A 72,089-nucleotide genomic window follows, 5' to 3' on the forward strand; every position below is an offset into this window, starting at 1 on the left:
CCTTAGGCTGCACCGATAGTGGTCGATCAGGGCCCTCTCATTCTATCCGGCGCTGGCTGCCAACGTCCTGAAGTCCAGCGCAAAATCCTGGGCGCTCCTCCTCTCCTGTCGTAGGTGGAAGAGACCGATGCAGCGTCAATTCCTCGCCACTCGGCGTTGGCCAACTCGAGCGCCTTCCCCGACAGACAGGAGACGCTCTCGTATCCCGAGGGCGCCGGGTGAATGGTTGCCAGGTAGAGCTCTACCTGGAGAAAGAAACCCTGACACCCGTCTGGTGTACCGTCATATGCCCTCAGGAGCGAGAGCCGAATCCCACTGGGTCCAGGTGGCGAAGGGTTGGACTGTGGTATGGGTGGTAGAGTGGTTGGAGGAGGTGTGGGAAGGCCACCTCTCTCCCAACGGTCCATAGTATTCATCACCCTCTCCATTGCGGTGCCGAGAGCCTGGATGATACTCTCCTGTCATTGAAATCGTTCCTCCATTGATTCGGACTGACTGGCTGTACCTGCTGACTCCATAAATGGTGCGTGGTTCTGTCACGAGTGTCAGTGTAATGTGGTGGATCGAAGTCAGGCGCAGGACACAGAACTCGAAGAAAGATACTTTACTGAAAATGAGTAAAGAATACAATACAGAAAATACCTCCACACAGGGAGGAACCAACCCACTCACCAACGACACACAAAATGAAAACAACCATGCACAAAACACATTGGGAGCCACTGGGTTAAATAGGGAAGGCGTGATACAATAATGGGCAACAGGTGTGTGACAATAGACAACAGGTGCAACATAGAAACATAGAACATAGATCGGCAGCAGCTAGTATTCCGGTGACGACGAACGCCGAAGCCTGCCCGAGCAAGGAGGAGGGGCAGCCTCGGCAGAATCCATGACAGCTTGGCACACCTGTATGTGGGGAGTTTCTCCCATTCTTCTCTGCAAACCCTCTCAAGCTCTGTCAGGTTGGATGGGGAGCATTGCTGCACAACTATTTTCATGTCTCTCCAGAGATGTTTGATCGGGTTCAAGTCCGGGCTCTGGCTGTGCCACTCATGGACATTCAGAGACTTGTCCCGAATCCACTCCTGTGTTGTCTTGGCTGTGTGCTTAGGGTCGTTGTCCTGTTGGAAGGTGAACCTTCGCCCCAGTCTGAGGTCCGGAGCAGGTTTTCATCAAGGATCTCTCTGTACTTTGCTCCGTTCATCTTTGTCTCAATCCTGACTAGTCTCCCAGTCCCTACTGCTGAAAAACACCCCCACAGCATGATGCTGCCACCCTGCTTCACCGCAGGGATGGTGCCAGGTTTCCTCCAGACGTGACTCTTGGCATTCAGGCCAAAGAGTTCAATCTTGGTTTCATCAGACCAGAGAATCTTGTTTCTCATGTTCTGAGAGTCCTTTAGGTGCCTTTTGGCAAACTCCAAGCGGGCTGTCATGTGCCTTTTACTGAGGAGTTGCTTCCGTCTGGCCACTCTACAATAAAGGCCTGATTGGTGGAGTGCTGCACAGGTGGTTGTCCTTCTGGAAGGTTCTTCCATCTCCACAGAGGGATTCTAGAGCACTGTCAGAGTGACCATCGGGTACTTGGTCCCCTCCCTGACCAAGGCCCTTCTCCCCCGATTGCTCAGTTTTAACGGGCGGCCAGCTCTAGGAAGAGTCTTGGTGGTTCCAAACGTCTTCAATTTAGGAATGATGGAGACCACTGTGTTCTTGGGGACCTTCAATGCTGCAAAACATTTTTGGCACCCTTCCCCAGAGCTGTGCCTCGATAAAATCCTGTCTCAGAGCTCTACGAACAATTCCTTCGACCTCATGGCTTGGTTTTTGCTCTGACATGCACTGCCAACTGTGGGACCATATATAGACAGGTGTGTGCCTTTCCAAATCATGTCCAATCAATTGAGTTTACCACAGGTTGACTCCAATCAAGTTGTAGAAGTGTCTCAAGGCTAATCAATGGAAACAGGACGCACCTGAGCTCAATTTCAAGTCTCATGGCAAAGGGTCTGAATGCTTCTGTAAATAAGGTATTATTTGTATACATTTGTCAACATTTCTAAAAACCTGTTTTCACTTTTTCATTATGGGGTATTGTGTGTAGATTGCTGAGAATTTTAATTTTTTTAATCAATTTTAGAATAAGGCTGTAAGGAAACATTTTGAAAAAGTAAAGGGGTCTGAAGACTTTCCGAAGGCACTGTGCAATCTACACTCAATACCCCATAATGACAAAGTGAAAACACGTATTTATACATTTAGCAAATCTATTTAAAATAAAACCCAGAAATAGCTTATTTATGCTGGCTGGTATGGTAATGTAATTATGGTAATCATGAAATACAAAAAATGTAGGTAAAATAAGGTATCTTACTTTTCTCTTAGGTAGAAGGAAGTACCAAGTTCTCATACATTGTCACTGTTGTTGAGTAGATAGCCTGACATAAAATGTATCATATACATTTTTATACACATACAAATCCTGATAGTTTAAACTATCACAAACTACACAAGAATCTACCATGCCGATAAGCAAATAAATATAAGAGATTACATTTCTCACAATCACCAGCTAAAGCATGACCTATGTTTAAAAACACCTCTAAACTCATATATAAACATCAATGCATTTTATTCATGGTTTTCCATTGCATAGTGAAACAAAAAGCTAATTAGGATGAATGCATAGGTACGCATTTTGGTGTTGTCCATAGTAGTAACAATCCTCTTGGAAGTTGTTGGTCTCCACCACTTTCTTATAGTAGCTGACAGCATGCACCTGGCAGTTGGGGAGGCTTCTGTTGAGGACCTGAGCCACATCCGTCATGTTCCTCTTCAGTTTCTGCCCATCAATCTGTTGGTGGATCAGACCCTTGTTGATAGGCTTAGGCTCAACACTGAAAGAGATCACCACTTTGGTGTTGTTCTTGGTCATCACATCAAAGTAATTAGCTCTTCCTTCACTGCCATGGTAGTTCTTTCCAGCTAGCCAGTTGAAAAAGAAAATGCGCTCCTTGTCATTGAAGACCATGACACACCAGCTCACCCAGTCATATTTCTTAACAAGGGTGTCCAATATGGATTTGGTGAAGTCAAGGTCAACACTTCCAGGTTTCTCCCGAAGCTGGTTTTCCATGTCCATTTTGGCTTGATTGGCGAAGTTTTCAGTGCAATCGTCCACTGCTGCTTTCATGCGGTTCTCAACATCTTTCATACACTCCTGCCACTTCTTCACCATCTCATCCCCCACAACCCCTTCCTTGAGGCTGGCGTAACCCATGACGGCAATGATGCCCACCACAATGAGCTTCTTAAGCCTGGCACAGAAATCTTCTACCGCCCTTCTACTCCTTTGTTCTGTGTCAAGCACTATCTCCAGCGTGGGGCGACCTGAGGTATTGTCCCCAGTAACATCATTGTAGAGGGCGTCCAGGTTCAAGTCTGCGTCCGTGATCTTATAATGGCTGAGGAACTTCTCCATCTTCTTATTTTTGAACTTGGGCTTGGCGTTGACAAAGTCCTGGAACTTCTCGTACTGGCTGAGCATTTGTGCCTCATGGTCAAAGTTCTGCTTATTCAAGGAGGTCTTCTGCTGCTCCAGTGCGATTTGTTCGCTCTCAGCCTGGATGCCTTCCAGTTTCTGGTTGACAATGCTGAACTGCTTAGTCAGGTAGCCGACGTCCTGTCCTTCCGGGTTGCTGAGGATCTCAGAGGAGGCTACGAACACGGCCTCCAGGATGGGATGGAGCTGGCCCACAGTGGCTGCCAGGACTGCGGAGGCCTGTCCCATGATCTCCACCGCCTTCTCGATCTTGTCCTTGTTCTGCACGATCCATTCTGCCACACTGGTCATTTTGAGGGCTCTGTCACAGACTAACGTCCAGATAGTTTTTCAAAGAATCTTCAAATATGTTAATGTCTGAAAGAGAAAGAGGAAGAAACATAAAAACCAAACACTTGCAGACACTAGGCCCTCCATGGAATGAGTCTGACACCCCTGGTGTAGAAAATGATTTTACCATCTAAACCGCTTTGAAATATATTTTCCATAACCCAAATTATTGTATATTCAGTTGTTTGAAGCTGGTGTACAAAACCAAAAGTAAAAGATGCAAAAAGGAAACTTCAGAACGGGAAGCATAGAAATAGCACACATATAACAGATCTACCACTTCTTAGACTTGCTTTCAATGGGAAAGATCTATAACTCACATTTCTATGTGAATTTGGTCGCCCAAAAAAGTTACATGTTGTAGCTTTAAGAATACATTAAATCATTGGAATTTGTAGAAGTCTTTTGTGTAAGATTTTTTTAGACACATTAAAAAAGACAGTGGATAACTTAACATTTCACAGGACTAGACGTGCCGTTGGCTGGGACTTAGTACCCATCCTTCAACATAAAGAAAAAATATGAATAAAAACAAATAATTTCAACAAACCTTAATGACGTCATACTTTCTCAGACCTAAAGTGCCTTCAGAAAGTATTCATACCCCTGAATTCAAAATAGATTCAATTTGTTTAAAAAAAATTTACCATCTTCACACAATACCCCATAATGACAAAGTTAATGACAGCTCAGTCTTTCTGGGTAAGTCTCTAAGAGCTTACGTGGATTGTACAATATTCTTTAAATTCTTCAAGCTCTGTCAAGTTGGTTGTTGATCATTGCTAGACAGCCATTTTCAAGCCGATTTAAGTTTAAACTGTAAGTAGGCCACTCTTAACAATTAAGTTGTTAATGTTCTTAGATTTATCCTTTATAAAAAGACACATGAAAATATTCTGGGGATGAGCATGCACATCTTCAATATGTACCCATTGTTTCTCTTTAGTGCCTTTTAACAAAATGTGACAAGTGAAAGCTTTGGGTGGCGAGTTGATACAATTCCAAGTGTGGAAGGTTAAAACTATCCTCGGACTTTGGGAGATGTGCAATTTTATTTTTTATTCTATTCGTTTTCTTTGACCACATAAAGTCTGATATGACCGAGTATACTTTTTTAAAGAATGTGTTCGGTGGAATAATTGGTAATACCGAAAATAACTATAAAAACTTTGGGAGCCATGCCATTCTAAAGAGGTTTATTCTACCTGTAAGATTCATGGGAATATTGCGCCATTTAATTAGATCTGCTTTCATGTTATTGAGTAATGGGATAAAGTTATCTTTATATATTTGTTATTTGTTGTCACTTACTAAGCATTATTACATTTATTGATCATGAGTTATTGGTTTTTTCCACATTTTAATTTTATATCCTGAGATTTTCTAGTATTCTAAAAAATATTGTTAACAAGGGGGGGCATTGAGTTTTCAGTATTAGTCAGGTATATTAGGAGATCATCAGCAAATAAGTTTAGTTTATATTCATGTTTACCAATACTGATACCTGTTATGTTTTGGTCCTGTCTAATTCTTGCTGCAAGCAGTTAACTTGCCAGTGCCAACAGGAGTGGGGAGAGAAAACATCCCTGTTTTGAGCCCCCTTCTAAATTCAATCAGACAATGTATTTCTATTTTTTGTGATTACTTTTTTGTCTGCTGATAGTTGATTCAGTGTTGTTGAGTCTAAGAAGGCTGTAGGATCGTTTGTATCCTTATCTTTTAAAATGATAACTGGTTTGGTGTGTATTCGTTTTGTGAGGGCTGTGAGGTGTTTACAAGGTTTATTTGCAATGAAATAGTATGCTTTCTTTTGTAGAATTCACTTGTTACTCATCACAACATTGTACTGAAGGCATTCTAATAAAGAATTGTTAAGAAAAATACTTACTGAGAAATTCACCTGGTTTAGGATATGTGAAGTGTTCACCTGTAAAACAAAAATAGTTGACTCTGAGAATCGTAATCCAAGGGTCAAAGAATAGAAAATCTGGGTAAACAAAACTTGACACCCTTTATGGTAATTCAAACTGCCCAGAGAGATAGACAGAATGGAGCAAGATAAAGAAAAGAGGAAGAAACTCACCTCTAAAATATACAGGGGGGTGCAGTCCAGCTGTGCCTCTGAACACCAGCCTCCTAGTGTTGGGATGTATATGTAGTCTCTCTCTCTCCCTGTCTCTCTCTCATCACTCCCCCTTTGGAACTCCTCCATCCCCTCTCTGCATTCCAACGGGAACCCATTCTGAGGGATGAGGGCCAGGCACTGAGACAGATAATATCCTGTAAACACTGCCTATGCAAGGACTGCCCTTCACACAGGGTCTGTGTGTGCGTTTGTGTGTGTGTGCATGCCTGCAAGAGAGCAGAAACAGGGAAAGCCAAGCAGCCCTTTACAACAAATACAAGGGACATTTCTAAGTCTTTTAACCTTGGAAATGCATTAGCATTGAAGGCAAGCTATCTGACATTTGGATTGAGGCGTGGTAATGGGAGTGAAATACACCCTGGAGCAGCACTGCTCTCAGAGTCATTCCGTAACAGACCTGACCAGAGCAGTGACAGGACAGCTTACCCACTTGTCTTTGTGCTTCAGCTCTGACCGTTACACACACTGTCTGATATGACCAATCAGTCCAGTTAACACTGAAGAGAAGAAAGAGAAGAATATAGACTATGATATACACTCTTAGAAAAAAAAGGTGTTATCTAGAATCTAAAAGGGTTCTTCGGCTGTTCCCATAGGAGAACCCTTTAAAGGACCCATAACATCTGAATATTTCTGTTCAACAACTTTAATGTGAGTAAGTGGGTGAAATTAACATTGTTTCTCTCATTACTTTATGTGCATAGGGCCTGTTTCTGACTTAGGAATTTGCACCTTTCTTGTACACACAATTCCTCTTCACTTCTCAGTAGTTGGTGCATAACGGGCTATTCAGGCATGGTTCCCTTGAGGGCTCTGAATAAATGTAAATCAAGTGTTGAAAACCCTCCCACTTGCTGGTCAACAGATTTTCTTGTGGAGTTTTCATTATACAGGGTTTTCAGTACGTTTATCTTAAGCCATCCCTTTAAATACGGTGTACCTTTAATTATAATTTTGTTGACAGACTAGAATACATCAAAAGACATCTAAATATATTCATATTAATCTCAGTTTCAACACAAACTGTTAGATTTAAAAATACTTTGATCTTGTAGATTATTTAGGCGAATTTTAGGGTTAGGAAAGTATGTATGAATCATATTTCAAAAAATCTGGATAAAATATATTGATGAATCAAAAATACAGTGGTTTGATTCATTCTGAAAGTTGCCACATTGAGTTCTTCAATCCATGGTAATGTTGGAAGATTATTGTACATAGAATTATAATAGGGAGAATAGTGTACAATAGTAGGCTATATCCTCTATTTCCAGCAATAACCATGGAACTCTGTGATGACACAGCCAAATATTGCGCCATGCGTCGAATTCAAACTGTTATGGCTTGATCTGCGCTCCGCTCCATAACGATTTAATTAGCCTACTGTACATGTCTTTTTCTGAATATGATCAACTGTCTCTAACCGTGGTCCTCTGTAGCTCAGCTGGTAGAGCACGGCGCTTGTAACGCCAAGGTAGTGGGTTCGATCCTCGGGACCACCCATACACAAAAATGTATGCACGTATGACTGTAAGTCGCTTTGGATAAAAGCGTCTGCTAAATGGCATATTATATTATTAACCACAACAACAACCACATGGCCCTGACAGCATTTACTGGGGAAGCAAATTAAGGAAAACAATGTAATTAAATGGAATGATAATGTAGGCTATACCAACTAAATGGAACTAACAGTAAATAGGCAGTTGAATATGTGTTGTTATTAGGCCTATCAATGGTCGATACTGACAGTGGCTATAATTTAACATGATGCAAATAGGAAACAGATAAAGTCGCAGTAGCCTATAATTAAGACATTTGAGAGTGCCCATCCCAGCAAGTTAAAAGGCTGTACAATTTAAATTCTGCATAATGGCACAGCATTTCTTAAACTTTACTGTGGGGAAAGTTGATATGTTGACATGCTTCTGTTTGCTGCCATATGCAGTAGCAGTGCGTGGGTAAAATCACTGGGGAAGCCACAGTACACGCTTTTATTTTTTGTTGTCCTAGGCTACCTGGCTAAAATGCTTGCTCTCTAGCCTAACTTCCATTCATTGGCAACGTTAGCTAGTTAACATTAGCCTTCTACATCTAGCTACATATTGAACAACCATATTCTCAGGCCAGGGGCACAACAATGGAAGAATTACAAATATTTGCTGGCTTCCCTTGCCTTCAATGCTACGAGAGGCAACAATGTCATACTCATTTAGACCAGACAGCATCAGATAGATGGTCTACACGTAGAGAGACAGAGGGGCACTGTTCCGCTCGCTCGGATGCTCTCTCCTGTGACATACATTCAGTCTCTTGCGAATTGAAGGAAAATTATGAAACACAGAGACAAAAGATAAAAATGTGTTGTTGTTTTTTTGGTAAATTTTTTGGGGAAGCCTGGCTTCCCTTGGGAACTGGAACACACTGTCGTACACCTCAATCCAGAGCATCCCAAACATGCTCAATGGGTGACAAGTCTGGTGAGTATGCAGGCCATGGAAAAACAAGGACATTTTCAGCTTCCAGGAATTGTGACATGGGGCTGTGCATTATCATGCTGAAACATGAGGTGATGGCGCCGGATGAATGGCACGAAAATGGGCCTCAGGATCTCGTCACGGTATCTCTCTGTATTCAAATTGCCATCGATAAAATGCAATTGTACTCGTTGTCTGTAGTTTATACCTGCCAATACCATAACCCGACAGCTACCATGGGGCACTCTGTTCACAACGTTGGCAACAACAAACCACTCACCCACACGATGCCATACATATGGTCAGCAGTTGTGAGGCCGGTTGGACATACTGCCAACTTCTCTAAAACAACGTTGGAGTTGGCTTATGGTAGCGAAACTAACATTACATTCTCTGGCAAAAGGTCTGGTGGACATTCCTGCAGTTAGCATGATAATTGCACGCTCCCTCAAAACTTATGACAATCTGTGGCATTGGGTTGTGTGACAAAACTGCACATTTTAGAATGACCTTTTATTGTCCCAAGCACAAGATGCACCTGCATAATGATCATGCTGTTTAATTAGCAACTTGATATGCCACAACTGTCAGGTGGAATGATTATCTTAGCAAAGGAGAAATGCTCTCTAACAGGGATGTAAACTAAATGTGTGCAACAAATCTGAGAGAAACATGCTTTTCAGCTCATAAAGCAAGGGACCAACACTTTACATGTTGCGTTTATATTTTTGTTCAGCGTAGTTAGGCTCTATCTAGCCAGCAAGGTAGTTAGCCTAGCAGTTAGCTAGCTAGCAAAAGCAATCTGTGCTACAAATATGCAAACACTGGAATGGCACCAAAGTCAACAGTGACTCATCCTTCATAGAAAAATAACACTGTTACTGTCTGGACCTATTATGTTAGTGTGCTTATTTAGTTAGCTGGTGCAGATCTATTTTTCAGGCCATTTGCTTCATTCATGATGAGATAAGATTGTTAGCTAGTTAGCTAGCTAGCTAAATTAGAATGTGTGACTAAAATCATTGTGGCAAGCATTTTCCTGCTTCAATGTTTTCAGTCATCAGCGCTTGCCATTTGCAGTTGAAATATATAGGCAATACATTTTGAATTGAATAACAGCGTAATTTACCTTATAGTGTAAGTAATTAAACATATTCGTAATGAACGTGTTCTTGTCAAAACAACAGAGAGTACATTATGTTTTAACAAGCCAGGAATCATACTGGGCAATGAATGGAGGAACGTATGTAAACGCAATTTAGAAAGATAATACATGATGTCCTTGGTCTATAATGTGTTTGTCCTGAATATGGTTGGGTGAGGGACAACTGGAAGAGTCTTTCATGTCATGATGAGAGGTGTGTGGATTTCACACTACACCCTGATTGGCACAGTAGTCCAGTTTTTGGATTATTGTTTGCCACTCACTTCACTGGTATTTCATTTGCAGGCAATTTAGAAAGATTATACAGTCATTTACTAAAAGACTGAGACTAAACAAGAAAAATGCCATTTGACAAACACATGAAAATGCAGTTATAGGTAATAACTGTTTGCTGTTTATATAAAAGGAAACCTTCCTTTAATCCACATGACCACAGTGTATTGTTGAGTTACTTGGAATGAGGGATGGTTATTCAAACTAAAAAGTATTACTGTTAAGAGGACTTTGCACCTGTCATCCCGGACATGAGCAACTCCCATTGGAAAATAATTGTAGTGAGTAGTGAATTTCAAGCGCAGATTCAACCACAAAGACCAGGGAGGTTTTCAATGCCTCGCGTAGAAGGGCACCGATTGGTAGATGGGTAAACATTTTAAAAGCAGACGCTGAATATCCCTTTGAGCATGGTGAGGTTATTAATTAGGCTTTGGATGGTGTATCAATACACCCAGTCACGACAAGGATACAGGTGTCCTTCCTAATTCAGTTGCCGGAGAGCAAGGAATCTGCTCAAGGATTTCACCATGACGCCAATGGTGATTTTAAAACAGTTACAGAGTTTAATGGTTGTGATATGAGACAACTGAGGATGATCAACAACATTGTAGTTACTCCACAATACTAACCTAAATGACAGAGTGAAAAGAACAAATCCTGTACATACCTTTTTTGGGGGGGGGTTGTACAGTCGTCTCAAATAAGACTGAGAAGGACTTCGGCTTTACTCTGTAGTCTGATCTCAATTTGATCATATTATTCCAGTGCTAGCCTCTGGTCTCCTGTTAAGCCTAGGGCTGATTTCAAGGTTTTACTGCTAATCTACAAAGCATTACATGGACTTGCTCCTACCTATGTCTTCAATTTGGTCCTGCCGTACATACCTACACGTACGCTATGGTCACAAGACGCAGGCCTCCTCATTGTTCCTATAATTTTTATGGAATGTAGGTCCTCTTCAGTAGGTCCTATGATTGAGTGTAGTCTGGCCCAGGGGTGCGAAGGTGAACAGCAAGGCATTGGAGTGATGAACCACCCTTGCTGCCTCTGCCTGGCAGTCTCCCCTCTTCCCCTCTGGGATTCTCTGCCATGGACCCAGTTAAAGGGGTGCTCTCCTATACCGTCCTTAGGAGGGGTGCATCACGTCGTGCCAGGCTATTTTTGCTATACTCGACTTGAGTGGGTTGAGTCACTGACGTGATCTTCCTGTCAATTTTTGCACTCCCTTGTGCCCGTGCGATGGGGGAGTTCTTTGTGGACTATACTCAGCCTTGTCTCAGGGTAGTAAGTTGGTGTTCAGTTGATATCCCTGTAGTGGTGTGGGGGCTGTGCTTTGGCAAGGTGGGTGGGCTTATATTCTGCCTGGTAGGCCGTGTCCGGCAGTATCGTCGGACAGGGCCACAGTGTCCCTGACCCCCCTGTCTCAGTCTCCAGTATCTATGCTGCAATAGTCTATGTGCCGGGGGCAAGGATCAGCCTGTCCTATCTGGTATGATTATCCTGTCTTATAATACTGACAGATTATTAAAAAAGAGAGAAATGGGAAAAGTGAAGACTCTATCAAAATGTATTGTTTATTTTATACCTGGAAAAAAACTAAACTGTTCATGTTGGATATTATTACTAGGTTTGTTTTGTTAGTGAATTGACATCTCCTGTCCTATTTTATAAAAGGGAAGACGTTATGGGTGTAAGATGGCACGTTACTGCCATCTGTTGGTAAATGTTAATTACTGCAACACCAGTGTTTTTACCAGTGTGCTTGATATTCCTGGATGTATTGCTGCTGAACAAGACTGGTTACTCACATCAATGACTCTTTCTCCTCATTTAACATCCAAACAAATGCTGCTATTGCAATGAACTATTTGATAATGATTAACGTCACTAACAAATACAATTTCTCACTCTCCCTTTCCCCCTTTGTCATGTGTTGTTATGTACAGTAGGCTAATCATCCATAAATGCTGTGTGCTAACTGAACTTTGACCCATTTGAGTCATAACCCACTGGGCACACACTGGTTGAATCAATGTTGTTTCCACGCCATTTCAATGAAATTACATTGAACCAATGTGGAATAGATGTTGAATTGACGTCAGTGCCCAGTGGGAAGCCACTGATCTGTATGCACACAGCTGCCCTAGTGGTGAGGGATGCTTGTCTGAGTCTCCATCACAGAGACAGGCCCAGGCCATCAGTCAGTCTCACGGATCGATACAAACTCGGGCTAGATCAGAGGAAACAGATAAAGGTTCAGAGGCTGGGATAGGGCAGCTTATTGATTGCAGACAAATTCACCCCAAAGGTCATCCTTGCCCCTACAAACCAAGCGAACCACCTTCAGACTTTATGCATATTGTAAATGAAATTACTCTGACTGTCGTGAATCTTGTTTAAGCATATGTTTTTGGCCTCTAATTTCAGGATTGCCTTTTACTGTAAGTTTCAGCAGAGTGGCTTATACATTAAAATGTATCTGATACACGCAGGTAGGAGCAATGTTAGAAAATGTGGACAACAGCTACATTCCAATAATCTGTTTTATTGTAACCAGATTATACTGTCTATTGTGTCTCAAATCATATTCTGAGGTCTATTTGCTTGATTGAGTTTCACACAACCCAGTGAGGCAGTGTAGCTCTCTTTAGAATCTGGCCTCATCAGTATTTGAGTGGGGTAGGTGGTCAGCTAGACAGTCACGTGATTCCTTCACATGCCTCATTGTTCCAGTGTCATTGGCCATGGCCCCCTGCTGTGGACCCCAGTCTTCCACACACAGGCCCACTCTATACCAGCCAAACACTAATACCATTCATAGGAAGAGAGGAGTGCCACAGCACTTAATAGAGAGACCACATAGGGTAACCGTGAGTGTCCACCAAAGTCCGCTAAATAGTTAGATACAGTAATACTTGTACCACTGTTGTGATCCAGAATTTTAATTTGTTTTACAGACAGACAATTTTACACCATTCATGTTGCACACATGGAACTTGCAATGGTGTCAATCTCAAAGGAACAGGTAAGAAATTCAAACAATTTGAAGAATATGTATTGTATTTGATCAATGCTGAAGTTCTGGAGTGACTGGTTGTACATACAGTGTACGTGTATGTAAGAGAGTGAGGAGAGAGAGAACAGAGAAAGCACATGTTTTACAGAGTGCACTGGGTTGTTCAGATCAATATACAGATTACAACTTTAATTCGCTAATGGTTTTGTGGACAGACAAATAACAGCAAGCCTGGGGGACTATTTATAGTCCTGCTACAGGGAACCACCCAGACTGAGGTTGAAGCTGGTTCTCTACTGCACATGTGACAATTTCCCTGAAAGTCTACTGTCTAATTAGGAAGCCAAACAGACAGTTATGACGTGGATTGTTTAGATGGGGATTCTATGTAGATTCCTAACTATTACTTCCTGTGCGTTGACGATCATAGATCGCTGGTGTGTGGATTCCTGATTTCCCTTCCTCCATTTCCTCTTTCTCACGCTTTCGCTCACACTCCCAATACTCCCCAGGGGGAAGGCATCTTAGCCCCCTCCCCACACACACTCAGTAGCCCCTAAAACCCAGCTCATACAAGGCTACAGTAGAGGAGTCTACTAACTGAATTGTTTGATGTGCTGGACAGTACAAAAGAGGAACTACTATGTGTGTAGTTTGGGGAGGAGGGTAAGTGTGGGGGAGGAGAGCAAACAAGAAGTTCTGGCTCTTATCTCCTAGAGAGAGAGAGAGAGAGAGAGTAGAGAGGGCATAATGAGAGAGATAAATGACAGCCATGACACAGACACATCTGCTGAGATTCTTGGCTGCTGACTTGGTGTATGACTTTCTGATTTGGCTGGGGGAGGTCTAGTCTGTACTACTAACTGCTGTATTGCTAACACAAACTTCATGGGGCCTTGAGAGGAGAGCACTGAGGGCATGAGGGGAGAGCGGAAGTGTTGCGCAACATCAGGGAACTGTTTGAGGCAGTGCAGATGGCGAAAACACATGTTTTGTATTCACTGGAAAAACTTTCCCCATGGTATTTCACCATACAGATGTGTTCTACAGACATTCCATACACTATTTCATAGTCACATATAGAGTACCACTACTCCTAGAGAAGTGCGTAGCTGAACACTCACAAGACTACAGCCCCAACCTCTAAATGCAGATCCTCCAGCCAGGATAGAGACCTTTTACAGAGTCGATCCTGAGTGCTGGGCTGGACATGCTGCTGTGTGTCACTGAACAAATGTTTTAATGCTTTTTATCGGATTAGCCAACTTAAAGAGCAGCGGGCTGGTCGATGGTCCACTCGGACTGATGGGTAATAACATTATGCTGGGCAGGGATTGGCAGAGACAGCCGGGCAGAGCCATCCTACCATTGATCCAGACCCTCCAGGGCCAATCTGATGCTGTCCTCCATCAAATCACTCATTTGTTTATGAAATATTAATATGGGCTGCTATCTTTTCCTGGAGACGGGTAGATGTGGCTGGAAGGAGAAGAACATGTCTCCAAACAAGCCTTTAGATCTACTAGATAGGGTTTATTAGAATGCCTAAGCAGGTTAAAATATTAAGTCCAACAAACCTGTTGCTGATTGTTCGTTAATGTCTCCCAACATTAGGGGACTCAGCCATTCTGTGCAAACAACATGATGGATTTCGTGTCCTGTCTACTCAATGCTGATTGTCACAGAGTGGAAGTGTATAGGCATAGATTCCAATGGAAATGTCAGCTGTCACTTCTTTTCTATTTCATCTGTATCTAGGGGCGATTTGGAGATGGAAGACAGGGATCAATACTCTGACATTCAGCAGTGCCACTGCTTACATCAGCTACATGTGGTCCTGTTTAAATATGTGAATCTTCAAATACTTTATGAAAGTGAAAGTAAAAATCAAGCAGTTTTGGAAAATGTTTTCAGAATAGGATTATTTTCAGGTTTTGAAAGGTTTAACATTTTACCACATATTACAAATAATCTGGTATGAAAAATCAAACATGGTCATGTACAATATGTTGTTAATAGCCTCAAATTTGAATCCATAACTACTTTGAGACAGCTGTATATTGTGGAGAATCACCACGCAAAATGTGTCATTCTGAGGGAGTCTTGGACAAGGTCATTGAGAAGCCTCTTGATCTGTTTGTTGATAGCGCCCTCTGTCTTCAGAGTAGCACCGGCTCCATGTCACCTCACAACCTTTCTCATTCATTATGGAGAAACCCAGATAATATTTCTAACCAGATGAACAAGGTAACCTTGGCTCCTTCACCACAAAGAAGATTCCCTCAATAGATCAGGCTAGCAAACAGAAGATTTGCTAGTTCCATACTGGCAGTTGGAATTGACATGCTATCACAGGGAAAGCTCTTTATGCAACAGTAGATCTCCATGGATCAATAGATGTTACCAAGGAAAGCCCACAGAACCACTAATGAATATAAGAGGTTCCATGGGCTTATGCTGTATGGTTTCTGCAATAAGAGCTGAACTAACCACCAACCCAGTGATAAACAGACCATGGACAGTGACAACATGGCTCCACTCCTGTATTAAAAAACTAAACTAAAACACATGAACCCAAATAGCCTATAAATCGAGACATTGCAATTATTTCCATACTTATATACTATAGCCAACTTTGCTAGGCTGCATGAAGAGCAAAATGATGTCCAGGGATGCCCTGTTTACCCCAATTTCCCGTCCTCCTGGTGAAAAGTTGGCAATGGAATTCAACTTTGAGGCATTGTTTTTCCTGTTGTGATGATGCATTTCACCAGTAGTCTGCAGGACAGGTTTTCTGGTGTGTTTGAAGAGAAGTGCTTTTTCATGGTCTCTATTTGACACACCCATTGGTCTGCGGACATCTCTTTTCAACACACCACCTGTTTTTCAATGGTGGAAAATGTATGATCAATGAGACCCTTCTTATGGAACTCATACCCTTGCCTAAGAAACTCGACCTTCAGAGATGAGCAATTTTACCCTATTAAGCCACCCTAGTAAACAATAAGAAATCTCCTAATCCCTGTTTTCCCCACACATGGAAGACAAGGGGACAATTCAAAAAGGTATATTTCCTACTGCACTGTATATTACAGACTCAATGAATTTTGACAGGCTTGATTTACGATAGCGTAGCACTGAGGCTAAAGCCCTGGCAGTTCCATATAGCTACTCCACTGGCTCAGAAATTATGTCAGTCTCCACCGCTCTCCACCTCCAACACGGCTAATGTGTGATTCCATCATGCTGATCCAAGCACTTTGGAGCTCGTCTTCAGGACGTTAGCGCAGCCAATGGTTATTCACAGACTATCAAATCAAAGCTGTGGTCAGGAAACGCTGACTTATGTGCAAATACCAATTCAATTAGTAGAGGCCCCATTGAGTGTGGGTGCACTAGCTTGCTTTAATGGCAATAGACGTCAACATGTTTACACAAGACAGGCAAGACACACTCAGATATACATCCAATAACAGCTGACGTGTTGCTGTTTACTGTCATAAAGCATAATGACAAATGTAGAATTTGGATGCTGTTTTTATTATGACAGAATTAGTGCGAATTAGAAAGATTAGTCAATTAAACATCACTTCACATCCATGCTGTAACAACTGGCATAAATAATCTGTTCACAAATAGGCACATCTCGGGAGGTAATACCATTAAAGTTCTGCTACTGCAGCATGCTTGATATGGGTTCAGAAGCAAGGGTTTGAGTGTGTTGTGACGACAAGTCACAGTAGAGAACACTGAGTGCCAAGTTGTTTTCACGGTCGGCAAATCAGCTGCCATGCTCTCTTTCATTGTAATGTAGGCCAGCCTGTGTCGTAGAGAGACAAAATGAGAGCACAGCTCAGCAGTTGCAATCTCAGCTAAATCATCTCTTTGGAATTATGGCCAGCAAGGTTATTCCTCACAAAAACGGTGAGTATTTAGCAGTAGGGTAAGATGCATTGAGTAAAGCTATTTAACTATGAGAGAGCATTGAGTAAAATGTGGTCATACGCTTTGGTAGGGGTTAGTCACTTATAATAAAATGCATATACAGTTCATTAAATACTCTGTAAACACTTGGCTATGGTAACACTGCCTCAAATTAGCAATACATTCAGATTTATATACAGTGAATCTAATTGCCACCAAAGCTTCTTGCTATACACAGTGTATAGTATTACATAATGACTAGCACAAACTGCATGGCGTGTTCACAAAACCTCATCACCATTTACCATAATTCCCCACACATCCTCTTTGAGGTGGTCAATTCAGAATTTAGAATAACCCCTCAGGTTGATTACATAAATGATCCCTATTTGTCTGACTTGTTGCACCTCTATCAGCATCACTCTGAGTGTACGCACAGCGCCACGTTCTTGTGCCTCTCCCAGTAATGGCAGTCCTCAGGGAAGCTCCAGGTGGCCTCGCTCTCCTTGTGGCGACTGACAGCATGCACCACGAACCCCGCCAGCTGCTTCTCCAGGACCTCCACCACGGCCTGGGCACCGCCCTTCTTCCCCGGCCCCTCCATCAGTTGCCGGATGCAGTCGCGGGGCACCGGTTGGGGACTGGTACTGTAGGAAACCATCAGGTTGGTATCGTTCACCTGCAACACCTCGAACCAGTTCTGACCAGCCATGTGTTGGAAGTGGTCCCCGGCACGCCAGTTCCGATAGCTGCTGCCAGAGTGGTTGACCACTCGGACCGACCAGCTCACCCAGTCGTACTTCCTGGTGAGGAATTCCTGTACTTCCTGAGCCGTGTCCTGAAGATTGCATTCATCTTTTTCCTGGAGAAGACGCTGGGCGTCAAGGCAGGCCTGTTCAGGGAAGGCTGCTACGCAGACTTCGATGCATGCCTTCATCTTTGATTCCACTTTCTCGATTTTGCTGCTCCAGTCATGGATGGTTTCCTGCTCCTCATCGGGGCCCTTGGTGAGGGCACAGTGGCCCAGCAGGGCAATCAGGCCCAGGCAGAAGAGCTCCTTCATCCTGACACAGAAGTCCTCCAGCACGCGCCTGTTCCTCGCCTCATACCTGAGACAGATGGAGAAGCAACCACTATTTACCATAATCACAAGTTAACAGTTCAAATTAATGCCATAAGTGTTCTCAAACTAATGTACTCAACAAACACAATGCACCACAGGTGCATAAAGGCCCATTTAGCATGGTTAAGAACTCTTTACCTCTCAACTACCTCTAAGATGGACTCCCCAAAGCTGTTGGTGCCCATCAGAGCATCATACAGCACATACAGGTTCTTCTCCCCTCCGGTCTTGGAGAAGTGCTCCAGAAACAGCCTCGTCTTGACCTCCCGAAACTGTGGCTTGGCCTCCAGAATGTCCATGTACTTTCGGAACTGGTTCCTGATGTTCTCCTCCACCAAGAAGTACTGGGAATCCAGCCGGCCCTTCTTAATCTCACAGTCAATGTCCTCCAGCTGGGTGGACAGTACGTCCAGCTTGTTCCTCACGGCCAGGAACTGCTCTTTGACATAGAAGACCTCTTTGCTCTGCACGTTGTCCAGGGCTAGTCGTAGGACAGGGGCGGCTGCCTCGCAGAGAGGGAAAAGCTCCCCTACTGCGCTGGCCAACACCTCAGCCCCTCGCTCAAAACTCTCCATCACAGCCTCGATGGCCTCTTTCTTCTGGGCCACCACCTTCTCCAGAGGACTTGTCATGCTCTGGAGAGAGAATCAATACGAAAGTTGAACTATGTGTCAATGCTTGGCATAGGTGTGCCGGTCTTCAGAAATAATGCTCACAATCTGGAGGGAAAAGCTGCACATTGCTCTCAAATAATGTGGTTGAATGCCCTATAATAACAGTTGACATTCAACCCTTTATGGGGGAAAAGTCTGTGAGTTTTCCCTGCAGAGTAACACAGATAAAATGATCAATTCCAATATCACTATTGGACATTTACAAATAAGATTGTGAACCTTGTTACAGACCAAAACACACATTCATGGGCCACATCACTATTCAATCTTAAAGGGGCAATCAACAGTTCCTACATACATTTTTGGATTTATAAAGTAATGATATGCACCCATGGATTTTTGAAGAATATAACTTTTAAATGCCTCATGAGCTTAGTTCAACTATCGTACCGTATCAGAACCCAAAATATAAGCTTGTTTTACTCCAATATTTGTCAACAAAGTAAACCTAATCAAACACTCAAAACATGGTTAAAACTATATTTTTTATATCATGGATGGTCAGTCCTTAAATCCAGCTCCATTTATGATTTGGTTACATCCATAGCTCTGTTTACATTACAAACGTTACAGCGGTGGGGTGTGTTTTGTTATAGTTTCTACTGCTGACTGCCCCTTTAATGATTGACAGCCAGTAAAAAGAAATACGTAGAATATCATATTTAAATCAATAAAGTGCTGTAGTCAGGCAGCAAGTGTAGTCACTGGCCTGGAATGCCACTATGCCACTATTTACAGACACGTTTTAGAAATGCTTGTATACAAGAGCTACATTTTTATATATCTGATATTGTCATATCACAGGTAAAAATCTGTATAATATTGAATGAGATGCAACATTTGCATGTAAAACAAATTACAATCTAAAGCCAAAAGGGGATAATACATTTACCATTTCATAAAATGACTGAAATAGACAGAGGTGTGAGCAGCCTTTCACTGGGTCTGTTTATGCCTAATTTGGTTTCAGAACCGACCAAGCCCAAGCAATATATACAAAAAATCCCCTTTCGTCCCTTGTCTGCAACCTCTAATAGGCTTAATTATTGCGTCCTTGGTCAGACCACAATCCGTAGAGGATGGACCGTAATACAGACACTGCGTCATTTTCTAATACATGATGTCCAATTAACCAAGCCTAAATAAATAAACACCATTTAGATGTGTTTTATTGGAATATATTGAAATTATATTTTTGCCAACTGCCTGTGTTGTAATTTCCAATGTTTGAAAAAAATTAAGAATAACAATTTATAGCAAATGTTGATACAAACTTTACTTCTACATTTGTAATACTCCAACTGCAATTAATAACTATTGCAGTTGGGTCGGTAGAATAATAGAATAATGTGTTTTCACTCATGCCCATGTATGATGGAGACGCACTGTATGGTTACATTTACGCACGCATTAGCTAAGTCCGATGAGTAACATTGGGCAAACCTTGAAGTCTTTACCCTGTCTTGTTGTTTGAGAAACCCATTCCTCTCATACAACAGCACAGCGTTTCTTTACCTGATAGTGGGTCGACTTGTCCTTCACGCCCGATCAGCCCCAACAGCTGCAGTTAAGATTTATTTTTTACGTTTTCCCACGGCTCTCTTTTCACTGTGATGTTGAGGAGAGGTCCAAATAGAGAGAAGGATTCACGGCCACGCATTTAATATCTGCAGATTGACATGTAGAGACAAAGAGGGAGAGAGAGCGAGAGAGCAAGCGAGAGCAAGCGAGAGAGAGAGAGAGAGAGAGAGAGAGAGAGAGAGAGAGAGAGAGAGAGAGAGAGAGGGGCGCACACTATGCGGTGGAACATTTTAGCATTCCCTCTCCCCTGTCTCAACCGCCAGTGCTTACATGAAGAGGAATTTGGTAAGCTCTTATGAGTGAGGGAAAGATAGATGTGACTGTGACTGTAATTTTCACTGATTCTCAGGTATAGGCTGAAGATCTTGGAAGAGACTATTGCGCACTTAGCGTGAAAGAGTCATCTCTTGAAAATGGGTGCGGGATGTGCACACATTGTGTATTCTGAAATGTTTTGTTTTTTTTACTCGGTAAGTACATCACGTTTGTGTAAATGTGTGATAGTGTAACATGTTCTAGCAGTTAAGACATTGATCGATGGGTGAGACGTCGATACCGTTGACCCGAGCGCATCTCCCATACAGGGAAAGCTTTTATGTGCTACCTATAGCACATACAATATTTTCTATCCTAATCTTTTTTGTCTAACCAGCATTGTATTCAGGGGTTTACTTATTGAAATCCAATTAATGAAGTCGTGTATACAATTTGAGAATGTGCATGACTGTTTTAAGCTTTTGACCTCAATAATCAAAATAATATTGTGCCATATTGTGCCTATAATATTGTATAGGCCTATATGACAGTCAAATTACATTGATGATGTTGGTCAATTTTTACAGCTTTTACAATGAATTGAAACAACTTCATAGTGTCTAAAACAATTAACTGCATCAGTTTTATCTGCGCGCACGCCTCGCCTCACGAGGTACTCCCCATTCCAGCATGAACAGAAACCATTACGCAAATCACTAATCATTATAATCTGCTTATAGATTTGGTTAATGCACAATTAGACCTTTCTATTCATTGAAATGTTATGAAACGGATTACACAACACAATTGAATTTAACGGCATTTAGTTGCCATTTAATTTGAAAAAAACAACAACATATTTTTCGGTGTCTTTGAAGCATGCAGCGGCCAGTCTCAAAGGATGACTTCTGACTGATGCATAAAGGTGTGGGAGCTGCACATATAGGCCAACTGCACATGAAACAAGTGCTTCCAACACGTCATGAACTTATGCAGGTAAGACAATATCTTATGTCTCAGACAGTAGGTCTACTCATCTTAATACATTTCAGTTTTGGTCCACCGACTCAGGGGACAGTGATGTGTGGGGAAACCTGTTTTTCTGGCTGGCATGGGGGCATACCACAGAGGCGTAACATATAGCTGTGTGTGCTGTCAAGATGTGTCCTCTTTAACAGTGCAGTGGCCTAAAACAAAAGCAGACTTTTGAGTAGGCCTACTCTCATAGTAACATATTTTACCAAATTAATGTATTTTTCATTTAGGCCCACCATGAGGCTTATCAAAACGGCCCATAGGCCTATAAATAGATTTTCTAATACAGTTTGGTATACACCAGGCCCTATGGTGGAAATATACAGTACACTCTTAGAAAAAAGGGTTCCAAAAGGGTTCTTCGCCTGTCCCCATAGGAGAACCCTTTTGGGTTCCATGTAGAACCCTACATGGAACCCAAAAGGGTTCTACCTGGAAACAAAAAGTGTTCTTCAAATGGTTCTATTATGGGGACAGCCAAAGAACCCTTTAAGAGTCTACATTGCACATTTTTTTCTAAGAGTGTAGGCACAGCATCTTCATGCAACAGCATTGGCTTGCAACAAGAAAATGACATTCACTAATACAGTTGAAGTCGGAAGTTTTCATACACGTAGGTTGTAGTCATTAAAACTCGTTTTCAACCACTCCACACATTTCTTGTTAACAAACTATAGTTTTGGCAAGTCGGTTAGGACATCTACTTTGTGCATGACACAAGTAATTTTTCCAACAATTGTTTACAGACAGATTATTTCACTTATAATTCACTGTATCACAATTCCAGTGGATCAGAAGTTTACATACACTAAGTTGACTGTGCCTTTAAACAGCTTGGAAAATTCCAGAAAATGATGTCATGGCTTTAGAAGCTTCCGATAGGCTAATTTACATAATTTGTGTCAATTGGAGGTGTACTTGTGGATGTATTTCAAGGCCTACCTTCAAACTCAGTGCCTCTTTGCTTGACGTCATTAAAAAATCCAAAGAAATCAGCCAAGACCTCAGGTTCATCCTTGGGAGCAATTTCCAAACGCCTGAAGGTACCACGTTCATCTGTACAAACAATAGTACGCAAGTATAAACACTATGGGACCAAGCAGCTGTCATACCGCTCAGGAAGGAGACGCGTTCTGTCTCCTAGAGATGAACGTACTTTGGTGCGAAAAGTGCAAATAAATCCCAGAACAACAGCAAAGGACCTTGTGAAGATGCTGGAGGAAACAGGTACAAAAGTATCTATATCCACAGTAAAACAAGTCCTATATCGACATAACCTGAATGGCCGCTCAGCAAGGAAGAAGCCACTGCTCCAAAACCGCCATAAAAAAGCCAGACTACGGTTTGCAACTGCACATGGGGACAAAGATCGTACTTTTTGGAGAAATGTCCTCTGGTCTGATAAAACAAAAATTGAACTGTTTGGCCATAATGACCATCGTTATGTTTGGAGGAAAAAGGGGAAGGCTTGCAAGCCGAAGAACACCATCCCAACCGTGAAGCATGGGTGTGGCAGCATCATGCTGTGGGGGTGCTTTGCTGCAGGAGGGACTGGTGCACTTCACAAAATAGATGGCATCATGAGTAAGGAAAATTATGTGGATATATTGAAGCAACATCTCAAGACATCAGTCAGGAAGTTAAAGCTTGGTCGCAAATGGGTCTTCCAAATGGACAATGACCCCAAGCATACTTCCAAAGTTGTGGCAAAATGGCTTAAGGACAACAAAGTCAAGGTATTGGAGTGGCCATCACAAAGCCCTGACCTCAAGCCTATAGAACATTTGTGGGCAAAACTGAAAAAGCGTGTGCGAGCAAGGAGGCCTACAAACCTGACTCAGTTACACCAGCTCTGTCAGGAGGAATGGGCCAAAATTCACCCAACTTATTGTGGGAAGCTTGTGGAAGGCTACCCGAAATGTTTGACCCAAGTTAAACAATTTAAAGGCAATGCTACCAAATACCAATTGAGTGTATGTAAACTTCTGACCCACTGGGAATGTGATGAAATAAATAAAAGCTGAAATAAATCATTCTCTCTACTATTATTCTGACATTTCACATTCTTAAAATAAAGTGGTGATCCTAACTGACCTAAGACAGGGAATTTGTACTAGGATTAAATGTCAGGAATTGTGAAAAACTGAGTTTAAATGTATTTGGCTAAGGTGTATGTAAACTTCCGACTTCAACTGTACATTCTAGTGATTTATTGTAAGGATGTCTTAACTACTTATGAGTTATGACAGCAAATAGCAAATGTTAAAATGCACTTTATCATTAGGTATTAAATTCACTTATATGGCATCATGTGTGGGTGCCTACAGTAGCAGTGGTACCAAATGTTTACTTATCATGATTCCAAGTCTATTCTGACACCTAGAGGTATGAAATTATACTACAGCAGGGTTCTCCTACCCTGTTCCTGGAGAGCTAGTCTCCTGTAGGTTTTCGCTCCAACCCAGTTGTAACTAACCTGGCTCATCTTATCAACCAGCTAATTATTAGAATTAGGTGTGTTAGATTAGGGTTGGAGTGAGGAAGGTAGCTCTCCAGGAACAGGGATGGAGAGCCATGTACTACAGCCACTACCCGATTGGCTTCATGCAACACATGGGCCCAATCCCTAAAGGACCCATAGACCCTACACTCTATGCACTTCTGGAGCTCTGATAATATTAGACATGTGCAATCAATATGGTAATAGTTCCACCTTGTCCTCTGATAGGCTAAGTGGAAGTTTCACCATAATGCTTATACAAATCAAATCCTCTCAGATCTCCGCAAGTGCATAGGGTCTAGGGGTCCATTTGGGATTGGGCCATGGACTCAGGGGCAGACTAGCCATAGAGCAGTTTGGGCAAATGCCAGATATAATTTTTTGTTTCACAAAATTATTTAGCTAATAATTTGGGTCTTGGGGGAAGAAAATGGGCCAGTGTTATTTTATTTTATTTTTATTTCACCTTTATTTAACCAGGTAAGCCAGTTGAGAACAGGTTCTCATTTACAACTGCGACCTGGCCAAGATAAAGCAAAGTAGTGCAATAAAAAACAACACAGAGTTACATATGGGGTAAAAAACATAAAGTCAGAAATACAACAGAAAATATATATACAGTGTGTGCAAATGAAGCAAGTTATGGAGGTAAGGCAATAAATAGGCTATAGTGCAGAATAATTACAATAGTATTAACACTGGAATGCTAGATGTGCAAGAGATTATGTGCAAAAGAGCAAAATAAATAACAATATAGGGATGAGGTAGTTGGGTGGGCTAATTTCAGATGGGCTGTGTACAGGTGCAGTGATCGGTAAGGTGCTCTGACAACTGATGCTTAAAGTTATTGAGGGAGATAAGAGTCTCCAGCTTCAGAGATTTTTGCAATTCGTTCCAGTCATTGGCAGCAGAGAACTGGAAGGAATGGCGGCCAAAGGAGGTGTTGGCTTTGGGAATGACCAGTGAGATATACCTGCTGGAGCGCAGACTACGGGTGGGTGCTGCTATGGTGACCAATGAGCTAAGATAAGGCGGGGATTTGCCTAGCAGTGATTTATAGATGGCCTGGAGCCAGTGGGTTTGACGACGAACATGTAGTGAGGACCAGCCAACAAGAGCGTACAGGTCACAGTGGTGGGTAGTGTATGGGGCTTTGGAGACAAAACGGATGGCACTGTGATAGACTACATCCAATTTGCTGAGTAGAGTGTTGGAGGCTATTTTGTAAATGACATCGCCGAAGTCAAGGATCGGTAGGATAGTCAGTTTTACGAGGGCATGTTTGGCAGCATGAGTGAAGGAGGCTTTGTTGCGAAATAGGAAGCCGATTCTAGATTTAACTTTGGATTGGAGATTCTTTATGTGAGTCTGGAAGTTGAGTTTACAGTCTAACCAGACACCTAGGTATTTGTAGTTGTCCACATACTCTAGGTCAGACCCGTCGAGAGTGGTGATTCTAGTCGGGTGGGCAGGTGCCAGCAGCGTTCGATTGAAAAGCATGCATTTAGTTTTACTAGTGTTTAAGAGCAGTTGGAAGCTACTGAAGGATTGTTGTATGGCATTGAAGCTCGTTTGGAGGTTTGTTAACACAGTGTCCAATGAAGGGCCAGATGTATACAAAATGGTGTCGTCTGCGTAGAGGTGGATCTGAGAGTCACCAGCAGCAAGAGCGACATCATTGATATACACGGAGAAAAGTGTCGGCCCAAGAATTGAACCCTGTGGCACCCCCATAGAGACTGCCATAGGTCCAGACAACAGGCCCTCCGATTTGACACACTGAACTCTATCTGAGAAGTAGTTGGTGAACCAGGCGAGGCAGTCATTTGAGAAACCAAGGCAATTCTGGTCCCAGTCCGTCCCTGCATGGGTTTCTCAATTCTCAGCTCCTACCTTTTTCAATGTCTCAGATACAGTCAGGTCCATAATTATTGGCATCCTTGAAAAGATGAGCAAAAAAAGACTGTATAAAATAAATAATACAAATACTGAGCTACAGTGCCTAAAGAAAGTCTACATGCACTTGAACTTTATTTCCTACAGATCTACACAACATACCAAAAAAATCATAATAATAATAATAATACAGAAATATCATCATTGGATAATGTGTATTTTGCATTCAAATGTGTGTAATTGTCCTGCAGAAAAATTAAATCCCAGGGTTAGGTTTTCAAAAGACAGGTGAGTTTTCCTATAACTTTTACCTGGTCTTTGCTTCTTTCATATTTATTTGGATCCTAACAAACTCTCAAGGCCATGCCAGTGACAAGCATACCCATAACATGATGCTGCCACCACAATATTTGAGAATACAAAGGGATCAACAACATTACATTCACTCCACATCACTGGCCTGTATGACAAAGTGAAAAGAAAGCCTGTGCTAAAATATACACTCCAAATCATCCATTCTGTTTGCAACAAGGCTGTTAAGTAATAATGCAAGACAAAATGGCAAATAAATTAAATATTTGGCCTAAATTCAAAACTACATTTTGGTGGCAGCATCACGTTATGGGTATGCTTGTCATCGATAGGGACTGGGGAGTATGTCAGGATCAAATAAATATGAAAGGAGCAAAGCCCAGGTGAAAAGTTAGAGGAAAACCCACCTCAGTCTTCTGAAAACCTAACCCTGGGATAGAGTTTTATTTTTCAGCGAGACAATTACACACATTTTGATGCCAAAGACACACCAGAATGGCTTTCCATTAGGTGTTCCTGAGTGGTCTAGTCTCAGTCTCAGAACTTGAGCAATTTTGACAAAAACAATGGATATATGTTGCCTTAAGAGTTGTGCAAAGTTGATGGAATCTTATTCCAAATGATTCACAGCTGTAATGGCTGCCAAAGGTTCTTCCACCAAGTATTAATTCAAGGGGGTGGAGACTTATCCAATTATGATATTTCAGTTTAGTTTGTATTCGTTTAGAAACATTTCTATAACCTTCTTTCACTTTGAAAATGTGGAGTAGGTTGTGTAGATCTGTAGGGGAAAAAATCCAATTTAATTCCTTTTTAGATGTCATTTTCAGGCAGCATAATGTGAAACGTGAAAAAGGTTCAAGAGGGTGTAGACTTTCTGTTGCATGCTCAAAAAATGGTGTAAATTATTGTTATTTTATACTAATACCATTTCTCAGAAAAATAGATTTTGTTTAACAAGTCTCAAAAGATAGGGTAACAAATTATTGGCACCCCTGTTTTCAATACTCTAGCACCCTCCCCTTGCGAGGATAACTACACTGAGCCTTTTCCGAATTGCATTATTTATTGTATAGTATTTTTTTATCAAGTGTGCCAATAATTATGGACCTGACTGTATGTATTGCCCCTCATCATCATTTTGAGATAAACCAAGTTAAAATGATGATACTATTGTGAATGCCTCAAGATATTTTAATGCATAAAATCAACCAAATACAAGTGATATTTAACGTTCAATCTTTATTGATAGTGCTGCATAGCACATCCAGGCAACAAAGAACATAACAAAAAAAAGGCTATGACGTTTAGATGAGGAGCATATATTTTCAGAAAGCCCTAAAGAGGTAAATATATTTCCATCTATTCATTTTAACAGTGCAGAATTATAACTATTTAACAGCCATACATCTCGGTTGTAACAATATGAGAGACAGGGACTGGTACCACAGAATAGCCATTCCATTGAATATAGGGTTATGAATCAGAGAGCTCTCTTGGATCGGTGAGCATAGAAATGGCATCAATAACACTGGAAATCTGAGTAGTGGGGTTAATAGCACAGAAGAGATCAAAACAAACTGCAGTGCTTTAGAGCACAAGAACAAATGAAGTAGAGAACATAACTTTGTGAACCCTTTCTTAGGCAAAGACATAGTAAGGGAACACGGAACGTGGACCACAGTGTAAGAGGAGACACTGTTGGTCAGTTTTGAGAGGATACTGATCAAAATAAAAACTACTATGGAAAATTAAGATATATAAAATCCCCAAAACATCCCCATAATATATTTTAGTCATTTTTTATCTTTTACCTCACTTTTGGTGTAAATTGCTTCAAAATATGAAAATAATATAATACATTAAGTGAAAAGAAAGAGGGGCACAGAGCAAAGACAATTCCCCAGAAATCAAATTATTTAGGGTGTGTTCGTATATTCAGAGCGTTGTCAGATTCTCCGTTTGTAAATTCAGAGCATTTCGCTATTTTCATGTTGTCTAGAGCGTTGGTGACTATAACTGTGCTGCTGGCAACAATTTAATTATGTTTTTTTTGGAGACGTTTACTGACACCGGTCATATTCAACGGGTGTTGCGCGTTCGTAAATTAATCAGTTATTCTGCGCTCTGACACTCAGATGAGAATGCTCTGAAATCAGAGTAGATGGCCAGAGTGAATTTACGAACGAACCCTTAGTAAAAACAAACTTGATTTCTCTGAGATACAAGAGAATACATAAGAGAGGAAGCACTTAAAGCTAATGTATACATGTATACTTTGACCTTTTGTATTGTTGTGTGGTTAGTGTAATGAGTTGTCACGTATAGTTTAGTGTTGTCACTGCACTTGGTTGGCTTAGATCACACCCACCATAATGTAGTGTGTTCATGAAAACAAATGGAAACACCATACAATATGGTTGAAACGGAAAGAGTAGTGTTTTTGGCAGTATAGTAGCCCTGTTTTGGTATTAAATTGAACAGGCTACAAGTGTTTAGTGTTAGTTACAGTATGATTATCATTCCACTGACTTCATTTTCCGGGCCAAAGCGCTTTGACAGACAGTCTAGTGTTTTTGTTGAATAATTATGGAAGCAACATCATGCTAGTGTTGTGTGTGTGTGGCATTAACTATAGAATCCCCGTCATAAATCCATTCTTAGATAACTTTGGATATTTGTTTTCAGTTAGATTTGGGTTAAATTCGATTTTACAGTGCATTATTTATCAATACTTTTTTTTAAAGCTATTTCCACTTAAATGGTAAATAATAGTTGCAGATATATAAAATAGTTACAAATTACCTAAGGTAATAAGTAAAGTAATACCCTTCTAATTAACCCACTGTAAAGTCAGTTTTTTTTTGTATTTACAGTTGAAGTCGGAAGTTTACATACACTTAGGTTGGAGTCATTGAAACTTGTTTTTCAACCACTCTACAAATTTCTTGTTAACAAACTATAGTTTTGGCAAGATGGTTAGGACATCTACTTTGTGCATGACACAAGTAATTTTTCCAACAATTCTTTACAGACAGATTATTTCCTTTATAATTCACTGTATCACAATTCCAGTGGGTCAGAAGTTTACATACACTAAGTTGACTGTGCCTTTTCTGTGTCCAGAAAGCTTTAGAAGCTTCTGATAGGCTAATTTACATAATTTGAGTCAATTGGAGGTGTACCTGTGGATGTATTTCAAGGCCTACCTTCAAACTCAGTGCCTCTTTGCTTGACATCATGGGAAAATCAAAAGAAATCAGCCAAGACCTCAGAAAAAAAATGGTAGACCTCCACAAGTCTGGTTCATCCTTGGGAGCAATTTCCAAACGCCTGAAGGTACCACGATCATCTGATCAGCCGTCATACCGCTCAGGAAGGAGACGCGTTCTGTCTCCTAGAGATGAATGTACTTTGGTGTGAAAAGTGCAAATAAATCCCAGAACAACAGCAAAGGACCTTGTGAAGATGCTGGAGGAAACAGGTACAAAAGTATCTATATCCACAGTAAAACGAGTCCTATATCGACATAACCTGAAAGGCCGCTCAGCAAGGAAGAAACCACTGCTCCAAAACCGCCATAAAAAAGCCAGACTACGGTTTGCACATGGGGACAAAGATCGTACTTTTTGGAGAAATGTCCTCTGGTCTGATGAAACAAAAATAGACTGTTTGGCCATAATGACCATCGTTATGTTTGGAGGAATAAGGGGGTTGCTTGCAAGCCCAAGAAAATCATCCCAACCGTGAAGCACGGGGGTGGCAGCATCATGCTGTGGGGGTGCTTTGCTGCAGGAGGGACTGGTGCACTTCACAAAATAGATGGCATCATGAGGAAGGAAAATTATGTGGATATATTGAAGCAACATCTCAAGACATCAGTCAGGAAGTTAAAGCTTGGTTGCAAATGGGTCTTCCAAATGAACAATGACCCCAAGCATACTTCCAAAATTGTGGCAAAATGGCTTAAAGACAAAAAAGTCAAGGTATTGGAGTGGCCATCACAAAGCCCTGACCTCAATCCTATAGAACATTTGTGGGCAGAACTGAAAAAGCGTGCGAGCAAGGAGGCCTACAAACCTGACTCAGTTACACCAGCTCTGTCAGGAGGAATGGGCCAAAATTCACCCAACTTATTGTGGGAAGCTTGTGGAAGGCTACCCGAAATGTTTGACCCAAGTTAAACAATTTAAAGGCAATGCTACCAAATACCAATTGAGTGTATGTAAACTTCTGACCCACTGGGAATGTGATGAAATAAATAAAAGCTGAAATAAATCATTCTCTCTACTATTATTCTGACATTTCACATTCTTAAAATAAAGTGGTGATCCTAACTGACCTAAGACAGGGAATTTGTACTAGGATTAAATGTCAGGAATTGTGAAAAACTGAGTTTAAATGTATTTGGCTAAGGTATATGTAAACTTCCGACTTCAACTGTAATTGGCCTGCTCTGTTAATAGTGGCCACAGTATAGATAATGTTGTTGTTTTTTACTGAAAGTGCTAGGTTGCATCAGTGGCACTATTGGACTTGCATGGAGTATATATATATATATATATATATATATATATATATATATATATATATATATATATATGTTCAAATAGATACCCATTATGGTCAATCTTACATTCATGCAACAGAATGAGCCTGTTCTCTCTGTCTCCCTCTAAATCACCAGCAAATTTCTAGGCAAGACAACATATTTTTTTAAAGTGCTGAATATTGTCAGACATTAAAACCACTCCCTCTTACTCTTTAGAAGACGGAAATGGCATAGTTAAATCTAATTGAGAGCCAGTCCAAAGGTTGATCATCAGACCACTGTGTATGCAGGTTTCCATATCAACATTCACATATATATTATATAGGTCTGTTAATTGACTACTGCTGTGGATGAGGCAAATCACTAACTGTTTTCATTCAATCTACTTATCTCTAACTCATAGATACCAACAGTGAATAGTCATGTGATCATTAAAGAATAATTAATCCACATCACAGGAGGCTGCTGAGGGGAGAACGGCTCATAATAATGGCCGGAACGGAGCATATGGAATGGCATCAAACACCTGGAAACTATGTGATTGATGTATTTGATACCATTCCAGCTCCAGTTATTACCATGAGCCCGTTCTCCCCAGTTAAGGTGCCACCAACCTCCTGTGATCTACATTGATAGTCAATTAACTGGTTGAATAAACACAGAGAAGTTGTATACACAGCGGTCCTGGAGTAAGGACAAAAGTGATGGAAGGAAGGATGGGGGATCCTAGGTCATAGAGGGAATGTGGAGAGAGTCCTACGTATGGAGGACAAGTAGCAGAGGAGCAGCCTCTACACCTCCTTCTCCTCTTCACTTGCACTTCTGGAGGGCCTCTTGCATCCTCTCCTGCACATGCTCCATCTTCTCGGTCCACTCGTCGCTAATACCCTCCTCGTCGTCTCCGATGACGGCGGCATAACCCATGAGGGCAATCAGGCCGATGCAGAAGAGGTATGTGAGGCGCGTGCACAGGTTCTCCATGGTGCGGCGGTCGCTCTGCGAGTGCTTCAGGTACACCTCCAGGATGGGCCGGCTGAACAGCTTGGGCTTGCCCACCACGCCTCGTAGAGTGTGTGCAGGTTCTGGTCTCCCAGGTCGTTGGAGTAGCTCTCCTCAAAGTCCTCCTTCTTGCGCTCGCAGTGCACGGGCCGCGCCTCCACCATCTCCATGAACTTGCGGAACTGATTGCGCAGGTTCTCCTCCACACGGCAGTACTGGCCGTCCAGCGTCTCCTTCTTGATCTGTAGCAGGGCGCTGTGGTTCTGCTGGGACAGCTTGTCCAGGGCACGGTTGACCGAGCCAAACTCGCGCTTCAGCGTCTGGATGTCCTCATCGTCCACGTGGTGCAGCACCACTCGGATTAGAGAGCCGGCCACGCCGAAAATGGGGTTGACCACAGCTGCAGCAGAAGAGATGGTGGCCACACACTGCAGCACCTTCACCAGGCCCTGTTTCAGCTTGGCCCGGTCTTCCACGATCTCCATCTCCGACATGATGGCACGCAGGGGGTCACGACACAGAAGTCAAAACCAGGTAGTGCTTGAAAGGGTTGGGGAGGATGGTAGCTTCTGATAGAGAGAAAGGAGCCTAAGAGAAAGAGAGAGTAGAGCAATCTATTGACAAGTTCTTTAAAATAAAAAAGGGCAAGTTTTAAACTCTAATAGTGTTACATTACTAGTATATACACTGCTCAAAAAAATAAAGGGAACACTTAAACAACACAATGTAACTCCAAGTCAATCACACTTCTGTGAAATCAAACTGTCCACTTAGGAAGCAACACTGATTGACAATAAAGTTCACATGCTGTTGTGCAAATGGAATAGACAACAGGTGGAAATTATAGGCAATTAGCAAGACACCCCCAATAAAGAAGTGGTTCTGCAGGTGGTGACCACAGACCACTTCTCAGTTCCTATGCTTCCTGGCTGATGTTTTGGTCAATTTGAATGCTGGCGGTGCTTTCACTCTAGTGGTAGCATGAGACGGAGTCTACAACCCACACAAGTGGCTCAGGTAGTGCAGCTCATCCAGGATGGCACATCAATGCGAGCTGTGGCAAGAAGGTTTGCTGTGTCTGTCAGCGTAGTGTCCAGAGCATGGAGGCGCTACCAGAGACAGGCCAGTACATCAGGAGACGTGGAGGAGGCCGTAGGAGGGCAACAACCCAGCAGCAGGACCGCTACCTCCGCCTTTGTCACTGCCAGAGCCCTGCAAAATGACCTCCAGCAGGCCACAAATGTGCATGTGTCTGCTCAAACGGTCAGAAACAGACTCCATGAGGGTGGTATGAGGGCCCGACGTCCACAGGTGGGGGTTGTGCTTACAGCCCAACACCGTGCAGGACGTTTGGCATTTGCCAGAGAACACCAAGATTGGCAAATTCGCCACTGGCGCCCTGTGCTCTTCACAGATGAAAGCAGGTTCACACTGAGCACATGTGACAGACGTGACAGAGTCTGGAGACGCCGTGGAGAACGTTCTGCTGCCTGCAACATCCTCCAGCATGACCGGTTTGGCGGTGGGTCAGTCATGGTGTGGGGTGGCATTTCTTTGGGGGCCGCACAGCCCTCCATGTGCTCGCCAGAGGTAGCCTGACTGCCATTAGGTACCGAGATGAGATCCTCAGACCCCTTGTGAGACCATATGCTGGTGCGGTTGGCCCTGGGTTCCTCCTAATGCAAGACAATGCTAGACCTCATGTGGCTGGAGTGTGTCAGCAGTTCCTGCAAGAGGAAGGCATTGATGCTATGGACTGGCCTGCCCGTTCCCCAGACCTGAATCCAATTGAGCACATCTGGGACATCATGTCTCGCTCCATCCACCAACGCCACGTTGCACCACAGACTGTCCAGGAGTTGGCGGATGCTTTAGTCCAGGTCTGGGAGGAGATCCCTCAGGAGACCATCCGCCACCTCATCAGGAGCATGCCCAGGCGTTGTAGGGAGGTCATACAGGCACGTGGAGGCCACACACACTACTGAGCCTCATTTTGACTTGTTTTAAGGACATTACATCAAAGTTGGATCAGCCTGTAGTGTGGTTTTCCACTTTAATTTTGAGGGTGACTCCAAATCTAGACCTCCATGGGTTGATAAATTTGATTTCCATTGATAATTTTTGTGTGATTTTGTTGTCAGCACATTCAACTATGTAAAGAAAAAAGTATTTAATAAGATTATTTCATTCATTCAGATCTAGGATGTGTTGTTTAAGTGTTCCCTTTATTTTTTTGAGCAGTGTATATTGTCCCACACTGCACATAGGTTAATGTTACACTTTTGAAAGTGTTAAATGTTTTGAACCTAATAAAGTGGACTATATTTTAACACCATTGGTCTATTTACATAATTCCATCTAAGAACATAAAAATGAATAACAATTAATAACAAGTACAAAAAAGCATTTATTTAGAAAAAGTCAAGAAGTAAAAGTACACTTAATCCAAGTAAGAAAAAAACAACGATATACAAGGTTATCATAAAACACGCATTCAGACTCATTTCTCAAAGTAAACATGACAGCGTTGGCAGTGGGAAATAGAAAACATGAGGGCTGAAGTGCAACACTGCTCATAGCAAAATACTATAACATCTATATTTAATCAATTGCATTCATTGACAAAGAAGATTGCCCACCACCCAAAAGGAAATTACTTTTCTTTTTTAATTGAGGGAAGAGGACTAGTTTAGTCTCCAAACAGCTTTTAACCTTAAAGGGATACTTCTGGATTTTGGCAATGAGGCCCTTTATCTACTTCCCCAGAGTCAGATGACTTGCAGATACTCAGACTTCCAGTCATTGCGCTAATGCCAGTTAGCATTGACTCACAAAACTACCTCTAACTTCCTTCATACTGGACACAGAGACATTACAATTGTACCCACAAGTTCATCTGACTCTCGTGAAGTAGATCAATTGCCAAAATCCAGAAGTATCCCTTTAAAGCCCTCATATGCCCACCCAACCCTGGGAGTGGATGAGGATCAGTTCCCCTCACACTGGGCCAGCGCCTCATCCATCTTGGCCTGAATAGCCTTCACCCTGGGGGCCCATTTATCCCTGACTTCATCCTCATCATCCTCTGTGACCACCGTATATGCCATTAGTGTCATCAGGCCCATTCGAAAGACATTAGCCAGTTGGGAGCACTTTTTCTCCATGTCGCCTCGTTCTTCCTTGTAATGCTCTAGGTACACCTCCAGCAAACCCCTTTGTTCAAAAGTTTTCTCCTCTTCTATGACCCCGCTGTAGTACGTGTTCAGAGCAAGGGTACTCTTGTCTCTCTCATAGACCCTCTGGAACTCTGCCATGTAGCCCTCTCTTCCCTCAGGGTCTTTTTCAATCTGCTCCACCATGGTGTTGAGGGCAGTGTACTGGTGCTTGATATACTCTTCATACTTGCTGTACTTCTCATTGACCTCGTCCAGGTGAATCTGCTTCAGAATCTGCTGGTTTGTCTTGGAGATGCTTTCCAGTTTGGCATGGATGCGGCCGAATTGTTGAGCGTCCAGGTCTTGTGTGAGGTCTTTGGCGACAAGGCCCTTTGTCACCTTCACCACTGCGGTGACTATGTTGAAGAGTGGGTTTATGGTGGAGGCGAAGGAGGAGACTTTCTCTATGCCGTTTAGGATTATGAGCACTGTCTCCTTGTCCATGGCTGCTGCTGCACACTGTAGTCCTAGAGAGAAGAGAGTATTTTAGTATGTACATCGCTCATGTTTGCAAGTAGTGCCAACTTTATTGAATTTGAATTATGTGGGGCCATTTGCTTGAACTTGTATTCAGAATATTCACAAAGCAGCCTTGTCAATCTGTTGCAAACTTTTTAGTGTGTGCGCACATTCTGCAAATGCATCTTGAATTTAAGATACAGTGAGCTAACTGTCATAAAGCTGAAGGACAGATTACAGTCTTCTCTTTGAACATCGGTTGACTCTCTACAACATTGGCACACAACATTATACCCCTTATTTTTAACAAGCAGAAAATGATAAGTAGTTTAAAATAGCATATATGCCACACAGATGGAAATGTTAGTTAAATAAATACTCTTCCCAGAGTATTGATGAATGTACCATTTTTTATGCAATCATTGGAAGGGATTACGTCTTTTGATATCAGTGCGATCTACAGCTAGCACTATTCGATCTGAAATTGTGACCAACAATAGATGTTATTGTGCTAGATAGATTAAATCAATGGACATTGAATCTAAAATTATGATTAGTAATCTAATCTTACCTGAGTCAAGTCGGTAGCTGTTTCCCTCCTTATGGTTCTGTAGTAGTAGTCTTGGTAGTTGTGGTTCTGTAGTAGTAGTAGTAGTAGTAATAATAGTAGTCTTGGTATTGTGGTTCTGTTGTCTCTGTACTAGCAGCCTTTATATCCATCTGTAGACCTTGGCCAGTCCTCCTTGCCATGTAAGGGCAGGGTGTGGGAGTGACTCATGCATACACAATGCTGATTGGGTTACGGGGAAAAGGCTACTCTTCAATACACTTTTGATTGGTTCACTATCCCACGGCTGTAGTGGAAATCTTTCATTAATGTGCATGTAACCACAGGAATGAAGAGTGACATTGACAAAGTGTTTTTTTTTGGCTGTCTTCAGGTTTACATAGAAATTATCTTGGAAGTTATGATGCCAGATGATGCAACTGCACACACAAAGAGATACTGAGTTGAGGGTGTCCATGTTTGCTGTTTCAAGACAGCTGCTAATGTAGCACATGGGGATATGTAAAACGTACTCCTCAGTCTGAAGTGTCCCCACTTGCGCCCCACCGAATAGCTAGCTGTTTGCGTGGCGCGACTGGTAAGACGCTTTGGGAGGGTGGTCACATGTGCTAGCAAAAAAGAGATCCTGGGTTTGAGTCTCTGTGTGAGCCGAATCACACCAGAATATGTGGTACTCGCTAAGCAAGAAACGAAGTCCATTATACTAACACCAGTACCATAGCTGTTGTGCAAGTGATACACATTGTCAGCTAAGGGGTGCACAGAGGTGTAGCAACAGCCAAAATAAAACTGTACACATTGCAGTAAGTTTACGTAAAACACCCTTACTTTTTATTATGACAGAAATGTAGGTAAAATAGTGAAAGCTTTAATCAAAGTAGAGGTGATATGTAGGCTATATTAAAAAGTGCAGAGCCTTTGTATCATCCATGTGAGTAAAATATCTAAGTACAATTCTGAGTAAAATTCTGAAAGAAGTATTTGTATCTGTTGACAAGTGAGTGGAGGAATTGTAATGGCTTACGTTGAAGGGTTCGACTAGCTCCTGGTCTGTGACTCCGTGCTCTGATCGATGTGATGCCTGAAATAGATAAAATGCACTTATTACTACTAATCACTGTACCTGAGCACAGCTTATTGTGTCCTTTCAATTTCTAGTTTATATCTGACAGCAGTGAAGGCGTTAACAGCCATCTCTGTTAGTGAAACCTAAATCAGTGTGCTGCTAACAGCTTTGCTTCCTCCACTGTCCCTGTCCCCTTACTGGGCTCGAACCAGTGGTGCTCTAATGGCAAACAAATGCCCTCCTTGACAACTTACCAACCAGTTGTGCTATAGAAAATGATCCGATACGATAGCACCATGGGCGACATTTAAGCTAGTTGTGTGGAGTAAGCTTATGGCACTTTCTGAACTCCGTTACATTAGCATAGCAGCCCTCCTTTCAGCATTTCAGCACCAGGCCAATTTGATTGTGCCTTTATGGAGGGGACTGATAGCTCCAGTGAGGAAGTCATGCCTTTTGAGTGGTAGTTAGAAGCAATGGACGCTAATCCATCCACTTGTGATTGGTTCACACACCCACTGCTGCAGGATAGAACACTGCTGCAACCCAACTTATTCTAACTGATGCATGTCAACTTCCATGAAAATCTTTCAGTTAATGGAACTACGGGAATAAGGGTAGGGTTATCCAGAAATATGTTTTAGCTGGAACCATCTTTTTTCAATGAAGCAAAACATACTGCACAGTGATAAAGTACACAAATATGTTGGATTATTTTTTGTTGTTGCTGTAATTGTCTTCAGAAGGTGTGGGTTTACATGGAAATGATCTTGAAAGTTATATGATGCCAGATGATGCAACCGCACACACAAAGAGCTAGTGAGATGTCTAAAAACCTGTTTTCACTTTGTCATTATGGTTTATTGTGTGTAGATTGATGAAGGATAGAAAAAAGAAAAAAGAATTATAGAATAAGGCTGTAACGTAACAAAATGTGGAAAAAGTCAAGGGGTCTGAATACTTTCCGAATGCACTGTATGTAGGCTATATTAAGAAGTGTCAGACAGAGCCTTTGTATCATCCATGTGAGTAAAATATCAAAGTACAATTCTTGGAGTAAAATTTGTGGCTGTTGACAAGTGAGTGGAGGAATTGTAATGGCTTACGTTGAAGGGTTTGACAAGCTCATGGACTGCGACTTCGGGCTCTGATCGATGTGACTCCTAAAAAAAAGATAACATCCATCAAGATTGGGGGAAAATATGACTGCATCTGTGCGCAGCTAATAGACAGAATTTCTCTCTACAGCCTTTCATGCAGGTTTTAAAAGGGGATCGCATTGCCTATCATACAGAGACATTGTATTTGTCAGTGAATGAGTTAACAGCTATCTCTGATAGCATAGCAGCCCTCCGTTCAGCACTTCAGCACCACGCTGCTTTGAATGTGCTTCTATGGAAAAGACTGATAGCTCCAGTGTAGCTGTGATAGCAGCGCTAGCAGGCGAAATGAGGAAGTCATGCCCCTCAAGTGGTGGTTAGAAGCAATGGAAGCTAACAGACACTGGGCAGGACTGAGTCATACAGAGAAGCAGAGACGACAACAGACCCTCAGAGGTCAATCTTGGTGGAAGAGAAACCCGTACTATGGCAACACAGTTGCTTAAACTGTTGTGTACTACATCAAGGACACTACTGTATACGAAGTGAAATAATTTCACGGTGCTAATTTAACCTGCATGAGTTGAGTGAGAGTGATGGACATTTTCAAAGATCGGCAGTTGTTGCCAAAGGTGTACCTAGATCACTGCGACAGAAACTGAGGTGGCATAGAGGCTAAATGTTCCCGACATGTTTCCACATGTTTGAAATACAAAATATTTTGTTGTTGGTTTTTTAGCTGTGTTTGTCTTCAGAACGTGTGGGTTTACATGGAACTTATCATGTGATGCCACCTGCTGCACACAAAGAGCTACTGAGATGAGGGTGCTCATGGTTGTGTTTTCATTTTTTTTCTTTTTTTTTACAGCTGCTAACAACAGTGTCACAGCTGTCGTGCAACTGACTCCCATTGTCAGCTGTCTCAAAGGAGTGCAAAGAAGAGATATAGCCAAAATAATAGGGGGGGCTACTCTTCAATCCACTTTTCGTTGGCTCACATGGCCACTGCTGCAGTAGAACATACAGTAGCTACAAACCAAAACAGAAATCTGGAGTAGCAGTGTCATTTGGCAGTGAAGGAGTTAACAATAGCAGCCCTCTGTTCAGCACTTCAGCACCAGGCCGATTTGAATGTGCCTCTATGAAAGAGACTGATAGCTCCAGTGTAGCTGCGATAGCAACGCTAGCAGGCTAAATGAGGAAATCATGCCCTTCGAGTGGTAGTTAGAAGCAATGTGCGCTAACGTCCACTGGGCGGGACACTGAGTCATACAGAGAAGCAGAGGCGACAGATTGAGCTCAATCTTGGTGGAAGAGAAACCTGTTGTAGGGCAGTACGGTTGACATAACTATAGTACTACATCAAAGACACTACTGTACATGAAGTTAAATGATTTCACCGTGTTCTAGTGAAGGAATTCAGAGGCTAATTTAACTTGTATGAATTGAGGAGTAATGTTTGAGAAGTGCTTTCTCAGTCTACACAGTAGCACTTGTGCTCATGTTTAAATATGTTGCAAAAACACAGAATTATAGACCACTGTGTTTTTTTTAAGCACAGCCTTAATGTACCACAGTCACATGAGCTGAATTTGACAGATATCAGACAGAGCAGTGGCAATGTTGAGAGTGGAGTCAAAGTGAGAGCCTGCTCATAATCTCTTTTAGTCTCTCACCTCACATGACAGGATAGGAATAGGAATACGTGCTGAGACCACAGCCACTACAAACATTCACCCCAGCTGTGGGATTGCAACAGTGGCTAAATACACATGGGTTCTGATAGAGGTTCACCCACATGTACAGGCAGAGACAAGGGTTTATCAAGAGTTGAGGCACTGCACACAGTATAGTGTGAGAAACACCCAGGTTGCCTGTCTGTCTTTGGTCCCACTCACTCTTTCGTGCCTGAATCTACCAGAGGGGGCAGTAAATGTACATATTTTAAATGGGGGAAAAAACTCTGTCAGATTTCAGCACCAATGATATGGACTGAGTAGGAGTGTCACTCCAGAGCACGTTTTAACCCTTTACATTCAGGTACATATTAGTTAGTGGGTTTGGATGTTATTTAAAATAATATGGGGGAAAGAATGCACTTGAAAATAAGAAAATGGGGAGATAGTAGCTTAAAGAAATCTGTTTTCATGAGAATATGATCCCATTTTATGACATTTTCTGGCTTTTGGTGCTCAATTAACCCTAACCACACACGTGAGACAACATATGTCACTTTCTGAGATTTGAAATATATCTATGGATACAATTTCTAATTACTTTAATTATTTGTCTTTCCCTTTACAGATAACACCACATCTGAGAGAGAACTCGTTACCCATCACCCATCAGTCAACCCAATATGGCTTTGAAAAGTAGGTAATGAAAGCGTTAATTGTTTTCTTTAACCTGGGGAACTTTTTCTTTTTTACTTCTAAAACTACAAAAACAGCAACGAGTGAAGTAAATGAAGAAACATAAAGCACTATTACAGACATTTTCACATTAATACTATGTCTATCATCATCGCAGCAATGCAAGTGGCAGTGTAATTTAACCCTTTGTGCAAATGAAGCCTGTGTTTAATTGTTCCTCCCAATTGAATGCTTTATAACTGGTGGTTTCAATTCTACCCATCCCATAGTAAACTGTGTTTCTACACAGTAGAAAAGTGTATGCATTGAAAAGTTGATGTATATGGGCTGTTAACCCAATATGCTATTTCAGGGAAACAGCTGATCAGGCCCCACGGCAGTTAAACTAACTCTCCCTTTTAGCTTAACCGATCACCGCTGTGCTATAGCTGAGCCTTCAGAGACTCAGGACACTGCAACACTCCCTGTTTGAAGCAGTTAGTCTAGGCCCATGTCCTGAAACCTCACATACCACCATTATTTCCCAAATAATTAACTTAATTCTAAGTTAAAGCTGGTAATTTGTATTCAAACAACATATTTTGCCTGAGCATAAGTGCAAACAAAGCAGCTGCGATGGTGCTTCAATCAGGAAGTGGGCAGTTACTCTCACCATTCTCCCTACAGTGGAGCGGCCATCTTTACAGCTCTCTAGATATGCCCATAGCAGAGCAAGCTAACTAAATTCTACATGTTATCTCACACTAAAATCTTTACAAACTTTACCATTTGCATGTTTGCACTTTATTTGAATAATTTTCTGTCTCATTGTTCAAACATGACAGGTTCCCATCTTTCTTTACAGAGCACAGGCTGTGAGGCAGTTTGGGCACTTCCCTTTGGACAACAGCCCTGAGACCAATATAGATCAAACAATAACTGACTAATTAACACAATATACAACAATACAGTTTCTCCCAGAGTTTTAATGACTTTGTGAGTACTAAATCCAACCCACATCTCCTCTGCAGTAGCACAGAGCCAGCAAGCTCCCTTCCCTTCCCAGCTATGGCTCCCCCTAGCCGTGCTTCCATATTTCCTTGTTTATGCACAGCATAATGTCCTGTCCCTCCCTTCTCTATAACATTATACAGACACCACCTAGCACCTGAAAACCTCTCTTTTTCTGGATAAATTTTGAGATTAGAGTCTCTATATACCCCATATCCATCTAATGACACCCTAACCATAGTGGAACATAGCTTTTCTTACCTTTACAGAGTGCCTCTCTCTATACCTCTCTCTCCAAAGTCCCAACCTCGATAGCCTCCTTCTTCTTCCCAGAAATCCCTGCAAAAGGGGCACTTCCATGTAAGTTGAATGTGTAGGGGTGCTCATATTGGACTCAACCATTACTGTACAATACAGAGGGCCCCAGATGCTCAGTAAAGGCCTATTTGGGTACATAGTCCCACAAGCGCCAAACATGTCCCTTTCAAATGGTATGCCACTGGCCCTATAGTAAATACCCCTCCCCAAACTCCCTCTGTCCTCCCCCCCAATGGCTTTCACATCATATGGCCCATCCACCAGTCATACAGCCGATACTGAGAAGCAATTGTCACTTGCTGCACAAATGAGCTCTCAGAGAGTTTCCACTGGGTTTTTGTGGATTCACCAAGCTTTGGAGCCTCTTAAAGTGGCCCAAAATCATTGCTAGGGGATATTTTGGACACACAGAGACCCCTTTTTTATTGAAACCTACCATTTGAATGCAGAGGAAAATATTCTGGTGTGAATATGATGCAATCAAGCAAAAAGAGAGCACCGTCTCCAAGTGTCCCTCTCCAAAAGTGCAGAGATGTATCAAGTGGGACAAAGAGCTTTCCACTCACACAATGAGAAGGTAATTAAGCTCCTGAAGTTTAAAATGTAATTTTCTTCATATATTACTAAATAAATCATCCGTTTTTGGGGTCCGCGCTTTGAAAGCCCACCAGGTAAGCTCACCAACTGACAGGAGACACTGCAGTGCACAAGGTAAGGACTTAATTCTTGTTCAAAACTATATGTACATACATAAACTATTTCTTTAAATTATTTTAAGATGTCATATAAAATCAATGGTGTATCATCTCAAACTGAAATTATACATATTTACCATATAGTCTACAATATACACCTACCACTTTATTCTAATATTTGATTCAGCACTAGCCTATACTAGCCTACAGTTGAGAGCATGGTCCTGAAATAAGATAACATGCTAAAATAAATGTACATAAACGTTAAGTCTTAAATATCAGAAAATGAACAATACTTCGCCTAGCAGTTTAAGACTTGACTGAACCAAATTTGATGTAGCCTACCTGAATTAGCAGCTATATTTCAGGATCTGACAGTAGGCATCATCATGAAATCAAATGACTATGCTTTCAAAAGGTCCAGTGTTTTAAAAACAAACACTAAAACCTTGTAGTCTTATTTCACAGTATTTCCAAGGTAGAAGTGGTGGGAAAACAAATGCCAGTATTTGGTTTCCTGCGAGTCCAGACTTGAGCTGAGCCATGTCCTAAAACAATAAGACCCCCAAACCAGTCGACAACTGCCCAAAGCAACAGCAGGTCAATCCAAATCTTCACAGTGTCAAAATAAGGCGTAAAACGTGGTCTTCATTTTAAAACCCTGAATAACAAACGCACAAACACCTGCCCAGAACGAATCTCGGCACTACAGCACAGATATGCTATTTAAAATTAATCATGTATTCTTCTTTAAACAATGATAAATTACATTTAATCTAATAAAAATGAGACACTAGGTACATTACCGAAGTGTTGTCAGAATATGGAGACAGGCTTCAGCGCAGGACTGGAGAAGTCAGCTGCTGGCGCGCGCCTGTCACTTTTGTTCAGGAGAACAGCCGCAGCTGTCAGACTAGAATAGAGCACATTTATGAGCGGAATAAGCACCAGAAACAGACATGAAGTGGTCATTTATCTGAACAGTAGCCAATAGCCATGGTGATAATAAGCGTCACATGTGAGTTGTCCGTCGGCGGTTTGAATGCTAAAATATTTACATGTAGGCCTACACAAACCTGGATGTGGCAAACGACAGACGCCCTTGTTGATGGGGGTTTATTTGCAGACAGGCAGACCATTGCATGGGCTACAAGGGAAACTCTAACCTAAATACCGGTACATACTATGCGACAAATTAAGCCTATTATAAGAGCATATGATTTGAGCATTTGACATTTTAAACCATTCCTTCTAGCTACCTAAGGTTGAATTATACATAAGAGATTAATGCTAGGCTAAATGTTGCCTTTCACTACAAGTCCTAACACATAATTAAAATCAATCAATGTATGCAGTGTAACAGTATCGCATTCCCATATGATATGAGGCAGTGCAGTGCAGGCTATGTGGCTACGCTATGGTCTGCGTGCGTAAAACACGTGCCAACGTCACTACGCTTCTACATTAGAACAGAGCATATGGATGAAATACAGTAAAAATGAATGAATGCCTTCACTTTTGTTTCATAAATGTTCTCTATAATGTTGTAACTTTTGAATATCTGTACTATTTATCAGGGGCGTCAAAAATCTGAGGGGGCACAAAGTAGGTGAGGATGGCTTGGGGGTGGTCATGAGCGGGGGTTGGCCCCTTTTCATAAATTGGAGAATGTAGCATTTTTCAATCTTGCAATCTAGAGCCATAATCATTATGCTTAATTCTATATCAAAATTTTGTTTTTCTGCTTATCTAAGCAAACCTCTTGAGCTGTCTGTATCCTCCTGACTGGTGTTTATAATTTAAAGAAACGAAATATGCTTCTCTGCATCTCTACTAAAATCTGGGTAAAATATTGAAAGGAATGTGTGTCTTATTCAGTACATTTAGTTATTGGTGGCTTTTTTAAAGTCTACCAATCTTGCCAGCAGGCATGCCAGCGAAGATGATAGTTAGACAAGCTAGCTACTCTTACTTGATTGATTGCCTCAACCTATCTGGGCTAGCTAAAGCCAACTTCATAAAATTGCTAGGTGGCTAGTAGAATTACAAAAATTGATTAAATTCAGATTTTGTGTCACTGATCTACACACAATACCCCATAATGTCAAAGTGGAATTGTGTTTTTAGAAATGTTTAGAAATGAACTAAAAATGAAAAGCTGTCTTGAGTCAATAAGTATTCAATCCTTTTGTTATGGAAAGTAATAAGTTTGGAAGTAAAAATGTGCTTAACAAGTCACATAATAAGTTGCATGGACTCACTCTGTATGCATTAATACTGTTTAACATGACTACCCCATCTCTGTACCCCACACATACAATTATCTGTAAGGTCTCTAAGTCGAGCAGTGAATTTCAAGCACAGATTCAACCACAAAGAAGGGCACCTATTGGCAGATTTTTTTATTTTTAAAGCAGACATTGAATATCCCTTTGAGCATGGTGCAGTTATTAATTGTACACTTTGGATGGTGTATCAATACACCCAGTCACTACAAAGATACAGGTGCCCTTCCTAAATCAGTTGCCGGAGAGGAAGGGATTTCACCATGAGGCCAATGGTGATTTTAATACAGTAACCGAGTTTAATGGCTGTGATGGGAGTTAACTGAGGATGGATCAACAACATTTGTAGTTACTCCACAATAGTAACATAAATGACAGAGTGAAAAGAAGGAAGCCTGTACAGAATAAAAAATATTCCAAAACATGCATCCTATTTGCAATAAGGCTCAAAATGTCCTGAATGTCCTGAATACAAAGCGTTATGTTTGGGCAAATCCAATACAACATTACTGAGTACCACTCTTCATATTTTTAAGAATGGTGGCAGCTGCATCATTTTATGGGTCGGCAAGAACTAGGGAGTTTTTTAGGATAAAAAGAAACAGAATAGAGCTAAGCACAGGCAAAATCCTAGAGGAAAACCTGGTTCAGTCTGCTTTCACATTTCTACAGAACAATAACCTAAAACACAAGGCCAAATATGCACTGCAGTTGCTTACCAAGACGACATTGAATGTTCTTGATTGGCTTAGTTACGGTTTTGACTTCAATCGACTTGAAAGAAAAATGGCTGTCTAGCAATGATCAATAACCAACTTGACAGAGCTTGACATTTTTTAAGAATAATGGGCAAATTTTGTACAATCCAGGTGTGCAAAGCTCTTAGAGACGTACCCAGAAAGACTCACGCTGTAATCGCTGCCAAAGGTGATTCTAACATGTATTGACTCAGGGAGTTTAATACTTATCTAATCAAGATATATTTGTGTTATATTTTCCGTTAATACAACATATTTTTTTTAAATCTTCCACTGACAATACAGGGTATTTTGTGTAGATCATTGACAAAATATGTCAATTAAATCTATTTTAATCCCACTTTGTAACACAACAAAATGTGGAAAAAAGTTGTGTGAATACTTTCTGAATGCACTGTATATACTGTATATAATGTATATATTTTTAAACACAACAAATTTGAAGGGGCACGTGACCCTGTGCCCCCTGTGGGCATGACACCTCTGCTATTTATGTTTGTGTTATTGTTATAATAAACAACAACAACAAATAAATACACCAGAGCAATATTTCAGGGTAAGGTTCTTCTGTCCATGATATGTCATACATGTTGATGTTTCTATGTTCATTTTGATGTTTTCTATAAGCCCTAGGGCTAGGCAATGGAAGATGGAGTCTACATGCAATAGGTTCTTCAGATTTACAGAGACTGTCTATACTGTATGCCGCTTTAGTGATGATATTCAATTCAAAATTGTACAGATACTTTTTTAAAAAAGTAAATAAAATGTAATATTTCAAGACATTAAAGTGTAAAGTGTGAGATTGTTACTATAACCTCTTCTCATATACATTGTTTATAATTCAGTGACCATACAGTAAGTGATATATCATTCCCTTTTGAGTCTGTAGAATACTATCTAATACAACCCATCATAATCAACATATCATATCTCACAACCTGCCTTATTTCTGCTTGTGGTCCAAAAGGGGTTACTGTAATGCCTGTCAGACTACACTGGTACAACCTCTGAGTTACTCTGCATGCTCATTTCCCATCTACAGTTACAATCACTCCACTCATAAGGAGTTTTGTCAAGATAGTTCATCTTCTCAATGTTGTATCAAGCTGCATTTAGTCATGGTAAAGGGTTAATAATTAAGTAATTTGTGCTTATTTTTTTGTGACGAGTAGAGAGTAGAATAGGGTAGTACTTTATTGATACCCCTATTACTAGTCTGTTCAACCTCTCTTTCATAACGTCTGAGATCCCCAGAGATTGGAAAGCTGCCGCGGTCATCCCCCTCTTCAAAGGGGGTGACACTCTAGATCCAAACTGCTACAGACCTATATCCATCCTGCCCTGCCTTTCGAAAGTATTCGAAAGCCAAGTTAACAAACAGATCATCGACCATTTCGAATACCACCGTACATTCTCCGCTATGCAATCCGGTTTCCGAGCTGGTCACGGGTGCACTTCAGCCACGCTCAAGGTCCTAAACGATATTATAACCGCGATTGATAATAGACAGTACTGTGCAGCCGTCTTCATCGACCTGGCCAAGGCTTTCGACTCTGTCAACCACCGCATTCTTATTGGCAGACTAAATAGCCTTGGTTTCTCAAATGACTGCCTCGCCTGGTTCACCAACTACTTCTCAGATAGAGTTCAGTGTGTCAAATCGGAGGGCCTGTTGTCTGGACCTATGGCAGTCTCTATGGGGGGTGCCACAGGGTTCAATTCTTGGGCCGACACTTTTCTCCGTGTATATCAATGATGTCGCTCTTGCTGCTGGTGACTCTCAGATCCACCTCTACGCAGACGACACCATTTTGTATACATCTGGCCCTTCATTGGACACTGTGTTAACAAACCTCCAAACGAGCTTCAATGCCATACAACAATCCTTCAGTAGCCTTCAACTGCTCTTAAACACTAGTAAAACTAAATGCATGCTTTTCAATCGAACGCTGCTAGCACCCGCCCACCCGACTAGAATCACCACTCTCGACGGGTCTGACCTAGAGTATGTGGACAACTACAAATATCTAGGTGTCTGGTTAGACTGTAAACTCAACTTCCAGACTCACATAAAGAATCTCCAATCCAAAGTTAAATCTAGAATCGGCTTCCTATTTCGCAACAAAGCCTCCTTCACTCATGCTGCCAAACATGCCCTCGTAAAACTGACTATCCTACCGATCCTTGACTTCGGCGATGTCATTTACAAAATAGCCTCCAACACTCTACTCAGCAAATTGGATGTAGTCTATCACAGTGCCATCCGTTTTGTCTCCAAAGCCCCATACACTACCCACCACTGTGACCTGTACGCTCTTGTTGGCTGGTCCTCACTACATGTTCGTCGTCAAACCCACTGGCTCCAGGCCATCTATAAATCACTGCTAGGCAAATCCCGCCTTATCTTAGCTCATTGGTCACCATAGCAGCACCCACCCGTAGTCTGCGCTCCAGCAGGTATATCTCTCTGGTCATTCCCAAAGCCAACACCTCCTTTGGCCGCCATTCCTTCCAGTTCTCTGCTGCCAATGACTGGAACGAATTGCAAAAATCTCTGAAGCTGGAGACTCTTATCTCCTCAATAACTTTAAGCATCAGTTGTCAGAGCACCTTATCGATCACTGCACCTGTACACAGCCCATCTGAAATTAGCCCACCCAACTACCTCATCCCTATATTGTTATTTATTTTGCTCTTTTGCACCCCAGTATCTCTATTTGCACATAATCTCTTGCACATCTAGCATTCCAGTGTTAATACTATTGTAATTATTCTGCACTATAGCCTATTTATTGCCTTACCTCCATAACTTGCTACATTTGCACACACTGTATATATATTTTCTGTTGTATTTCTGACTTTATGTTTTTTTTTTACCCCATATGTAACTCTGTGTTGTTTTTATTGCACTACTTTGCTTTATCTTGGCCAGGTCGCAGTTGTAAATGAGAACCTGTTCTCAACTGGCTTACCTGGTTAAATAAAGGTGAAATAAAATAAAAATAAAAAATACCCACTTGGGAAATTGTTTTAGCACTCTGCATCATCAATAAATTACAAGGACAAGAGAAGACATGTAACAAACATGTAAGGGTTGGTGTGAGGTGTGACCCAGGTGCGGTGCAGGATAGACAGTAGGCAGTAGGCAGAGATGGCGAAACAAGGATCTTTTTATTTTTATATTGTATTGATTTTTAATGTTTTTAATAATATATTTTAAATTTTTTGGGGGGTAGATCAGCTTTAATATTGCAGATAGATTGTAACTTCCATCAATGTAATTGTCTGCATCACTTCCAATCGCCCATTTTTTCTTCTTCTCGCAAATACATACATACACATACATATAAATTACATATACATACATATATATAAACATATCCATTAAAAAAAGATACGCATGTCAAAAATGTTATAAATTCATTTGCATTTTAATGAGGGAAATAAGTATTTGACCTGCAAAACATGACTTAGTACTTGGTGGCAAAACCCTTGTTGGCAATCACAGAGGTCAGACGTTTCTTGTAGTTGGCCACCAGGTTTGCACACATCTCAGGAGGGATTTTGTCCCACTCCTCTTTGCAGAGCTTCTCCAAGTCATTAAGGTTTCGAGCCTGACGTTTGGCAACTCGAACCTTCAGCTCCCTCCACAGATTTTCTATGGGATTAAGGTCTGGAGACTGGCTAGGCCACTCCAGGACCTTAATGTGCTTCTTCTTGAGCCACTCCTTTGTTGCCTTGGCCTTGTGTTTAGGGTCATTATCATGCTGGAATACCCATCCACTACCCATTTTCAATGCCCTGGCTGAGGGAAGGAGGTTCTCACCCAAGATTTGACGGTACATGGCCCCGTCCATCGTCCCTTTGATGCGGTGAAGTTGTCCTGTCCCCTTAGCAGAAAAACACCCCCAAAGCATAATGTTTCCACCTCCATGTTTGATGGTGGGGATGTTGTTCTTGGGGTCATAGGCAGCATTCCTCCTCCTCCAAACACGGCGAGTTGAGTTGATGCCAAAGAGCTCGATTTTGGTCTCATCTGACCACAACACTTTCACCCAGTTATCCTCTGAATCATTCAGATGTTCATTGGCAAACTTCAGACAGCACTCTATATGTGCATTCTTGAGCAGGGGGACCTTGCGGGCGCTGCAGGATTTCAGTCCTTCACGGCGTAGTGTGTTACCAATTGTTTTCTTGGTGACTATGGTCCCAGCTGCCTTGAGATCATTGACAAGATCCTCCCGTGTAGTTCTGGGCTGATTCCTCACTGTTCTGATGATCATTGCAATTCCACGAGGTGAGATCTTGCATGGAGCCCCAGGCCGAGGGAGATTGACAGTTCTTTTGTGTTTCTTCCATTTGCGAATAATCGCACCAACTGTTGTCACCTTCTCACCAAGCTGCATGGCGATGGTCTTGTAGCTCATTCCAGCCTTGTGTAGGTCTACAATCTTGTCCCTGACATCCTTGGAGAGCTCTTTGGTCTTGGCCATGGTGGAGAGTTTGGAATCTGATTGATTGATTGCTTCTGTGGACAGGTGTCTTTTATACAGGTATCAAGCTGAGATTAGGAGCACTCCCTTTAAGAGTGTGCTCCTAATCTCAGCTCGTTACCTGTATAAAAGACACCTGGGAGCCAGAAATCTCTGATTGAGAGGGGGTCAAATACTTATTTCCCTCATTAAAATGCAAATCAATTTATAACATTTTTGACATGCGTTTTACTGGATTTTGTTGTATAATAAATAAATAAACCTACCATTAAAATGATAGACTGATAATGTCTTTGTCAGTGGGCAAACGTACAAAATCAGCAGGGGATCAAATACTTTTTTCCCTCACTGGACACAGTCAATTTTACAACAATTCTATTTTGTTTGTTTTTACTCCTGAACTTCCTCTACCCTCAATCTTTCTGATCATTTTCATGATGTCCATCCGGTTTGCTTCTATATGCCATGCTAACTGTGCTCTTTCACAAAAGCTCTCAACCTATAACCTATATACTTATTATGGACACAGTATGCTTTACATTAGTTATCTTGTTTTTATTAGTTGTTGTTAGTTGTTATTAGTCCCATCCTTTAGCTCCATTCAACACCTCCCATCTATCTCTTAACACCATCCATATTGGATTTCTATTTGCCATATATTTTTCAACTGTACTGTGATGTTTCACAAAAGTTCTGAACCCTTCTATTCTCATTGTTTCTACAGATTGTAAATTGAAAATAAACATTTTTGCTAAAAGTATTATTATATTATTGATCGATTGACTATGACTTTTCAGATCACCCAGTAGTGCTATCTGCAGGGTTAGCTCCAGGTAAATATTGCAATCCTTCAGCCATTCCTGGACCTGTGACCAAAAACAAGCTACAAATGGACAGAACCAAAACAAATGATCTAATGATTCTGTCTCTTCGCAGCAAAATCTGCAGAGCTGGGAAGATTGTATCCCCCATATAAATAATATTCTATTGGTAGCAAGAATTTTGTATAATAATTTAAATTGAACAATTTGAAGTTTTGAATCCGGCGTCGTTTTGCATATCAGTTCATAAACACTATGCCATGGAATCGGTACGTCAAAAATCCCTTCCCAACTATTTTGCAATCTATATGGGATGGCTGTCAATCCTTTGGTCCTTAAATGAAACTGGTATACTTTTTTATTTATCACAATTTTCTTTAACCAATTATGTTCTTTAATGCAGGGCCAACAGACAAGTTCCTTACTTTTTTCCCCTTCCACTTTCCTCTTCCATTTTTGCGGTAATGCTGCAATTATTTAGTTGTAATTTTCCATATGTTTTTGTTAGCTGCATGTGCGACATAACTCCAACAGTCCTACCTATGATATCATTTACGAAGATTATACCTTTTTTATTTTTTTATTCTAAAAATAATGTTTTTTTAATCAATTAGTATATTTGAGTTTAACCACAATATGTGTTGCATTAATTGTTCTGTTGTTTCTGCAGGATTAAATTGAAATTGCAACCAACTTTCTATGGCTTGTTTTAGAAATAGTGATATTTGGGAGATGATTTCCTTTTCAAATAACTGAAAGTGAGAGGTTGTAATCTGAATAAAGGGAAAAAGGCCATTCTTGAACACGGGGTAGGACAATCTTACTAATTTGCTAGAGAACCATTTTGGATTTAAGTATAACTTTTGTATGACTGAAGCTTTTAGTGATAGGTCTAATGCTTTAATATTGAATAATTTCTGTCCGCCGAATTCATATTCATTATATAAATAGGCCCGTTTAATTTTGTCTGGCTTGCCGTTCCAAATAAAATGGAATATTGTTTTTTCTTTATTTTCGCAAGGCTTAGGCAAGACCATAAGCAAATAGGTCAACTGGGATAATACTAAAGAGTTAATCAGGGGGATTTTTCCACAAATAGACAGGTATTTACCTTTCCATGGTATCAAGATCTTATCTATTTTTGCTAACTTTCGATTAAAATGTATTGGAGTGAGATCATTTATTTCATTTGGGATATGTATTCCGAGTATATCCACATCACCATCAGACCATTTTATTGGTAAACTACATGGTAATGTAAAAATTGTATTTTTTAATGATCAAATAGGTAATATAGTACATTTATCATAATTTGGTTGTAATCCAGAGAGGTTAGACAATTTATCTAGATCCTCTATGAGGCTGTGACAAGGATCTTTACTGATGGTCCCGATGCCATGAAACAAAATTACGGAATTTAATCGAAAAAGAAAGGCGTAGCAAATAAGACTCCAAAAAGCAGGCTGCCAGCCAAAATACGAAATACTAACTGTGACTGAAATAATAACTAAAACGGAGAAAACTGAGCCTTGGCTTGACCATGGCTGGGTACATCCGTAGGTCCCCCTGGGTGACGATGAACCCCAGGAAGGAGACTGTCTCAGTGTGGAACACACACTTCTCCGCCTTGACGTAGAGCTGGTGACGGAGAAGGCGTTGGAGGACCTGCCGAACATGATGCTGGTGTTCACTCATGTCCTTCGAAAATATGAGGATGTCATCCAAATACACGAAGACGCTGTAGTCGGGGAGGTCCCGGAGCACGTCATTGACCAAAGCCTGGAACACCGCAGGCACATTGGCTAGACCAAACGGCATGACTTGGTACTCGTAATGCCCACTGGGTGTGTTAAACGCCGTCTTCCACTCGTCCCCCTCCCGAATCCTCACCAGGTTGTAGGCATTACGTAAGTCCAGCTTGGTGAAGACCCGGGTTCCCTGCAACGACTCGAATGCCGTCATCATCAGGGGGAGTGGGTAGCGGTTCTTCACCGTGATGTCGTTGAGCGCCCGGGAATCAATACACGGCCGCTGCCCACTGTCCTTTTTCCTCACGAAGAAGAAATCTGCGCCCGCGGGTGAGGTAGAGGGACGGATGTGACCCTCGACGAATGCCTCGTCAATATACTCCCTCATGGCCAGCGTCTCCGGCTGGGACAAGGAAATCACCCTCGTGTGGGCATGGCGGCCGGCAGGAGATCGATTGTGCAGTCATATGGCCTGTGAGGAGGTAGGCCCTTGGCACGCCTTACTAAACACCTCCCCCAGATTCCAATACTCCCGGGAACACCTGCCAGGTCTGGGCCGGTGACAGAGTCTGTAGCCGCCGTCCTCCCGGTGGCAACCGCTGCTAGGGTGGTAGGCAGTTCGGAGTGCAGGACCTGGGGAAGAGGTGAGGACTGGTAGGTGGTCTTGGATGGTGGTTTGGGCTGATGAGTGGTCGGTGGAGACCGGAACGGGACAGGAGCGCAGCCTCCCTCCAGGATGAGCCGCCCCGTGGAACAGTCTATCCGGGGTTTGTGGGCGATCAGCCAGGGGTGCCCGAGGATGAGGGGACACTCCGGAGAGTCCACAATGAAAAACTGGATATCAAAACCATTTGCCACCCCCCCGGAGGGAGAGTAACAGAATGCTCCACCCTTGGGCCAGCCCCGCGTCCATCAGGTTTCCCGCGGCACCAGAATCCACCAGTGCCTGACATGCAGCGCGAGCCCACTGAACCCTGACGGAGAGAAAAGTCCAGGAGTCTCTGGAGTTTGGTTTTCGGTTCCGGCTCGCTAGCACCCCTTCCGATACTAGCGAGCCCTCCCGTTTACCCGACTTCTCCGGGCTGATAGGGGGACGTGGAGGCGCACCTTGCGTCATGCCTCTCTCGTGCGCCCTCTCACGACGTCGATTGTCTACCCGCACCGAGAGGTCGACGAGGCCGTCCAGTCGCTCAGGCAGCTCCCTGAAGGAGAGTTCGTCCTTCATCCCCTCTGATAGCCCCCGAGCGTAAAGGACGACCAGGGCGGCCTCCTCCCACCTGCCTCTCAAGCCTGGGTCCGGAACTCCACGGAGTAGTCCGCCACCGAACGGTCACCATGCCGACAGGCTGTGAGCTACCTCCCGGCCTCGTGCCCCGACACCACCCGAGAGGTGTCGAACACCTTGAGTAGCTCCTGGGTGAATAGGTAGGAATCGGAGTACGCCGGTGTTTGGCTCTCCCACTCTGCGGTAGCCCAGGAAAGGGCTTGACCCGTCAACAGAGTGATAATGTAGGCCACCCGGCCCTAATCCGTCGGGAAGAAGGAGGGTTGTAGGCTGAATATCAGGGAACGCTGGGTGAGGAATTCCCTGCAGCCCTCTGGACGTCCGTCGTACCTCTCCGGAGGTGGTAGGCAGGGTTCCTGCGATGTCGCAGGCGAGACAGGAGGATGGTTGGGTGTCCACCCGGCTCTGCACGGCGATCGTCAGCTGGCGGAGATTCTCGGTGATCTGCTGTAGGCTGCGGTCGTGCTGGTTCAGCATGGCTCCCTGCGTTGCCAATGCGCTATGATACTGTGCTGCCTCCGCTGGGTCCATATTGGCTCAGTTTTCTGTAAGGGTTGGTGTGAGGTGTGACCCAGGTGCGGTGCAGGATAGACAGTAGGCAGAGAGGGCACTGATTAGTACTGTTTGGCATAGTGAAACTAGCAGAGAAAACTGAGCAAGGGAACACAGGGAAATGAGGGCATAAATACACAGGTGAACAGGTAGACACAGGTGACACCAATAGGATCATGATTAGTCCAGACTGTGAGTGAGGAGGTGCCTAAGGTTGTCGGAGGATGACACCTAGTGGGTCGCTCCGGAACTGCAACCCCCTCCTGTAACACAAACGCATGATACAAAACAGAGACACATACAGTATGAAGGCACCTGTACCTTAGAGGCCATAAAAGATAGAGTTTGATTCAAAGGAGTTAAGAAATGCTGTCTATTCTACTCTGGGGAAGCAAGCAGCAACAACATTCATAATAAATCAGTTAATTATTACACTCATTAAGAAGCCTCATGGCTGTGGATAAGAACAACCGTCTAAACCTCTCTGTGCAGCTTCTTTGCAGGATGAACCTGCTACTGAAGCTGCTCCTGTGCTTTACTACAGTGCTGTGGAGTGGGAGCTGCATAACAGTGCTGTGGAGTGGGTGTGTCTTAGCTTGCAGCCTTTTTATGAATATGTCCTGCGTTGATTCTAGACTGCAGCTGATTGTAGCACTGGCTTTCTTGATGATTTTGTCAAGCTTGTTTAAGTCCTCCTTGGCTACGTTCCCATTCCAGCACACAATGGTACTGTATAGCACACCACACTGCTGTAGAACATGCAACGCATTTTGTCACCAACAATAAAAAATCTAAGCTTCCCTAAAAATACAGTCTGGATTGGGCTTTTTTGTAGACACTGTATGAATTCTCCTTCCAGTTCAGCTTGTTGTCCACTATTACACCCAAGTTATTGTAGGAGTCAACAGTACCGATGTCTTTACCATTAATACAAATTTGATTTAAAAAAATTGTTTTCCTAAAATCGACCACTAGCTCTTTGGTCTTTAGTAGATTGAGGTCCAGGTGGTTGGCCTCACACCATTTCACAAAGGACTCTGTTGTTTACCTGTGGTGAGCATCATCTCCTCTCATCACACAGCTTACTATAGCTGTCATCAGTTCATTGTTGTGTTTTAAAGACATTTGTGTAAAGGATAAACAGGAAAGGTGACAGGACAGTCCCTTGCGGGGCCCCCATGTTTGTACATATCCGATCTGATACCGCCTGGTTCAGTCTTACGAATCGTGGTCTATTGGTCAGATCACAATCCATGTGATTATGTGTGGGTTGACATGAATGTCCTTTAGCTTTTGGCCCAGCAGGTGGGGTTGTATGGTATTGAATGAACTGGAGAAGTCAAAGAACATTGTTCTCACCACACAGTCAGGCTTCTACAGGTGCTCTGTGGAGGAGATAGAGCAGAGCATCTTCAACACCAGTTTTACGGAGGTATGCAAATGGAGAGGATGCACCTCTGCTCTTAATAAGGTTATTCAAACCTGTTCGATGATAAGGTAATAAAGACATCAATAAGTAATATTCTTCCAAAATCAAGGGATTTATTTTGGTCATAATAATTCTATAACACCTATCCAATTGTTTCAGATCAGGACCATTTGAAATTCAGAAAAATACTTCAGTTTGTTAAATGTAATTAATGTGCAAAAGATGTCTAAATGAAAAAGGAAAAACATGTGTCTCGCTTTATTGCTATTACAAACTGGTAACAGTTTATGCTAAATTGAACATCTGATAGAATAACGCTACTAGTATGGACGCTGAGAAGGTACACCTGTAAGTTCAACCAGTCAGGAAACTCCTGAACATACCCAAACAGTGCCTCCTGTTTACAGGCTACATTACATCAATTTCAGAGATGAACCAGGTATCTATTCAGTCCAGAAACTGTTTGTTACCGGCCATTTTAAGTAAGTGGTCTGTATGGAATGTCAAAAGAAGACTGTCCAGTAGCTATCCAAACTTTCCACCCTACTGCCTGCCCCTGCGGCGTCCCCTAGTCCCCCTAGGTGTCTCTGTATTCTGGGGGAGGTGGCAGGGCTGTGTGGGGTTCGTCTGAAGGGAGGACATTTTGCGGACACGACGGCGTCTGGATGCTTCTCTCCAGGCCTCCCTCTGCAGTCTCTGGGTCTCTTCAGGTAGGTCTGATATCAGCACCCTCTTCTGATAATACCTGAAGAAAGAATGAGTGTGAACACAGGCTCCACAACACATACACACACTAGGGCTGTGGTAGTATAACCGCCTGACCTTTACTTTTGGATGATGTGCTTATTGTTTTCTAGGTATTATTGCTGCTCTGTTGGAGGTAGAAACACAAGCATTTCGCTGCACCTGCGATAACATCTGCAAATCTGTGTACGCGACCAATAAACGTAGATTTGATAACCACAGTCATAAATACAGACCATGAGCAAATTGAAGTAAGCCTAAACCTTGGTGGATAGTCATTGTTTTACATTTCAGTAAATTTATTTATTTTGTTTGGAGTGGTACATTTCTACAAGGAGATTAAAATAATGAATGATGCTGTTTCGCTGCCTTAATTCATTTATTCATCGGGCCTCTCACACAGACAGATGATTGATAGAAAACATGAAAATGCATACAGCTGTTGCGCAACATTTTAAAAACACTATTATGGCAAAACAGAGTTTGGAGAGCACACCTCTGTGGTGTAGTGCAGCTCCCTCTACTTTGTGTTCTTGGCAGGTGACTGGTCGTCAGGTTCCATGTCCTCTTCATCTCCCTCAGTTCTATCTCCATCCTCTTCTCCCACATCTGCAGCCCTTTCGTCCACTCCTTCCCCAGTGCTAACGTCACCCTCCTCTCCTTCCTGTCCCTCTTGTCCTACCAGCACACTACCACTGGTGGCTTCTGTGGAGTTGGTGGGGGGCTGGTTGTCAGGGATATCTGTTTGAAGAAAAATGCAAGGTATTTTTTATGTAAGGTATATCTTCAATAAAATAATGTAGCATACATTCTGCAATCTTCACTTTAATGTGTTGTTACACAGAGGGGAGTTGTTGGTATATGCTGTTGAAAGTACACTGAGTGTACAAAACATTAAGGACACCTACTACCATAACCCATTGAAAGGCACTTAAATATTTTGTCTTGCCCATTAACCCTCTGAATGGCACACATACACAATCCATTTCTCAATTGTCACAAGGCTTAGAAATCCTTCTTTAACCTCTCCTCCCCTGCATCTACACTGATTGAAGTGGATTTAACAAGTGACATCAATAAAGGATCATAGCTTTCACCTGGATTCACCTGGTCAGTCTGTCATGGAAAGAGCAGGTGTCCTTAATGTTTTGTACACTCAGTGTATGTTGTGTATGCTGTGGAGAGTAACTTACGCTTCAGTAAAGATTCATAGTATTTGAGCAGCTCCTGGAGGTAGACCTCCTCCAGACCTGGCTTAGGGTTGGTAGGCGTCATGACTTCTACTCCCCAGCAGCCTCCACGGGACTGCTTCCCTATGAGGAGGACGGGCCTAAAGCCCAGAGCATGCACTTTCCGGAGCTGAAGAACACAAAAGGTTTTACAGAATGATCATTTCAATCAGATGGCTGCTAATTAGAAATACAATAGGAATTAGTTCAGTTCAAATGGAATAAAGCTAAGAATGTGTCCAGAAATGTAGAGGGTTACCATTATGAAAAGTGAGTCCAGGAACCTGGCAACGTTGTTGTGCAGGATGGTATTTCTCGACCACTCCATCAGTGTCTTGTCCATTGCCTTATTGCGTAATTTGTGGTATTTCTTGAAAGGCTGCACAGCTTTGCAGCTCTCACATATTTTAGAAGCACAATTTAACAACTTTTTGCAGTTGTCACACACCTTCTTCGTTGAGCCTTGAGTTCTATTGGTTAAATTTGATAAAGAATGAACAAAGAAACAAACAGAAACGCGTCAAGGAGAGCACATGGGTTTCACATTTGATTTGACAATAAACAGTAGTTGCAGTCAACATTACCTCTTGAACAGGGACCCTGAGTGTGGCCTATTACAATCAGCTAGATTGGGTGGGTTTTGATCATATCATAGCCTTAAGGATAGCCTCCCCACTCCCTATTAATCCCATTCAAGTGCAAAAAACGTTAAATAACCTATTCAGCAGTAGAGCACACACATCAAGTACAGGTTGAATGAATGGGGGATTAATGGATATTTTATTGATTTATGGCCAATTGTATTTAAAATTGTTTAACATTTTACTGTAATTCAAGGTGCGAAATTGATCAGCTACCAGTCAGAGAAAAACACTGCACTGTCAGTAGACAAATTCCATTCCTCAAGCTAGATTGGCAACGTCAAAATGCAGTTTAATCCAAAACAGAACATTTTATCACAAATAAATTATATTGAAAAAGATAACATCTTAAAGCCCCCATGCAGTCTAATACATCACTGTGTGTTTATTTAATGAAAATAACTCCAACATATACATATTTATTTCCAAGCCCCCTTTCGCCCTTAAAATGCTCAGTCTGATCGCGTGGGCGTTACGAAACGTTTGAAGATACAGTATTTACATACACAGACCTGATTGGCTGATAGGATGGTCTAGAGCCCACCCCCTTACCCAGATGAACAGTCATTGGTCTATTATAAATCAGATCACATTGGGACGTCATGATGTGGGCCAAAAGTTCCATCCCACCTGAACAGGCTGAAATTCCAGGCAATTTTCAAACAGCTCACAAAAAAAGGGCATCATTTTCACAATTTATGAGTTTTATTTCAACCTCATTGTGTGGAAATATTAAAAAAAAAAGCAGGAAAATCACATTTAACTACACTGCCTCTTTAACACTGTAGTGAAATGGGAACTCCAAAACATTCCGTAACAAAACAGAATTTACACTGATTTTGTTTACAATAAGTCAACAAAACGTCTTAACGAAATCTGTCCCAACATTTTTTTACTAACACTCCCGGTATTCCTTTAGAACATCATTATAACATAAAAGTTATAAAATCATGTTTCCCCATCACAGACAGGGCCAGTCAACAGAAACATATTCCAAGATGCATATCGTGATAGAACTCAATTTCAATCTGTAGTGGTGATTGATTGATATTAAACAAGAGCAACATTGCAACATTTGAAGCTATGCATCATCTATCTGCATCCTTGTTTGTGTGTGTGCATCTCCTATGAAACTGGTTCTACTATTCAAATTCAGTCAGGTCTTTGAGGAAAGTGGCAACTGCATCGGTCTTCCTCTGCACAACTTTTCCAGTCCTGCGGCTCACCCCGGGTTCTGAATCAAGGTAGGAAGAGCATTTGGTTCCTTCATCTGGGTTGATCCCTACTAGAAACCTAAACAGTCAACATGGAATTGTTAGTCAATCCAGGCAATCAGGCATTGCTTTCACAATTCTTTAAATTTGGGTTGCAAAGCTACCGATAATTTACCAAAGATACCGGAATCTTCAGTAATTTGGTAATTAAGAGAAAATCTATGGCAATCTATCATAACTTTGGAAAATGTATACATGAATAACTTAAAATATGTTTTCATATATAGTATTCCTTTTTTTTTATATACAGAGGGGGGAAAAAGTATTTAGTCAGCCACCAATTGTGCAAGTTCTCCCACTTAAAAAGAAGAGAGAGGCCTGTAATTTTCATCATAGGTACACGTCAACTATGACAGACAAAATGAGGAAAAAAAATCTAGAAAATCACATTGTAGGATTTTTAATGAATTTATTTGCAAATTATGGTGGAAAATAAGTATTTGGTCAATAACAAAAGTTTCTCAATACTTTGTTATATACCCTTTGTTGGCAATGACACAGGTCAAACGTTTTCTGTAAGTCTTCACAAGGTTTTCACACACTGTTGCTGGTATTTTGGCCCATTCCTCCATGCAGATCTCCTCTAGAGCAGTGATGTTTTGGGGCTGTCGCTGGGCAACACAGACTTTCAACTTCCTCCAAAGATTTTCTATGGGGTTGAGATCTGGAGACTGGCTAGGCCACTCCAGGACCTTGAAATGCTTCTTACGAAGCCACTCCTTCGTTGCCCGGGCGGTGTGTTTGGGATCATTGTCATGCTGAAAGACCCAGCCACGTTTCATCTTCAATGCCCTTGCGGATGGAAGGAGGTTTTCACTCAAAATCTCATGATACATGGCCCCATTCATTCTTTCCTTTACACGGATCAGTCGTCCTGGTCCCTTTGCAGAAAAACAGCCCCAAAGCATGATGTTTACACCCCCATGCTTCACAGTAGGTATGGTGCTCTTTGGATGCAACTCAGCATGCTTTGTCCTCCAAACACGACGAGTTGAGTTTTTACCAAAAAGTTATATTTTGGTTTCATCTGACCATATGACATTCTCCCAATCCTCTTCTGGATCATCCAAATGCACTCTAGCAAAATTCAGACGGGCCTGGACATGTACTGGCTTAAGTAGGGGGACACGTCTGGCACTGCAGGATTTGAGTCCCTGGCGGCGTAGTGTGTTACTGATGGTAGGCTTTGTTACTTTGGTCCCAGCTCTCTGCAGGTCATTCACTAGGTCCCCCCGTGTGGTTCTGGGATTTTTGCTCACCGTTCTTGTGATCATTTTGACCCCACGGGGTGAGATCTTGCGTGGAGCCCCAGATCGAGGGAGATTATCAGTGGTCTTGTATGTCTTTCATTTCCTAATAATTGCTCCCACAGTTGATTTCTTCAAACCAAGCTGCTTACCTATTGCAGATTCAGTCTTCCTAGCCTGGTGCAGGTCTACAATTTTGTTTCTTGTGTCCTTTGACAGCTCTTTGGTCTTGGCCATAGTGGAGTTTGGAGTGTGACTGTTTGAGGTTGTGGACAGGTGTCTTTTATACTGATAACAAGTTCAAACAGGTGCCATTAATACAGGTAACGAGTGGAGGACAGAGGAGCCTCTTAAAGAAGAAGTTACAGGTCTGTGAGAGCCAGAAATCTTGCTTGTTTGTAGGTGACCAAATACTTATTTTCCACCATAATTTGCAAATAAATTCATAAAAAATCCTACAATGTGATTTTTTGGAAAAAGAATTCTCAATTTGTCTTTCATAGTTGACGTGTACCTATGATGAAAATTACAGGCCTCTCTCATCTTTTTAAGTGGGAGAACTTGCACAATTGGTGGCTGACTAAATACTTTTTCCCCCCACTGTATATATATCTGTGTCCATATTGTCCATGAGTTTCTAGTAGATAGACCATATGGTTAAACAGAAAATAGCCTAATTAATGGAAAAAGCATCTAATCAACAATGGCATTATTTTCAATTGACTCTGCAACTCTTCCAACTATTGACTTTTTTCACAACTGCCACCAGTTTGACGCCAAAACATTGACCAAAAATACATATTGACATAGTCAAATAAATAAAAGTGTGTACAAAATATATAAAGGATATGTAATGCTGAAACCCTCATATTAAACACTAAATGGTATTAACTAAGTTGATGGTTTATATTTAGGATAATGTTTTACAGTTTTGTTTTTCTATTATTTTAATTTTAAAATAATCTTATTTAATTATTTCATATACACGGCTCAAAAAAATAAAGGGAACACTTAAACAACACATCCTAGATCTGAATGAATGAAATAATCTTATTAAATACTTCTTTACATAGTTGAATGTGCTGACAACAAAATCACACAAAAATTATCAATGGAAATCAAATGTATCAACCCATGGAGGTCTGGATTTGGAGTCACCCTCAAAATTAGTGTGGAAAACCACACTACAGGCTGATCCAACTTTGATGTAATGTCCTTAAAACAAGTCAAAATGAGGCTCAGTAGTATGTGTGGCCTCCACGTGCCTGTATGACCTCCCTACAACGCCTGGGCATGCTCCTGATGAGGTGGCGGATGGTCTCCTGAGGGATCTCCTCCCAAACCTGGATTAAAGCATTCGCCAACTCCTGGACCATCTGTGGTGCAACATAGCGTTGGTGGATGGAGCGAGACATGATGTCCCAGATGTGCTCAATTGGATTCAGGTCTGGGGAACGGGCGGGCCAGTCCATAGCATCAATGCCTTCCTCTTGCAGGAACTGCTGACACACTCTAGCCACATGAGGTCTAGCATTGTCTTGCATTAGGAGGAACCCAGGGCCAACCGCACCAGCATATGGTCTCACAAGGGGTCTGAGGATCTCATCTCAATACCTAATGGCAGTCAGGCTACCTCTGGCGAGCACATGGAGGGCTGTGCGGCCCCCCAAAGAAATGCCACCCCACACCATGACTGACCCACCGCCAAACCGGTCATGCTGGAGGATGTTGCAGGCAGCAGAACGTTCTCCACGGCGTCTCCAGACTCTGTCACGTCTGTCACATGTGCTCAGTGTGAACCTGCTTTCATCTGTGAAGAGCACAGAGCGCCAGTGGCGAATTTGCCAATCTTGGTGTTCTCTGGCAAATGCCAAACGTCCTGCACGGTGTTGGGCTGTAAGCACAACCCCCACCTGTGGACGTCGGGCCCTTATACCACCCTCATGGAGTCTGTTTCTGACCGTTTGAGCAGACACATGCACATTTGTGGCCTGCTGGAGGTAATTTTGCAGGGTTCTGGCAGTGCTCCTCCTGCTCCTCCTTGCACAAAGGCGGAGGTAGCGGTCCTGCTGCTGGGTTGTTGCCCTCCTACGGCCTCCTCCACGTCTCCTGAAGTACTGGCCTGTCTCCTGGTAGCGCCTCCATGCTCTGGACACTACGCTGACAGACACAGCAAACCTTCTTGCCACAGCTCGCATTGATGTGCCATCCTGGATGAGCTGCACTACCTGAGCCACTTGTGTGGGTTGTAGACTCCGTCTCATGCTACCACTAGAGTGAAAGCACCACCAGCATTCAAAAGTGACCAAAACATCAGCCAGGAAGCATAGGAACTGAGAAGTGGTCTGTGGTCACCACCTGCAGAACCACTTCTTTATTGGGGGTGTCTTGCTAATTGCCTATAATTTCCACCTGTTGTCTATTCCATTTGCACAACAGCATGTGAAATGTATTGTCAATCAGTGTTGCTTCCTAAGTGGACAATTTGATTTCACAGAAGAGTGATTGACTTGGAGTTACATTGTGTTGTTTAAGTGTTCCCTTTATTTTTTTGAGCAGTGTATTTACACTACCGTTCAAAAGTTTGGGGTCACTTAGAAATGTCCTTGTTTTCGAAAGAAAAGCATTTTTTTTGTCCATTAAAATAACATCAAATTGATCAGAAATACAGTGTAGACACTGTTAATGTTGTAAATGGCTATTGTAGGTGGAAACGGCAGATTTTTAATGTCTACATAGGCGTACAGAGGCTCATTATCAGCAACCATCAGTCCTGTGTTCCAATGGCACGTTGTGTTTGCTAATCCAAGTTTATCATTTTAAAAGGCTAATTGATCATTAGAAAACCCTTTTGCAATTATGTTAGCACAGCTGAAAACTGTTGTGCTGATTACAAAAGCAATAAAACTGGCCTTCTTCAGACTAGTTGAGTATCTGGAGCATCAGCAATTTTGGGTTCGATTACAGGCTCAAAATGGCCAGAAACAAATAACTTTCTTCTGAAACTCGTCAGTCTATTCTTGTTCTGAGAAATGAAGGCTATTCCATGCGAGAAATTGCCAAGAAACTGAAGATCTCGTACAACGCTGTGCTCCCTTCACAGAACAGCGCAAACTGGCTCTAACCAGAATAGATAGAGGAGTGGGAGGCCCCGGTGCACAACTGAGCAAGAGGACAAATACATTAGAGTGTCTAGTTTGAGAAACAGGCGCCTCACAGGTCCTCAACTGGCAGCTTCATTAAATAGTACCCGCAAAACACCAGTCTCAACATCAACAGTGAAGAGGCGACTCTAGGCAGAGTTGCAAAGAAAAAGCCATATCTCAGACTGCCCATCTTTATCTTTTCTTTTTATTGGCCAGTCTGAGATATGGCTTTTTCTTTGCAACTCTGCCTAGAAGGTCAGCAACCCGGAGTCGCCTCTTCACTGCTGACGTTGAGACTGGTGTTTTGCTGGTACTATTTAATGAAGCTGCCAGTTGAGGACCTGTGAGGCGCCTCTATGAATTTGTCCTCTTGCTCAGTTGTGCACCGGGGCCTCCCTCTCCTCTTTCTATTCTGGTTAGAGCCAGTTTGCGCTGTTCTGTGAAGGGAGTAGTACACAGCGTTGTACGAGATCTTCAGTTTCTTGGCAATTTCTCACATGGAATAGCCTTAATTTCTCAGAACAAGAATAGACTGATGAGTTTCAGAAGAAAGTTATTTGTTTCTGGACATTTTGAGGCTGTAATCGAACCCACAATTGCTGATGCTCCGGATACTCAACTCGTCTCAAGAAGGCCAGTTTTATTGCTTCTTTAATCAGCACAACAGTTTTCAGCTGTGCTAACATCATTTCAAAAGGGGTTTCTAATGATCAATTAGCCTTTTAAAATGATAAACTTGGATTAGCAAACACAACGTGCCATTGGAACATAGGACTGATGGTTGCTGATAATGGGCCTCTGTGCGACTATGTAGATATTCCATTAAAAATCAGCCGTTTCCAGCTACAATAGCCATTTACAACATTAACAATGTCTACACTGTATTTCTGATCAATTTGATGTTATTTTAATGGACAGAAAATTGCTTTTCTTTCGAAAACAAGGACATTTCTAAGTGACCCCAAACTTTTGAACGGTAGTGTACGTGTGATAAGGCCACACAGAGGGCCAGTGATAATTATAGACACCTGTGATAATCTGAGGTACCCAAAAGGGCAACTATGTCTTCTAATAGATTACATAAAATCCTTGAAAGATACCAAAATTCTGGTAGTTTACTGGTAAACGAAAGTGTAGAGTAATATATCCTCCCTTTGCAACCTTAGGTAAGAGTCTCAAAACTGAGATGCGCAAAGACTAAATGTAATTTAACTGCAAGGCATGCAAGATAAATGTAAGAGCTGGATCAATAAATAATAATTGCCTCTGAATAAGCTCCAGTGTTGCTGAGGCTGTCTCCTGGTACTCTGTATTGAACACGTAGAAACATCCGAAGAGCACAGAGAGGGCAGCAGCAAAGTCGGACTGATTGTCCAAAACACAGACCACTCTCCCCTCGATCGACACCATCCACTTAGACGAAGCCAGCAGGGAACTCCCTGAAGTATACAGTAATAATGATTGTTTTACACAATATATTTTCTAATATAGGCTTACTCGACAATATATTTATGTTACACCACAATTAAACATTACATTATTTAGGCTAGAATTAATCTTATTGTTCTATTCTTCTGTGCAGTGTTAACATTATGTAATTAAGTACCAGTATGCATTTCTGATGGTTTATCTAGCCCCACCATGGACATAATCTGAGTTATGAATATGATTGTAATGATGTCATGTCATAGTATCGTGGGGACCAGGTTAGAGTTACTAGATAAGTGGTTTGGTGCCACGGAGTCTACATTCCGTTATGTCAAAGGAGATTACTGATGTTTATGATAGCATGATTGATGGACAGGATATACTGACTTGGGGTAAAGAGTAATAACATCAAAGAATGGGAGTGCCCATGAGGATTACCAGATGTTCGTGGAGAGACTTGTAACAGAGTGTATATATAGAGAGAGTGGATCTTTGTTCTGGAGTTAGGGAGATGGTAGAGGCAAAGCTCTGTCCTTCTGTTATAACTAACCATGGTACATATTAAATATCTAATATGAACTCCCCATCAAAAGTGTCTAAGTACATCCTTACATTCGTAATCACTTGATACCCTAGAAACTCATCATAACAATGATACTCTCCGGTCCATACACAAAATGTTGTCATTACCAAGCATGATAAGTCTTGGAGTGGCCGGCAAATGCAGCTGTGCCTCTACATCCATCTGGGTGTCATTCACCTACATTAAACAGAAAAAGAAGAAGGTTGTTGAATCCTGATATGATCAATCATGTGTGCAATAGCACAGTATAATGTATATAGTCCCACTATGAAACAATCAGAATATAATGTTTTTTTATTTGGATAAAATCACACACAATAACTTACATCAGCCAAAAGGAAGAGAGAGTCCTCTTTCTCTCTGAAGTGGGACAGCACCAGAAGAATGGCAGCACAGGCTGTGAGGTCCTTGTTTCCACCTATATCACCTTCAATGTCATCGAGGAGACTTTGGATGCCTCTCCTCCAATTGGGTTTCTGACTTCGGAAGAAATTGACAATGGTATTTCCCTTGCTCAGCAGAACGTCACTGAGGCAGCGGTCTATCTCAACTCCAGTGAGCATGTGGAAGTGGGCGCAAAGCCATCTCTTGGTAAAAAGAAAAGGCCATTGTTCCTTGACGTCACCGATGCTTGGGGCTGGCCATGCATTTATCATGTGGCGTTGGTTAATGTACGTAAGCCTCATGAATTCATCCACGTCTCCCCTGTCCACACCTCTGGGACCTGCACTGTTGAAAATGGTGGCCATAATCTGTCTCTTGTTTTCCAGGGACTCAGGAGTCTCTCCTTCCGGAAGGTCCTGTGGGTGCCAGTTGATGCACCCATAACTGTCCACTTTTGTTCTTGCTGTTTTGGCTTGTCTGTTGCTGTTTTCCCCTTTTTTGCTCGTCTTGGGTCTGCGTATTCTATTTTCAGTGTTCCGGTTCACATGCTCCACTCTGGTCTTTATTTGGGTGAGCAAGGAAGAGTACCTTCTGCTAAGCAGTTCCCCTTCTTTTGACAGGTCTGCAAAGCTCTCAGGATATTCTGAAACTATGGCTTTGGCTATTTCTGCGCATACTTTCTTGTTGGGGTTGAGGCAGTGTACACGCATTGCATCAACGGTGATCCTCACCATCAGCCGCCTATCTGCCGCCTCGACTCTTCGTCCCTCTGCAATGGCTCGCCTGAGACTTTCAGGCGTCTGCTGCCAAGGGACATGAAAGTTGCTGATCCAATCCTCATCATCATCATCATCATCATCCTCCCTAAAAAGCAATACCAATTGCATGGGATCAATTGATGGTTGCTTGTGTGGCAAGTGTTCATAGTGTTATACAAAGCCAATATGTTATTATACATTTTTTTTTTTTTGCCTGAGCCAAGAGGATTTGGTACCTCCAATGCATCCTGGTAGATATTTATTGCCAATGATGATGGGAGGCTCTTGTAACAGTCCATTTTCTTTTAAATTTGGCCATTTGTCATGTCCTCATTAGCAACAAGGTGGATCATTTTGTACTGGTCTTTCACTGTTGACAGTCCAAGAAGAGGTGTCAGAGTCTCTTTGATAGGGATCTATTGACAGAAGCGTATCCTGCCTGTAGCATCGGAACCAAGACATCTGAGCTGAGTGGGCTCAACATATTGTCCGGTTAGACCGTAAACCTTTTCCATTTATACTTTAAGCAGATCTTCCGTGACAAATCAATGATTTTTTAAATATCTATTAAAATAATAGAATAAAAATATCTGTCTTCCGACAGTGAAGCGTTGTTGATTTTAACAAAAATGTGTCATTTAGCAGACACTCTTATCCAGAGTGACTTACAGGAGCAATTATGGTTAAGTGCCTTGCTCAAGGGCACATCAACAGATGTTTCACCTAGTCGGATCGGGGATTTGAACCAGCAACCTTTCGGTTACTGGCCCAACGCTCGTAACCGCTAAAATACCTGCCGCCCCGTTTTCTCTGGTAATCTGCTTTACTGACATAAATTACAGTAAATATGTTTTTATGTGAAGTACAGTAATGTTACAGTAATATAACAGGAAGCTTTATATTACAGAAGATTACTGTATTGTTTTCCCGCCTGAAAAAATTGCCCATATTGTAATGTAATTGAGGGTATTTTACTGTAGATTTGTGACAGTCATTCACAGGTTAATAACAATAATTGAGAACCCAAAATCCAGGCCTGTCACAACACTAAGATATGCTAAACATGTCGGAAATATTGCATGCTCCATGTTTTGCAAGACAACTTCACTAAATTGAATCACAATTTAAGTGAAGTTGTGGACACCCAGACTGTGTGGGTGAAAGGTCATACCTGCATTTTGCCCTCTCCTTGTAGGCCCGCAACTTCTCAGGGTCAGCACGGATTCTCTCTCTGTATTGCCGCTGTGTCTCTGCGCTTGACAGCCTCCCTGATGTCAAGAGACAATAGAACCGTATTGTTATTGGCATTATCCACTTAAACCTGAATTTAACTTGGATTTTACCATGAACTGCATAGCAGACAGTTGTTTTTAAACCCATAAGACCCCTTACAACTTCACAATCCCCTCACCACTCCACTATAAAAAAAAACACAACAACAAACAGAAAAGGACAGAGACAAGACACACAAGCATACTTTTCACACGCTCTGTCGACGTCTCCTCAGACTGTTCTGAACGTCTATCGCCTGGACTCTGGCTAGCAGCAACAGAAGACGTTCCATCAGACTCTTTCCCCAAGACGTGCATCGGGCCTAGGCCCTCCTGTTGCTCCGCAATGCTCTCCTCACTCATCTCCCATTTTATGTAGAAGGACCCAGTGTCAGCAGGCTCCTCTTTTATCACTGGGCTGGTGACTAGACTGGGTGATGGGGACTGGCCTCTGGTTCTCTCTGCTGAAAGCCCAGGAGTCCCTGCATCGAGACCTGGGATTGAAACAAATACATTATATCTAAAGCAGGGGTTGGTCTCAAACTGGCCAGGTTTGAGCATAGACATGTTCAAGTAGCCTTTACCTGCAGACCGGTTACCATGCACAAGAAGATGTCTCAGCATAGGCGTTGCAATCCTAAATGGGGCAGTACCTACTACACAATGATAATCTACAGTGGGGAAAAAAAGTATTTAGTCAGCCACCAATTGTGCAAGTTCTCCCACTTAAAAAGATGAGAGAGGCCTATAATTTTCATCATAGGTACACGTCAACTATGACAGACAAAATGAGATTTTTTTTTCCAGAAAATCACATTGTAGGATTTTTAATTAATTTATTTGCAAATGATGGTGGAAAATAAGTATTTGGTCAATAACAAAAGTTTCTCAATACTTTGTTATATACCCTTTGTTGGCAATGACACAGGTCAAACGTTTTCTGTAAGTCTTCACAAGGTTTTCACACACTGTTTTGGCCCATTCCTCCATGCAGATCTCCTCTAGAGCAGTGATGTTTTGGGGCTGTCGCTGGGCAACACGGACTTTCAACTCCCTCCAAAGATTTTCTATGGGGTTGAGATCTGGAGACTGGCTAGGCCACTCCAGGACCTTGAAATGCTTCTTACGAAGCCACTCCTTCGTTGCCCGGGCGGTGTGTTTGGGATCATTGTCATGCTGAAAGACCCAGCCACGTTTCATCTTCAATGCCCTTGCTGATGGAAGGAGGTTTTCACTCAAAATCTCACGATACATGGCCCCATTCATTCTTTCCTTTACACGGATCAGTCGTCCTGGTCCCTTTTCAGAAAAACAGCCCCAAAGCATGATGTTTCCACCCCCATCCTTCACAGTAGGTATGGTGTTCTTTGGATGCAACTCAGCATTCTTTGTCCTCCAAACACGACGAGTTGAGTTTTTACCAAAAAGTTATATTTTGGTTTCATCTGACCATATGACATTCTCCCAATCATCTTCTGGATCATCCAAATGCACTCTAGCAAACTTGAGACGGGCCTGGACATGTACTGGCTTAAGCAGGGGGACACGTCTGGCACTGCAGGATTTGAGTCCCTGGCGGCGTAGTGTGTTACTGATGGTAGGCTTTGTTACTTTGGTCCCAGCTCTCTGCAGGTCATTCACTAGGTCCCCCCGTGTGGTTCTGGGATTTTTGCTCACCGTTCTTGTGATCATTTTGACCCCACAGGGTGAGATCTTGTGTGGAGCCCCAGATCGAGGGAGATTATCAGTGGTCTTGTATGTCTTCCATTTCCTAATAATTGCTCCCACAGTTGATTTCTTCAAACCAAGCTGCTTACCTATTGCAGATTCAGTCTTCCCAGCCTGGTGCAGGTCTACAATTTTGTTTCTGGTGTCCTTTGACAGCTCTTTGGTCTTGGCCATAGTAGAGTTTGGAGTGTGCCTTTTTGAGGTTGTGGACAGGTGTCTTTTATACTGATAACAAGTTCAAACAGGTGCCATTAATACAGGTAACGAGTGGAGGACAGAGGAGCCTCTTAAAGAAGAAGTTACAGGTCTGTGAGAGCCAGAATCTTGCTTGTTTGTAGGTGACCAAATACTTATTTTCCACCATAATTTGCAAATAAATTCATAAAAAATTATACAATGTGATTTTCTGGATTTTTTTTCTCAATTTGTCTGTCATAGTTGACGTGTACCTATGATTAAAAGTACAGGCCTCTCTCATCTTTTTAAGTGGGAGAACTTGCACAATTGGTGGCTGACTAAATACTTTTTCCCCCCACTGTATACTGAGGCAAGTAGGGTAGTTAGCTACATGACCTCATGAGAAAACATTTTCTGTCATGTACCATATTTCCCTCAGTATTAGCAATGGCGTAACTTTAGAATATGGGGAATATCAGCTATGAATGCATTCATGGTCATGATATCATAGCTTGTCTATAATGATGCACACACTGACATTTATGCACCGATGTCCTGAGTGGGAATGTACAGTATTATGAACTACTGATAACCAAGCAATTGGGACATAGCTACTCACTGGGGAAATCCATTCTCCAATCAGTTTCGCTTGCCACCTCGTTCTCATTGCACATCGGTTTCCCAAAATCTCTTTCTGGTGAGAGAGCAGAAAATTCAAAGGATAGGCCTACTCGAAATGCTGTTAATTCGTCTTCAGCTTTTTTAAGCTTACATTTAAGCGTTTCGTTTTCTTTGTCCCTCTCGGCCACCTTCCTTTCATATTCCAGTATTTTGGTACTGTTCATATTGTAAATAACATCCATGACAGTATTTACCGCTGTCCTTATAGCATTTTCCACTGCACGAGCGTTTTCTTCGTTTTGTAAACAGGAATTCATTGCTCTACTAGGGAGATTTTTTTTTTTTTATCAACCACACAACCTAACGTCACCTAGTTAGCTAAATTGGCCAAGTCACCGATAGTGAAGCAGCACTACCAAATAGACTGATAACTAGCTAACCCTTTTGTCTGTGGCACTGTAACGTTACTACTAGATACTAGTTACTACTGCTGAACAGCAGCCAACAACTTTATCGATGTGTGCGTCAGTTTGCAACCCTCCAGAAGTCCTGATAATTGTAGAAGAGAGAAAGCGAACGAAAATGTGGTATTTCAAAGGCACTCACACTTTTAAAAAATATTCCCCCAAAAATGCCTTTGACATGTTTTAGAGAGTAACTGTATTACATCTCAATGTTTATGTCGCAATTCACTTCCGCCGCGCCGACCGCGCGCGTCACGTGTCAAATGTGTTTGTGGCGTCTCAATCACAGCGCATTCTAGTGTTAAATCAGTGAATAATCAAATAGCAAAGGGTACAATGTGAACTAATTTAAATTATGAAAAACATAAACATGAACAGCCTCAACCAATTCATTGAATAACTGGATCGTTACAAT

General features: G+C 42.1%; 3 protein-coding genes, 1 long non-coding RNA gene and 1 pseudogene across 5 annotated transcripts in view; 1 reads left to right on the forward strand and 4 right to left on the reverse strand.

The window, feature by feature from the left end:
* Window positions 1-2,208: 2,208 nt before the first annotated feature.
* LOC123488315 lies at window positions 2,209-3,912 on the reverse strand. The gene has a single exon (XM_045219223.1). The coding sequence runs from the start codon at window positions 3,850-3,852 to the stop codon at window positions 2,668-2,670; it is 1,185 nt and encodes a 394-aa protein (XP_045075158.1). The 5' UTR covers window positions 3,853-3,912; the 3' UTR covers window positions 2,209-2,667.
* Window positions 3,913-16,490: 12,578 nt separating this feature from the next.
* On the reverse strand, window positions 16,491-21,133 carry LOC123488312 (protein rapunzel-like). The gene is made up of 3 exons (XM_045219219.1): window positions 20,208-21,133; window positions 18,157-18,653; window positions 16,491-18,004 (listed from the first exon to the last, which is right to left on the reverse strand). The coding sequence occupies exons 2-3, from the start codon at window positions 18,648-18,650 to the stop codon at window positions 17,314-17,316; spliced, it is 1,185 nt and encodes a 394-aa protein (XP_045075154.1). The 5' UTR covers window positions 18,651-18,653; window positions 20,208-21,133; the 3' UTR covers window positions 16,491-17,313.
* Window positions 21,134-21,194: 61 nt separating this feature from the next.
* LOC123488311 lies at window positions 21,195-41,847 on the forward strand. Its single transcript, XR_006660016.1, has 3 exons — window positions 21,195-21,524; window positions 40,535-40,602; window positions 41,447-41,847. It is a non-coding gene; the product is annotated as an uncharacterized LOC123488311 (long non-coding RNA).
* On the reverse strand, window positions 31,376-44,596 carry LOC123488310 (annotated as a pseudogene).
* An 11,476-nt stretch (window positions 44,597-56,072) lies between these two features.
* The window catches only part of LOC123488313, a 16,118-nt gene continuing 101 nt past the window's right edge, over window positions 56,073-72,089 (reverse strand). Inside the window, exons 1-7 of one of the 2 annotated variants that reach the window (XM_045219221.1) lie at window positions 71,209-72,089; window positions 68,891-69,178; window positions 68,585-68,681; window positions 58,212-58,422; window positions 57,917-58,082; window positions 57,220-57,464; window positions 56,073-56,724 (exon numbers count right to left, since the gene is read on the reverse strand). The exon at window positions 71,209-72,089 is cut by the window's right edge and continues 101 nt beyond it. In XM_045219221.1, the coding sequence (XP_045075156.1) occupies window positions 57,244-57,464; window positions 57,917-58,082; window positions 58,212-58,422; window positions 68,585-68,681; window positions 68,891-69,178; window positions 71,209-71,527 (1,302 nt within the window). In that variant the 5' untranslated portion in view covers window positions 71,528-72,089 and the 3' untranslated portion in view covers window positions 56,073-56,724; window positions 57,220-57,243. The other variant, XM_045219220.1, reaches the window with a different exon arrangement.

Source organism: Coregonus clupeaformis, unplaced genomic scaffold, assembly GCF_020615455.1.
Source record: "Coregonus clupeaformis isolate EN_2021a unplaced genomic scaffold, ASM2061545v1 scaf2150, whole genome shotgun sequence".
NCBI classification, from domain to species: Eukaryota; Metazoa; Chordata; class Actinopteri; order Salmoniformes; family Salmonidae; genus Coregonus; species Coregonus clupeaformis.

Coding starts and splice junctions, on each gene's coding strand:
- LOC123488315 (XM_045219223.1), bottom strand. CDS start 3,852: ATGACCAGTGTGGCAGAATGGATCGTGCAGAACAAGGACAAGATCGAG.
- LOC123488312 (XM_045219219.1), bottom strand. CDS start 18,650: ATGACAAGTCCTCTGGAGAAGGTGGTGGCCCAGAAGAAAGAGGCCATC. Junction 18,005..18,156: donor ATCTTAGAGGTAGTTGAGAG/GTAAAGAGTTCT, acceptor CATCTGTCTCAG/GTATGAGGCGAGGAACAGGC.